Genomic DNA, 71,277 nt, shown 5'->3' with positions numbered 1-71,277 from the left:
AATCCTAATTCCCCACAATTTGCTGTTTTAGTAGCTCATTGGTCTTATGGAAGTACCAAATACTGTTCTGCTGTTTTGCAGAGGGATGTTTTCCTTTTTGTGTAGGAAAAAGGAGCTCCTGTGACTACTGAGAGTGTCACAATACCTACAGTAGTCCAACCTGGCAAGATAACGAAACCAGTGCAGAGCTTGCACAGCAGTAATGCTTTTGAGCAAAGCTATTTCAAGATGCCATGGTGATGAATCAGTCTTTCCTCCAGCCCCCTTTTCTTTTTGAAAGGAAAACTTATCTCAACCAAACCCTGTGTTGCAAACCCGGTACTCGTGTACAGCTCTGTCCTTTAATGAGATGAGTGTACTAAATGGCAGATGGGAATGTTGATGATTCACTGAATGTATTTATGTATAGGTGTAAACACTACCTCACCAGAAAAACAGCTTCCCAAGAGGGATATGGGAGCTTAACATTTGTTTTCAGTGAAGCCCATTCTGTAATACAAACATAGTGAGCTCCTGCTGTGACAAGACAGATGGGAAAGGCGATGCCTGCCTCATCACCTGAAACGTGCCTTGCTGCGTCTCTTGGGGTTTGTGCTGTCTGGGCATTGCCCTTTTCATTGTGGTTAATAACAGCAGTTCCATGCTAATAATCTATTACCAAACCACCTGCTCTTTACCTGTGGTACAATGTACTTCTGACTTTCGAGTTCTCACCTACATGTGACCACATGCCTTCTGCGGGCAGAGCTGGGAATATTTGATATGGAAAGCTGCTGGGAGCTTGGCACCCTCTTCCTGTTTAAGTCTTTGACTGCTTCCAGCAGCTCCATCCAAGGCAGCCCAGGGATAAGTTGGCATTGGCCACTCTGCTGTGCAATCTGAATGCATCTTAAAAATGCAATTTTAGATCTCTTCAGCTTTTACTTTGAGCTGCTTCTCCAGTCACGATAGCCATAAGTTATGTTTGGATAATTTTATTCCTTATTTTTAGTACTTGACTCCGGGAAGTGTGGCTTAAAAAAAAAAAGATACATTAAAAGGAAAAAGAAAGAACCAAATGTTCAGTAAGATCTGTCCTCCTGACAATATTGTTAGACAATCCAGTTTCGCTTTGATTTGGCCTTCAGATGTCCACTCTTGCTGGGTTGTGCCTGATGTACTCGGCCATTGAAGGAGTAAAGGAGCGGCAGAGTAGGACCTTCACAGAAGTTTTCCAAGCCAAGTGTCTTCCACTGAAACCTGTAGGAAAGGCAGGGTGGGCAGGAGGTGGGGAGCACTTGTGTGAGCCTTGCCAGTTGCCAAAAGTTGGCTGCAGGTTTGCTATTTCCAAATGTTATCACTTTAATTATCACCTGGGTTATTTCCTCATCTCTCCCTTCTGGAAGAGAAGAAACTCAGACACCCTCTATGCTCATAGAAATGATTGCAACTAGTAAAGTTGCAAATAAAGTTCAGTAAACGAGGGGTTTGGAATATGGAGATGAACTGGGACGGAAAACGTGACTCATTTTGTCTTTTACCTTCAACGAAAGATCCTGAGCAGTTTCTAAGGAAGCTGGAGCCTGGGTTACTCAGAACAGTTGAGCAGTTTGAGCAGTGATTCATTTGTACCTGTTCTTAGGACTAGTTGCAGTGTGGTAATGAAACACTGATGGCTGAAATGACAGCCCAGAGGTGGAAGTGGTCTTGTCTAACAGGAGAGGAGCAGTCTGCAGCTGTGATGGGGTTATTTGGCATTTCACAGGAATCATGCTTCTGAACAGAATGCAGACAGAAGTTTCCTTCAGTGTAGGATGAATGCTGTAGTAGGATTGACTCAGGGCCCAGGATCTCTGCTATAGTTTTGCAATGGACCTCTCTTAAAAGGAGGTACATAATTCATGCTCAGCAGGAGCAGTCAAGCCCGTGACTCATTTCTGCCACTCTGAAATATTAAAACTGGCAGGTCACTTCAATTACAAACCTGGCAGGACATAACCTGATACAGTGAAATACCTATCCGTTATCCAGGCAATGCAAAGAATCCAGTCGTTGCAAAGAATGCTCCTTGTGATTAATGATGGCATTATTGAGATTGTTTCTGGAATTCTTTTGACTACCCAGGAGCAGGAAGAGCTACAGCTGAGTGGGCATTCCACTTACTGGAGAAGTAGGAGAGTTTTCTACCTTTTCCTCAAGGATCTAAGTCTTCCTTTGTGCCTGTGTAAGCACCTGCGACTCTGAAGGGGGATGGGAGATAAGAAAAACTGGACACATGTATGTTTCTGTAGTAGTGAAGATTAAAGGTGAATTCTGAAAGAGAATCTGGGAAAGATCTTGAGGTATTTGAATTGGGGGGGAAATGTGAACAGTGCATTTCATAAATGCACTAAAACAGCATACGTTGTGCTGCAACTTTGCTGATTAACCACTCATCTTAAGTGTACTCAATCAAGTCTAATCTAACAGAATCGGTACTTTTGAACTGCTAAAACTCGGATCTTCTTCATGAGCATCCTTTTTAATCTAGCTGGTGGCAACAGCTAGAATTTACATGCTCCTGTGCTTGTGTGTGACTTGGTTTATTAATGGCCAATCCAGTAGCATTGTACCCCAAATCAGAACGTTATGGGTTTGCATTTATGTAGCAGCTCTGTTGAACTCCGTTTGCAGACAACGCATGTACTTAGGAGTGGACTTAGCCTGGAACTGAATACATGCAAATAGCTCTGTGTGTGAAACTGTAGCCTGGAGCGAACAATCTGAGCATTCCAGCTAGTGTTTCCCTGAAATGAAGTCACTGACTCAATCAGATTATACAGAAGTTCTTCGGTGTATGTATATTACCTGGGTTCACATGAATTTAACCAGTAATTCATGCTGTTCATCTTGCATGACAAAAAGGTATCAATGAGCGTACATTTGTGTACACAGTGATGACCTTTGTAGAAACCCTGCAGTGTTTTTATAACAGTTCCACTGAAATTCGGTGTGAGCCGCATCAGCTGGTACAGGCTTGGTAGGATCCCAGCAGTATGGCTCCCAGGATGAACAAGGGCACAGAGACCTAGGAAGAGCTGGTGAATTAAGTAGAGGTTCTACTGAGAAGCAGTGGTAATATGTAAAAAACACAGGTTTTTCAACTAAAATAGCAAATAAATAGCTTTTTCTATGACACTCGACTCTGTCCTATTGGAACAGAACATTAATCCATTGTATTCTGTGAGGATATTTAATTTGTCATCTGTTCGTAAAGCTCGTGACCAGAGCTAGTGTGAGCTTTGGGCAGTTGCAGGTCTATGACCTGCAGGATGGCAAGGCTCAAGTTGCAAGTTGATGTTTTTATGGTTTTGGTTTGATCATAAGGTCAAGTAGTGGTATTTTCTAAGGTAAATACTGGTGAAAAATGACTGCTTCTGGGGGTGTTGGTGAAAGCAGGGATTTGCAAATCTTCCTGCAATGGTTTAGGCTTCTCTAGAGTGTATTACTCAGTATATCTGAGCAATGTAAGCACTTGATTAACTTTCTTCCCTGCAGTCTGTTGCCTTCATTCTTCCAATTCGCAAGTGTCTTTCTACTCCATTGTGTCTTCATCCAGCTGCTATCTTGCATCTTTTGCCCATCTCCCCAAGACATAATCCAAAGCTTCATCCCATGCAGCCGTGCTTGCAGCCAGTCCTTCCAGATACAGCTGTGATTCTTTTTGTCATTCCCTTAAGTTATCTTTGCACAACTTGTGACCCTTTGGAATTTGTCAGAGAGAAGGAAGAGTAGAGGGATCTGGGAAATAACATGCATGTGTGTGGCGGGGTAACAGTAGGGATCACCCTTGCTGCTTTACAATGAGCAACAGCCTCTGCCTAAGCAGGCTGTGTTAGGGCTGCTTTCCTCCTTACATTCCATTAGGATAATTTAATGGCCAGGAGCAAGCATTAAGATGTTTGGCACCATAATGAACAGCAGAGATCTAAGAGCATTCCCTCACCTGGAATGTGAGCCTTTCTGCTATAGCTTGGCACACACGTGATTTATGCTTGCTTGCAGTCCTAGATAATGCCTCTGCCATGTATGAGAGTGGAGCCCATGGAATGTTTTTGTGGCCTCATCCAATGACTGCCATGGTTTTGGGGTTCAGGCTGGTTGGTTGGGGTGTGGGTTGTTTGTTTTTACAGTGTACACCATACTTAGGGGAGAGATGATCAATAGTTGAGGTATGTAACAACTCCTACAGCACCTCTGCTTGGAGACAGACGTTACCAGCGTGTGTGGTAGGGAGCAGAATGTGCAATATAATTTGCGTATTCTAAATGACTGGCCTCCACCCCAAACTGAGATAGCAATAGCTGATGTGGGGCTAGCAGGTATTGAGCCAGCCTCTGCTTCCACTCCTCCCTGCCTTCAGGAGAAGAAACAGTTTATAGCTGGGCACAGCAGAGCCTCCTGCAGACTCCCATGTCCAAGACATTGCCCTAACTGGGATTGTTCCTTACTGAGCTGCCAAGTGGTAATCTCAGGCACCAAAATAGTCTGGAATTAAAGTACCACCCCATAGTTTCGCCTGTTTCTTCACCACTCAAGCCTGAGAATCCTTACTACAAGCTGTAACGAATCCAATACAGTTTGTTCTTCAACTGCTGGATGTTGTTTTGTGTTTACCTTTAGTAGCTTTGCTTTAGTAAGGCTCTAACTCCAGTCATCACTGAGTATTAACAGTGAAGAAGAGGACATGAGGCTGGTTTCAGGAGGCAAGAATCCTCTGGAATACACAAGTTCAGAGAAAAGAACATTGAATGGTAGCTTAACGCCTACACTGCTGTATCTAGTTATTTCTCTAGCATATTACTCCTTTGAGCCTTACTTACAGTTTGCTAATCAAGACACATTTTATGACGAGATAACATTTTACTTACTTTTTGCATATTGCTCTGAATGGAACTTTCTGCTTCTCTGTACTTTATTTGCCTAAAAGGTTTGAATTGGTATATTTGCTGCCATTTAGAAATACTATCAAAAAGACATGCAATTAAATTTTGACCCCAATTACATCAGTCCAAAGTTCTCACAGCGGGGTGTGATGAGCAGTTATGGTTCTGCTGTACTGAATTTGCTGTGATGGATCATTTTACCACTCAGGATTAACACAAGGCACATCTTGTTTGAGAATCGCTCAGAACCTCAGTACATCAGCCCGTTTCCTCTCCTCTTCCCCCTTCCGCTGTCTGACAGCCTTGACAAGTACTAGTGGAATCAAGCAGTTATATCAATAGCCAGACTTCATTTACCAATCTCACAATTTCATTTTACTACTGTTTTTTAATCCTCAAAGATGAGGATGCATCCCCACCTGAACAACATGGTGAGTACCTGCAGCATACTTACCCTAGGACACTATGTCCTACTCACATATGCTGTCAGAGCAGGTCGTGCTCTTCAGTCTCCTCTTGCTCTGGGCTCTTTTGGCCTCAGCTTTCATTTGAAGCCTGGGGGTTATAGAGTGCTAAGAGGTGAAATCTGGGGCCTTGGTGAAACTGCCTTTGAGGCACTAGGCATAAACTACTGGTAGGCTGGGTCAAACACAGCCTGGGCCAAGTGGGCTTGACAAGGGTTTATGTGTGTCCAAAGGAGCTCAGTGCAACTGGGACTACTGAGGGCAGAGTATTCTTATCAGGGGACAAGGAATAATAGTTCAGTAGATGTTTCAGAGGGTTTTGGCTTTTCCTGTTGCATCACTTTTGTGTAATAAAGGGACCTTCTCTTGTGGTTTTAGGTTCTTTAATATTTTTTCCCCTAAAGACATAGTAGATTAATAAATCTAAGCAAAAGTAGCCTTAAAGTTATGTCTTTATAATTTTGAAACCTTAGGTTTGTTTTCCTCTCCCTTTTTGTTATGAGACTTAGGCTGAGCAAATCAAGCTGTGTAATCCCTTGTGGTCTGGCTGGATTCATCCACACCATTAGGATTGCTTTTCTTAGCCACAGTTAACAATGGAGTAATGGCTTTCATAACATTTTATTAAGTTGAAATGCATCAATAGCACTAATGATAAACAATTGTGGTATTTTAGGAAGAACAATTTCCAGCACTTGCTGCACATGCCAGGCTGTGGAGCTTTTGGGCAGCACTTGACTTTGTGGCATGAAAACATGGAATATTTGTCCTTTACAAACATGTTTGTGCTATGGCACAGGCTTAAGGAAGCTGGTCTTGGATGTCTGTGGTAAGAAGTATATAAAAGCGTTACTTTGATCTCACTAGATTAAGATTCCTCTTTTGACTGATGATGACTGTGGCTTAGTACGTATTGGGATGAAGTGGCCTAGCTTGGATTTGCTGTGGGGAGGACAAGAGGGGCCTTCCCATTGATGCCAGTCATGAGACATGGCAGTTGTGCAACCTCCTTCCTTTCTCTCCCTCTGATGCAGGTTGGGACTGTCCCTGGCTTGGGATGATAACCTTAGCTGGAGTTTCACACTAAGATGTATGAGGGTTTTCTGGGCTTCAACCTTCTCCTACATGTTTAACTCTGAAGGAGAAAACCAGGCTACCTTTTAATGCCTAAGTGATAGTGTTATCTAACTCAGTGGTTACTGTTTAACCAGCGCCAGCTTTAACTGAACTTTTCCCAAGGAAATGATTAATTGCCATCAACCACAGACACCCATATTCAGCAGGGAGACAGCAATAGCGTGCTTGAGCCAAGAAACAAGCTGGCAGTGAGACTGAACAAGATTGTGGGTGAACATGGCTTAAATGCAAATGATGGTGTGACTTCTCCTTTTGGATTTCCCAGAGTTTGTGCTATTTCTTCAGTTAGCTTCAGGTTGGCAAAAACCATAACCAGCCTGCAGCATGGACATATTTATCATTGCCTTCTTTTTGGTAACCCAGTTAAAGATAGTCTTGAGGAGGCTAAGAAGAGTTGCAAAGCTGTGTTTGGCATCATAAAGCAGGGAGGTTGCATGCTGTGCTAAATTGGGGGAGGGAAGATGAAGCATTTTTTTGATCGACCCGAATCCTGGTCAAAGTGAATATTGCATGTATTTTACAATACCTACTTCCTAGAAATGCCCAGTGGACCTTGGCTCAGACCTGATCAGTTTGTCCCCAGTTCTTCAGTCAGCTCAACTGGAATGGATCTTTGTACTTTGCACAGTGCTGTCTGAAGTTGCTGGAGTTCAGCACATGGACAAACAGACTCCCCCACAAAGGTGGCTTTCGTTGTTACATTGGACTCTTTACTTTCTTTTTCAGCTAGAAAAGCTACCGCTTTTCTGAAACATCAATGTTAATTTTAGCTTGTACTGATATAAAATCCAACAAGCGTAAGAATGATCCAAGTAGTCTGAATACCTCTTCAATTTTGTAACAAGCTATTCACTTTGAATTTGAGTGTGAAAAACATATTAGTAATAGGGATAAGTATTTATTCTCTTGTATTTGCGGTTTGATCTACAAACACCAGCTGGACGTTGATAAGAGTTTACCAAAATCCAGGTCAGTCCCTCTGGTAACAGCTGACTTGAAATGAACTTGAACAAGCTTGAAGAAACAGGAGCTTCACTGAATGACTGACCTCACAGCACGTGATCTTTATGGTCAGGAGCATGCAGTGTAGTGCCTAATTTGCCACTAGAGATGGAGAAGAATATTAGGGATTAATTCAGTGGAGTCAAGTCCCCATTTTTACTACATCCCTTTTTTAAAATGGCTGATCACAAACCAGTGTGATATCTAGAAAGTGTTAGGAGTCCCATCTGCCTAAAGACAGATTGACTTAATCTTTGCGCTTGTATCATGCTTCCATATGCAAACTTTATGGGCTTACAAAAATCTTGCAAAGCACATGCTTGTATGTAATCAGCATATCATCATTGCCTGAAGTAATATGAATCTATAGATATGATTGAAGTAAATCAATGTCACAGAAAAAGAACCAAGCTAACAAAGAGGTTGAATGTTCAGCAAGTAGCTGGAGTGGCTCTAGAGCTTCTTTCTTTAAAAACAAACAAAACCCAGACATGGCCGAGACAAACCAAAAGCAAACCCTCAGCTCAAACTTCCCTTGGTGCCAGGAGTGTCAGTGGCTGAAGAGCACCTATGTAACTGAGATGAGAACCCAGCTTTGTTGTGCTCTACTTAAGCCTCCAACTGATTGACACACACACAGTATGGCACAAACCCATTACACTGCAGTAACAAATGAAAGCCTTCCTTGCTTGCTGACCATCTGGTTGCATTGTGGTGTTATCCGTTATCCATCTTTAATAACTGGTCTCTGTTGAAGTCTTTAGTTTTAATGAGAAATGAAACACCTCAGAACACCTGAATTATTCAGCTCACAGTTACAGGCAGTGGTACTTGAAAATACGGTGTGGTGTGACATGACATTGCAATACAGGAACAACGGGGGGGGGGGTTCCTGTTAGGAGATGTATATGTTAAGTTACTGCACTGTTGAGGGTCAGATCAAAATGTGTATTTTGTTAAAATGAACAAAAAGTTACAAATCTGAGACTCAAGGCATTGTCCCTCTGTGATTAATGCTAAGTTCTTGCTAACCTTATACCCTTATAAAAACTGTAGCCAGAAAAGGGAACTTCAGGGGAGCTTTGCATCTTTAAGGAGACTGAAATGTATTTTGAGGGATTTAGCTGTTTAAAACCTAACTTTTGTTTTTGAGAGCTGACCTCTCTTGTTTCTGAAGGCGATCCTGATTTGAACAACTGTGAAATAGCTTACAAGTTATCTTACCAGATCTGCATATGAGTTACAGGACATGGAGCTGCCACAGGAGGGCTTATATTCCCAATATGCTGGACCAAAAGGAGCCAAAAAGATTATACAGATGATGTATACATTTTATGTAAAGCAGATTGAGATGGAAAATCCAAGAGTGGCATTGTTGTGCAGGCTAATGCGCTCTGCCGAAGCAGAAAATGATGGTATTTCCATATACCTGGTAGAGGAAAGGGAGAGATGGTTACATCTGCCTCACCTTCTGCTAGTCATGACTAACTGGCAAATAGTTCAAATGTGATGTATTCTGCTTTTTCACCTTCCTTACAAATGGTAAGGTCATGAAAGCTGAGTGTGCTGTTCTTATCTAGGTCCAAAATTCCTTGATCTGGTCTTGCTCTGCTATAGGAAAATTACAGATACTGGTTATGACACTGCTTTAGTGCTACAAGGGAAATAAATGTGTCAAAAGTAGTTAAAAAAAGCCCCAACACTGACAAATCATAAATAAGAGAGTACTTACTTTCAGAGCATACTCGAAAAAGTTTACGAACTATCCCTTTGTATGTGTCCCTACCCAGCAAATCTGTTTTGACACTGCCTTGGCCTCAGGAAGCCGCTGGAAAACACATCATAAATAAGAATTAGGTATCAAATGGGGCAAGAATGCATCATTGTAGACAGCACCCAACTATTTTTGGGCTCAAAAGTCACGTAGAATTTAGTGTTCACAAACTCTCAATTGCATGTGTTAGTGGTGGCCTTGGCAGCGCTGGGGGAACGGCTGGACTTGATGATCTTGAAGGGCTTTTCTAAGCTGGTTGATTATATGAGTTTTACGTTTGCCAGTTAAATTGAGCAGCAGTGATCCAACAGATGAGCTCAATGTGAAGTACAGAGCAGGAGAGTGCAGATTTCTCCCTGTTCAAAGATCCATTTTGCAGTAGGATTTACTTAGATGGAGTGACAGGGCCAGCATTAGATGTGAGTGGTCTCTCTTCCCCAGCATCACATTTGATAATGTGCACTTGTACTGACGTAGCATAGCTGTGTCTTCCATGTCATCTGGCCTCCTTGGCTATGGCTCGCCTTCCTTTGTTTTGTTGAAACCCAGGAAATGTTCTTTGTCACCTTCTCCCAGGATAAAAAAAATGGCCCTAAAACAACTCAAGGCCTTAACCTGGCACCCTGCAGCCTTGTCAGAACTAACCCTGTCTGAGATATTGATACCAACTCAGGCTGGTAGAGCACGGGGAAGCATGCGTTTGTCATGAGCCTGGAATTTTTGGTCCCGCTAATGATCCATTTTCTCTGAGGCCTGTAATTTTTAATGTGAAAAAACTTAGGTTCTGATTCAAGAACTTAAAATCTTAAAGAAAGTGAGCACAAATGACAACTCTCTGTGCTAGAACTGTAGGAACTGACAGAACTGGCAAGGCTGACTTGTCTGCAGCTGGCTGATCTTGGTGAGGGATACTGCATGTGGCTCTGGAGAGGGGGGCAAGGGAAGGGAGCTGAGCTCTGCATCAGGACAGTTAAAGCCTTTTTTACATAAATACAGGAATGCAACAAGTACTGAACAATGGCAGATTTTACTTCTGTTTTCATGTTACCCTGAGGTGTCCTTAAAGGAACTAAGATGCAAACAAAAGCATGTTGGACCGGAAGGTCAAATAGTCTGATAACATTCACTTCCCAGAGAAAAATCAGAAAATGGCCTAGGATTTGCATTCTGTGTGGGATACATGCATGTGAGTCTTCAAAAGCAACTCCTGTATTTGAGAGATTACTGAAAGTAAAGCTTTTAAGAAGTGTAGTCTGCTGTTGGATGAGTAAGAGAGGATGCAGAACAGCTTGGCACTGAAGATTAAGGGACGTTAACAAGCATATTTCCTGTGTTTCCCCAGAGGTACAGCTGGTAGAGATGGAGTGACTGATTCCATCCTTTATAGCGAAGAACTTACTTGGAGAACAGAGGGGATTTTGCCTCTCATATGGAGAATGTAACGGAAGCTACTGTTAGAGCATATTAGGAAGGATTAACTGTTGTTATGAAAATGAATGCAATGTTTAATGTTCTCAAGACAGCAATGCAAAAATTCTCCACACCAGGGTATCTGACACTGTAAAGCAGCTCAGAACTGGGCGTTAAAAATGATTGGGTTTACGGGCCCACAACTTGCTCCCTATTATTTTGGTAAGTGCCCCATCCTTGGCAGTGTTCAAAGCCAGGCTGGACAGAGCCTTGGGCAACATGGTCTAGTGTGAGGTGTCCCTGCCCATGGCAGGGGGTTGGAGCTGTATGATCTTAAGGTCCTTTCCAACCCTAACTACTCTGTGATTCTTTTCCCTTCTTTCTTTATTGCAGCCTGTAGAAAACACAGTTGTTCTTTTTGGTGCTTCTTTAACCTGTTCTTTTTCCAAACCTAATGCTAACAATTCACTTGCGATGCTTTCCAGATTTATGGTCCCTCGAGTATATGCCCTGATTCATGTTATACATCTTCCAGCAGCCTGTGCTTTGCACATGCTCCCATCTTTGTAGCTCCTCATGGCAGTTTGTCTGCTTACATCTTTTCTTTCTGAGAGGTTGGGAACAGCAGTTGTTTTCTGCTCTATAGAATATCTGAGATTTCTCAGGCTATTTTCTTGTCTCTGTTTTCTGCATGACAAGCCTTTATGGTTTTTAAAGGTAATTTTGGTTTTGGTGTCATCAGCACATGATGCATCTTCCTAATCCTTTTTTTTTTTCCTCTGACCATATGGCATCTGTGACTTCAGTTTGCTACAGGGAAAGCAAGCAGAGAGAACTGATTGAATCTGTCAGGACGAATGAGCAGCTTTTTACTTCCCAGTCTTTGACCCAGACAGAGGTTCAAAAGCCTTCCAAAACTTGCTGTTTCTGAATAGAGTTCAGAAACAAAGCTCTCAGTTGGTTTGGTGTTTACAGCTTTGGACCTGGATTTCATTATGGTTATCCATGCCTCTGTGACTTGTGCACTACTTGAATGCCTGCAATGCATTCCCGCCTTGCAGCTACGCTCGCAGGCTGCTATAATGCTGCGGCAAAGTCAAAATGCAAATACCTGCCACTGAACTGGTACCGTATGAGAATGCCAGTCGCTCATCCCGTCTTGAAGTATGCCCAAAGACACAACCCAGGATCTTCTGAAGTCTCTCAAGGGGTTTATGACCAAAACCTGGCTTGAATCTTGCCGCCAAGATCCAGTGATCAAATCCAGCCTGTGTGAGTTAAGAATCTTCCAGACTGTGCAGCTCCCTTGCAGTAAACTGTGTGCTGTTTAAAAAGCATAGCTTTTTAAAGTAACTGAATGTAACACGTGTGTTTGTTTATGACTGTGTTACATCCTCACCTCAGTAATAGCATGTTTTTCCTTCTTACAGGCAGAAATAACCTTATTTTCCTGTGGTTTTGGTTGTGGGGTTTTTTTGGAGGTGAGTGGGAGAATTCTTCTCCAGAATTTAATTCTCTGCTCCAGCAACCCTTGACTTCAGTCAATCACCTCATACTACCAATGGTAGTATCTGTTTCAGCCAGTTAATAAGCACATTAAAATGTATTTGTACAACGATCGGTAGCGACATCCCTGTTAGTATTTGGGTGAGGCTGAGAAGACATAGTTACAGGGGGGTATTCCATCAAAAAACATGTGAACTTCAAAGAAATGGTTAAAAAGGAACACAGATTGAGAGTTTATTAATCTTTTGCCTTTTTTGCATTTCTAATAGTAAAATGACAAATGGTATACAAAGAAAGCTCATGAAGTTCAGAGATTGGGAGGAATTGCTTCCAGAAATGAGAAACACTTTTTATTCTTAAATCAAAACCAAAACCCAGTTGTGAAACTTCTGAGCTTCAGCATTATTGACCAACTGAACTGAGTTTCTGCTGCTTAGTTGCTTCCAGAAATAAGAAACACTTTTTATTCTTAAATCAAAACCAAAACCCAGTTGTGAAACTTCTGAGCTTCAGCATTATTGACCAAATGAACTGAGTTTCTACTGCTTAGTTGCTTCCTTCTTTTTGTTTGCAGTAATGGCACATATACACGTGTGTGTTACATTATACTAGAGAGGATCCCTCAGAGCCTCGGGCCGGATGACAGACAGCAGGCCTCTCAAGATCCATGAGAGGTATTTCGTTGTGCACACTTGCACAACTTGGGTTGTCCATGGCAAGGCCAGGAAATGAGGAATAGGGGTGGGTCTTTCCTAGGAGCTCATTCAGCAAACACTTAAACCACAGCTTCCTAAGCTGTAAGGCAGTCCGTGTGACAAAGAATGCTTTGTCACTGCTTCCCCATGTGCAGTCCCTTTCTGCAGTATAAATTGCCTAATTCATCAGTTGTCTGATGTAATTTCTGCTGTCCCTCAGTTTGATGCATCAGACTTGAGAATGTTACTCCAAATTGTACAGTGTGTTAATGTAATTAAGATACCAAATTCTACAAAAATTCATTATAATTCATGGTTTTCATCTTGGAATCATAAAAAAGGTGCTTTTTTTGCTGTTGTTTTACTTTAATTATGGCCTAAAAATTGTCCTTTCTCTACCTGAGGATGCTGGAGCTAAGTTTTGCTGCGAGTAAGTTCAAGTGTATGCCCAGAGTTGTTTGCTTAAGATAGAAGATACCCACCCAAGGCTTACTGAAGCTGGTAGCACTTCAGAACAACTCAATGACTTCACAGTGATTAGAGTGCAACTGTCAGATTTAACCTAGTAATGAAAATAACATAGACAGAAAACCAGCCAGATTTGGAAACACTTAGGCAAGATGCATCCTTTCTGTGCAGAAGGTCAGCAGTTTTGTTTTGCTCAAATAGAACATGAGGGCATTATTTGGTTGTTTGCATCTTTTTAGATTCTCAAATGAAATTTATCTGCAGTTAACAACTTTCTTTGCTGCCTGGAATGGAGGTTTGGATTTAATTTAGTTGATGGTACAAGTCGTCTCTAAAGCCTCATTGTCTAGGAAACAGCGGGCTAACTCTACGCATGGCCTTGTTTGTATGTGAAAGCGATATGGTTTTCAGTCTGAAGTATTGCCATTTGAAAACTGTCTCCTTTTTCAGCACAAAAGACCTTCTGGCATGTCTCCTTCTTAAGGCATAGGGGTTTTCACCTGCTTCTATTCCTTCAGAACCCAATCAGGGTTAAAATCACTTACACTGAGCCATTCTGCCCAGTTGTAGGTATTGAAAGAGTTGAAGTAAGCTGAGGAAACTGGGCTGGGTCAGACAGGAGAGGGCTGAAGGAGCTCTGACAGTGCTCTTCCGAGGCCTGTACCAGGGTTACGGAGGTGACTGCTGTCAGGCAGGCACAGTGAACACAGAACCCTGCACGGGTTTGTGGGGTGCAGGTTGTCAGGACACGGCTGCGAGTCTGACCCCTCGGCTGCTGCTGGGCCTGGGTTAACCGTCGCTGGAAGCAGATGATGGTGTCTGTGGCTGCAGGGGAGGGAGGAGAGAGAAGGAAGCAAGCTGGAAGTTATCTGTAAAAAGCACGTGGAAGGGACGCACACCCCCAAGGACAAAACGCGCTGTTGCTGTCTGGGCCAGAACGGACTTTCTGGGGGGCCCTGTACCCAACTTTAACCAAGCAGGGGGCAAGGGGGATCAAAGCAGTAGGTCGCCAAGGCGAAGGGGGGGGGGCGCATGAGGCCGGGCCCTGCCGCTTCCCGCCCGTCCCGCTCTCGCCCCGCCGGACGGCGGCAGCAGCCCCACGGGAGACCCCTTCAGGGGCACCCCCTGCTTCTGCCCATCCGCGGCGCGGGGCCGGCTCGGGAGACACCGCCGAGGGCGGCGGGGCCCTGTCGGCGCTGCTGTGTCTGTGTGAGGGGACGGGGGGCGGCGCTCGCTGCAGCGCCGGCCCCGCTCCTCGGCGGCGGGCGGGCGGTCGGTCACGGCGGACACGCAGCCGGCGGGGGCGGGGAGCGCGGCCCCAGCGGCCGGCATGGAGCGCCGGCGGCGGGCACCGAGACAGCGGCGCTGAGGTACGGACCCTGCGCGGGCCGAGCCTCCGCCCCCTGGCAGGTGCAGGGTCCTTCCCCCCGCCCGTCCTTACGGGGCCGGCGCTTGGCGCTGTGCGGAGCAGGCAGGGAGGAGAAAGGGGAGGGCGTTCCAGGCCCGGCCCGGCCCGGCCGCCGGCGCGGGAGAACTGAGGTGAACCCGCGGTCTGCGCCTGCCCGCCCGGCCCGGCGCTCCCGCCTCCCCGCCCGCCGGCCCCCGCGCTCACGCCGCCCGCCCACCTCTCTGTGTCTCCGCAGGGAGCCGCAGGGCGAGTAGAGCTGCCGGGGCCGAGCCACGCACCTCCGGGTCCGCCGCCTCTTCCAGGTCCATGAGCCGCCGCCGGCCGGGACTGCCGCCACCGCCGAACCCAGCCCCGCCGCCCTGCCGGAGGTGAGTCCCGCGGCCGGGCCCGCTCCCCTCAGCGCCGCCCGCGGGCCCCGGCTCCTGTCAGTCCCTCCGGGGTGGGGGAGAGGCCGCCGGCAGCGCAGTAACGCCCGCGACCTTTCCTGGGGGGGAAGATGGAGGCCGGCAGGGACCGCACCTCTGTCCCCCCTGAGGCGAGTTGCGGGCCGGGGTCCTCCGGAGCCCGCTGAGGGAAGGGGAGGGGACGCGGCCGCCACTGTGGCGCCGGCGGGAGGGTCGAGCCGCTTCCTCCGTGCTCTCCTGCAGCGGGGGCAGAAGCTTCGGTGACCGGTCAGAGGCAGGTCCCGGGGGCAGGCTGGGGTCACCCGCGCCTCGCCCCGCTCGGACAGCGCTCCCTGAGCTTCGTTCTCCCTTTCCCTGCAGGACGGTCCCGCGCCCTCCGCTGTGAAGAGAATGGCCGTGACTCTAGAGCAGGCCCAGCGGGTGGGCTGTGTCTGTCTGAAAGCACTCCTCAGGTTCGCTTTTATGGTCGCCAATAACCTGGTTGCTATTCCGTCCTACGTCTTGTATTTAATTATGCTGCAGCCGCTCCGAGTGTTGGATAGTCAAAGCTTCTGGTATATTGAAGGAGTATTATTTAAGTGGCTTTTAGCTATGGTGGCTTCCTGGGGCTGGTGGGCAGGATATACAGGTAAGAATGTCTTAATAATTTCAAATATACAAATATAAAGGTGTAAATAAGCGCTAAAGCACAGATGTTGTCGTATGGGGACGTGCAGGGGGATATCTAAATATAGTGGGTGTGTGGGATGTTTTTCTTCCAGGTTTTTTACATAGATGCATTGTATTTATGGTTTGAGATGCTGAGTGTACTGAAAGTCATAGTACAGAAATACTGTTATTAAACTGTCTTTATTTGTTACATGAAAAGGTGCATCTCTTCAAAAGAGTTGACTTGCACTGTGCATGTAGGTGATAGAGCCAAACTTCTCTTTAAGTCTGTGCATCTCTTAATCGTCTCCACTTGAAACTATCAGAGCACAAGGTTAACAAGTTTGACATGAAGCTCATGTCAGAAGGGTAGGTCTTCTATTCCTTGCAACGACTCTTTGCTGCTGCTTCAGAATGGAGAGGAACAAAAGGGAACCTCTGTCATACAAATAGCCCTGTGCAATGTTTCTCGACTGTATGGCTCTTCGTTTGCTGTTAGCAGAGCTAATTATAGAATCTGTAGGGTTTTTCCCCTTTGCATGCGTGCTTGGCAGTTATTACTGAACTTACCTTTGCTTGTTAGTATTCATAGGCTCATATAGGTGATGGACTGTACTGAAATACTAAGGAAGGCTCTAGTCTTGTCCTCAGATGCACTGATTTTCATCCTGGCTACTGCACTTCATGCAAGGAAACAGCCATGAGTTCTTTGTACGTGCTTAAACCTTGGAAAGGGGTGGAGATGAATCTGCTGCGTGCAAAGTATGAATAGCCCTCCTAAAATTCTTTCCCTCTCTTCTGACCAGGCTGCATCCACAGGTCTTGCCATGTAAACAAGGGAAAAAAGGAATGGCAGCACGCAGCTCTGGAGTCTGGTCAGACTCCTGATTAGTCAGAAAGGCAGTGTTGATGCACATGGAGCACTCTTTTTGTTAGGCTACAAGAGCTGAAGCTTCTGTGATAATGTGCCTTTTGGTACCCTGTCATGTGCCTTTCCGAGATGCGCAGTGTTTCTGTGGATACTCTAGGTGAGCTTCCAGTTCTTCTTAAGGAGATGGTGGCGGCAGCAGCAGCAAGCTAGATACTGGTCTCTCGGGCTAGAACTGTTGCGATGTTGCACTGCTTCAAAATTGCCTTGCTTGGTACAGCTCAAGCTTTCCCAGATAATGCTGTTCTAAAGATCTTTTCCTATGTTTGTATTTGCTCATCAAAAGAAGTCCACATAGTATTTGCAGTGGCAGGGATACTTTGAAAAGTCTGCTTTATGCCTTAAAGCACAAAGGCCTTCCAGAAGGAAGGATTGACTTTCAAGGTATCCTGCGTTATTACTAATTGGAAGTGGGAAAGTTCATGGGCGTAATGGTGATGTTAAAGTCCTGCAGCATATGACCCTGGGGACAAACTGGGTGTATTGAACGTGGTAGTTAAAATTCAAGCCATTGTCCCATGACAGTATGGTTGTCAATCTTTGAAAGCAGTTTCCTTGGGATAGTTTTACTGCTGACTGCAGAACTGTGTGGTTTCTTTTGCCTATTGCTTGGAAAGTGGTCTTAGCATGATCTGCATACCCTCTAGAGTCTTCCTGAAGCATTTGTTAGTTGGCGTTGCTGATGTATCTTGACAATTGGAAATAATTTTGTTTTACAGTCTTGAAATGTCTTAGTATGTTTGTTTGAAGTATCATTTACAGACAGCTACACAGAAGTGTTTGCTGGGATGGTGTATGGGTAAGGAGGCCCTTTGTTTTGCTTTTCCCTATAAAGCATGGCTCTTGTTTTGGGGAGGATTTTAAGCAAACAGTTACATGAAGTCAGTTTAAATATATTTTATTTGATATGAAGATGTTAACATGTTTTATGCTGAAAGCTACAGAATAGAAAGGATAGCTTGGGTTTTTTTGTCCATTCTTTCTTTACCTTCCTCAGTGCTCAGCACCATATGCAGAACAAGCCTGGAAAGCCTATCTTTATGACTTCAACATATGTAGACAGAGTAATTTATGTGTTTGTTTCCAGACGGATAGATTTATAAAAGACTGTCACTAGGTCTCCTCCCTATGGAGTATGTCATAACTAAATCAGAACTGATACATTGCTTCGTTATAGTTGGTATCTAAGACTTGCAGTCGTGCATCTCAGAGATGGTGCTCCAGAATTATTCTGTGTTCAATTCCAAAAACAAAGTCAAAGATAGACTTCAGTATGTTTCATCTCTATGAAAGGAAATACAAGATAGTAGGTATGCATGGGTTCATTGAGAAGATTAAGGCTTTGTCCTTTCTTTTAGTAGCAGAGCAGCTGGTGAGTTGGTTTTCTTCTTCATTTTTCTTCGTGATTGAGAGAGTGACCACCAGCTAAATAAGTTTACTTGTCTTAACTAGAGGTAGTGTTCTGCTTTAGTTGTGTTGAAGATGTATTGCAGGTTTTTAACTTATTTACCTTTTCCTCTTCTGAGCTTGGGTCATCTGTTGGATGAGAAGTGACATAACCATTTGTAATTAGGGACTTAAACTCAGCCTGCAACATAGATTCAGGGCAGGCTTTTATTTTTCCCCTGTAACCTTGTGTGTAATGTGTAGGTGAGAACTCAACACTGAATGAAGGAAACCTGGTGAGTGCTACATTCTCCTTCTGGGCTTTGCTGTTGTTGTGAAATTGTTGGTGAATTTTGTGAATAAAGCTGGAAGAGATGAGGAAAACTCATGAATAAGGTCTGCCCTTCTCCTCTCCATCACCACATAAAGCTGTGTTTCCATGCTAGTATCCTAGGGGATTTGTTACAGAAATGACATGATCTGTCTATATGAACAGCTCTAATCTGTGCTGTTTGAATGAGGTGTTTCTGTTTGCAGATGCACTTGGTGTTATGTAAAGAGAGTGTTAACTGGATAAGCAAAATAAAGGAGAGAATGGGAAGAGAAGTTGCAAAGGACACTTTCCTTTCCCTGATCTTTTTCTTCGTAAGATTGCAAGTCTGAGAGGGAACCGGGGTATAATTGGTTGCCTTTGATTTTTAAAGGGCAGAGTATGATCAATATCTGTGTTGTTCTCTTGAAGTCTGTAATGCTTATGAAAAGGAAAACTGAGTGTCTTTTTGTGAAGCATGTTTAGATAGTCTAGCAATGATATTTTTATATGCTTTCAGAAAGGCCTTCTAACTCTTCTAAGCCTTTTTCTTCTTTTAAAGCTTATTGTGTATTGCTGTCACTGGAGGAGCTGTTCAGTCAGGAACTTGGAATCTGCATAGCAGTGTGATTTGAAAGGCACCTTTAAATAACACTCCTCAGTATTTTCCGGCATTTTTTGGAAGATGCATTCTAAAAAAACCAAACTTGAGAGTGCTTGATCCTTTGTTGCAAATACCTTTCCCCCCTATGTTACAATTTGGCATTTAATATACAAGTAAGCCAGAAACCACAAAGCAGCGCAGTAGATGTAATGGGAGGGAGATGGAGCATATCTGGAGCATATCTGTTTATCTGTGGTAAATATCCTGTGACCTTCTGCTCACTTACAAAGCTAGTTTTAAAGCAACAGTCTTTTAGATTAGAACATCTCTGGGCAAGTAAGTTGCAGACTAAAGTTTAATATAGCTGTATCTAATAAAATTGCTAAGAATAGGACTACTAGAGAAAAGCTTGCTATGTGTAAATACACTTAGACAAACTGTCTCGAAGTCTTTTCCTGCTAAGTGTAGAAGTTAGCATTAGTGTGATAGTGTTGCAGTATTGCAACCAGAAGACTCTAGGCCAGCAGAGTAATCGGTTAGTAATGCAGTCCTGGTACTCATGATGTTAATCTTGTGCTTCACCCTGCGCCACACAGCTCAATGGTGTGTGCCCAGCCTACCTCTGGCTGGGGGACAGGGAGGACCTGGCAGAGAGGGAATGTCCTCTTATCTGCAGCAACCATCAGTGTTGTTCTGATGGTAAGAGCAAAGGAGGAGAGAAGTGTTGCATGTGGCCAACAGGGCCATATGTATCTTGGGAAGGGGTTTCCTTGAGAGTTGTGCTCAAGAGTATTTCATACCCCAGCAGTGAAGAGGACAACTCAACAAAACCTTCTGTTTCAGCCTCTTGCCAGCACACAGTCTTGCAGTAACGTTGGACAGGCTGATGGGCTGTGGGTTGATGAAAGGAAGAGTAATAACTTGTTACCACATGCGAAGTCTTAGTGCTGTGAGTATGCTTACAGGTGTAATGATGTAGTGCCTAATAAACAGTGAACAAATCCTATGGTTTTGCCTGCTAGTGTTTTGTGCCAGCCAGGAAGGTGACATTTAAAGAAAGTCTGTAAGAATCATCAAGTTTTGTCAAGTGAGGGCAATTTCCCTTTCTTCCTTCTCTGTTATTTAGCCAAGTAGACTAAAATTGAGACTTGTATTTTTAGTTGTGTCCTCCCTTTGTTCCCCTCAAGTGATTCAACATTATTGGCAGATCTGTATGGATGATTAAGTAGTGACCACTCTATAACTTTTTCAGCAGTCGTACTTCTTTTTTTCCCCTCTAATTTAAAATCATCTTAGTTTCACTGCCTCAGACAGCCTTAACTCTTCTGTTCTCTAAGAATTTTGTCTTCCAGAACTGTGAGAGATACAGGTGGAGCTGCTGAGACAACACTTCCTCAGTGCAGACAGTGTGTGCTGTCTGCACTGCTTCTCATGACAAGTCAGCCCCTCTCCTTGGGCAGGAAACGCAGCAGAAGCTGGAGAGCAGCAGATGAGATAAAGTCAATTTGTTGTCCCAAATAAGGCAGGAGGTGTTGTTTCAGGAGATCTATCTATGCGTCTAACCCTGCCATTGTTTTCTACCCTCCTGTATTCCTACAGCGTGATTTTTAATGGGCAATATCTCGGTTTTGAGACCGGTCACTATTCTGAGGACTGGACAGGAAGGGGGGAAACAACTTGTGGTTTTGAGGTCAGGCATCATGTGAAATGGTGAAACAAAATTGTTCTAGTTCTGTGTTTTCTTTGAACATGCAAAAATACCTGGTGGGACTCAATAGACTTGGATAGCAACATACTACACAGAACTTCTAGTTTATGCTATGGCTATGTGTTGGGTTTCTAGGTAATCCTTGGCTTTAATGCAGCGTTCTCTGATGTGTATGATTTATGTGTAGGTTATGCACAGCTCAAGCAAGGATCTTTGAATTTATTTTTTACTGTTTGTGAGGAGAAGTTTGTGTGCAATTTGTGAACTGTCTTGATAAGAAAAGGTCAGAGTTGAATGAATTTGGAACATTGGAGCTGTTCTGACTGTGGCCTCAGAGCAAAGGCTCATTGTGCCTTTGCGTAAGAGGAGGTGAGGAGTACAGTGAACTTGCTGTCAAATTCTTTGTGCAAGTCATGTCTGTTTGTAGGGAGGGCTGTATGGTGACCCTTGTCCTGTTTCTAATAATACGTAAAATCACACCAGGAAATTCCCATCTCTCCTTTTTGGAGCAGGAGTTACAGGCTTTATCGTACTTCTTCGTAGCTCATGTAGCGTCAGCGACGTGTCAAAAGCAGTAAAGCTTGTATTCCATTTTCTGTTGTTTCATTTAGCTCATCTTTTGGAGTGATCATTTACAGTTATTGAAATGTTCTCTGAATTTTAGTTTTAGGAAACTCCTGCCTCCTGGCACTAAACTTTGAGCAGAAGCACACACTGTTGGGTTTATGTTAGTGACAGGTTTGTATTAGTGACAGGTTTGTTGTTTGCTGCTTTTTAGGTCCTTTTTTTTACCTCCTCTGGATAATACAGAACCTACTGCAAGCATGCCAAATGTGTTACATCTGCCTGAGGATAGAAAAGATGAAATTACTGAGGAGAACCTATACAGAAAGGTGTAATTATTTACTTTTAAGTCCAGGAATAGCTGTAGGATGTGCTAACAGCCAAAGGAAGACAAAGTTTAGGGAATTCTGGGTTCTGTTCCTGCTCCAGGCTGAGTTTGCTATTTTTAGACATGTTTGCATCCCTCCTGGTTCTTCTGGGTCTTTGTTTTTAGTGTATCTACTCACACTAGTCATCTTTCAGGTTGAGTGCCTGAAAGGATATGACTAAGAATACCTGAGAGATGTATCTCCATTCCTTTTCTTGGTCTTTTTCGTGATGGTAGGCTTTTAGGAGCCAGATGAAATAATTACAGGAAAGCTTTTGTCTGGCTCTGATTTGGAGAAGCAGAATCTTAGGGAGTTAAATTCTTCATCCACCAATTCTTTGCTGAGTGTATGAAAGAGGAGTTTTTTTCCACTTCAACAGTGTGATTGTGTCTGTATCGGAACGTGTCAGAGATGATGCCTTTATGTCAGAGATGCAATTTTTCATTCTCATGTAATGTAACTGTTCTAAAGCACAGAAGTTTTATAGGTTTTCCAGAGAACTGGAGGAAAAAAAAAGATATTTTGATGGGGATAAACCCTATTTTCTGTGTCATTTTGTTCTGGGAAATGACTTCTTCAGAATGAAACTCAAACAGGCGAACAGAATATATCACTTTTCCTTTCTCTGTCGGGTGTGTTTGAGGGACAGAGAAGTCTTGCCAAAGGTTACTTTGGCAAGGGTTTAAGCCTCTGAAAACAGGATCTTGAAAATGGAGGAGTTGTGCAACCTTAATTAGACAGGGTAGTTAGTAAATCCAGTATGGAATATCAGCTTAGTGGTGTAACTTTCCAGTGTGAACTGAGCCAAAATACAGCTCCAAGATATGTAATCTGCTTGCATTTATGATAGTGGAATATAAACTCTCATGCTTCAGATGACATGTTAAATGTGTGATTGTGTAGGCATGTAATTGCACTGCTGTTGCAATCAGCGCAGTGGAGATAATAGTCCAGCCATTTGTATATGCACTTACTGAAATAAATAAGGATAATACGTTTGCATTCCTAAAAATGTTCCATGACACCAGCGAGCAATTCTGTGTATGAGGCTGCTGGAGTTTTGTGCATGTTTTGATGGGTTTTGTTGTTTTCTTTGCCCAAAGGCATTTCAAGCAGGGAGTGCCACTGCAAAAAGCCAGTCCCAGGCTTTCAGGCTCATTCTGTCACTGCTGGTTCAGTTTTATTGGCCAAATATTTTAATGATTGTGTGGTGATGTGGATCATGTCCCTGATCCACACTAAAACTGCCTGCCCCTTTTTGCTGGAGACACAAAACACAGTCCCTAACCCAGTTCATTTTGTGGGTTTGGTGAAAGAAGGCGGCAGCACAGTTAACAAAGGGAAAGAGGAAGGAACTGCATCTTTTGGTGACAGTACCAGCTTTAATATGTTTGTTGAGCTATTGCTTATGGCCCCAATTTAAGAGAGCAGTCCTATGCAGGATGTGGCTTTAGTATGTGAATAAAGTGTCACTGAAGTAGATTTCTTGGCCTTTTCTTTCTCTTTTGTTGGCTGGTTAGTGTCCTTTAGACTGCAAAAGTGCCTTCTGCAAAGTTCCTTTAGAGAGGAAAACTAAGTGTAGGGTGAGAACAAAGGATTATCATAAACTAAAAACTGGTTGGTAAAGGAATAAAAAGACCAGTGTTCATTTGGATGAAAGCTTAGCAGTGGGGTTCCTCTGAAGTTTTCTATTTGTGCTTTTTGAGTTCATCAGCTACACAGACAGTTGTAAAGAACTTCCAAAGTACTTAAGCTGTATGCATAGCCAACAAAATGCAGAAGTTGTTCAGTGTTGAACAGTCCAGAGCAATCAAGGTTTAAGTAAAGTAGCGGTTTGGGAAAGAGATTAGTATCATGGTGGAGAGCTATGGGGAAGTTTTGGCTCAATGCACAACTATACCTTCTGTTATTAATATATGTAAAGAACAGGGTGGAGACTAATACTAAAAATATCAGTGGTTCAACTTCACACTTTGCTGGTTGTGCCTCAGTTGTTTTAAAGCTATTAATTAAGAAGGGGCTCTAAGAGGGTCAACAGCTTCACTAGTGCAAGCTGAAGTCAATTCAGAACAGCTTCATTCACAGCTGAACTTGAATCAGAACTGAATCGAACAGCTTGGAGATTCTCTTTCCTGAGGAGGAGAGATGCAGTCTCACTGCTGCTCTGTAAAGAAGGGCGCTTTTAGTGTTACTGCAAGGTAGAAAATGAAAGTCTTTAAGATTTAATAAGACAGCAGTGCCTGGGATTTGTTTTGGTTTGTTCTTTTAAGTACTTTCATTATGTCATTTCACAAGTATTTACTTTACGGGCTAGTGCCAGTGGTGTTACTTCTTTTGACATAACTGGAAAGCCTGTTTTTTGAATGTTATAGTTCTAAAAAGTATGGAATTGTCCCTGTTTAAGGACTCTAATAGTTTAAACTAGTTTAGATATTCACCTCCGGTCTGTAACTGAAGTAAAGGAGGAGAAGAAAGATTAATAGCTTTATTACAGCTTCTCGCTTATGTAGAACTATAAATAGAAATGGTGTTCTAAGAGCAAGGGCAGCACTGCTGTGGTTCTGGAAGGTTGAATCCTTAGGACTATGGCAGGAGTGCTTGTGGATGTGGGGTTTTTTTGGTGACGGAAAGGAGGAATTTATCTGAGGTTTTTCATTTTAATTTGTTTTCAGGCAAAGTTACAAACATGCACTTTGCTGTGACTGTAGTGTCTGAGTTTGCTTGCCAGAAATTGGAGGGGGAAATTAATATTAAGTGGTTTTGGTTAATTTAGGTGTCAGTTATGTTCCAGTGTGGTGTTAAGGGTGGGCCACTGAACACCATTTTAATGTAATTTGGTGACTTGGGTGTTATCAGTCTAGGTAAATGTGACAGTGTTATAAGCATACTTTCCTGATGGGATGAAGCTACGTGCTTAACAGCTCTTCTTTCTCTTGCCCCTCCCACACTTCTGATTTGCTTCATTGCAAATCTATGTGTGACTGACCAGATTTCAGGCATAGAATCATAGAATAGTTAGGGTTGGAAAGGACCTTAAGATCATCCAGTTCCTACCCCCTTCCAGGGGCAGGGACACCTCACCCTAGACCATGTCAAGGCTCTGTCCAACCTGGCCTTGAACACTGCCAGGGATGGGGCAGCCACAGCTTCTCTGGGCACCCTGTGCCAGCGCCTCAGCACCCTCACAGGGAAGAGCTTCTGCCTTAGATCTAACCTGAACTTCCCCTCTTTCAGTTTGAACCCATTACCCCTTGTCCTATCGCTGCAGTCCCTGATGAAGAGTCCCTCTCCAGCATCCTTGTAGCCCCCTTCAGACACTGGAAGCTGCTCTGAGGTGTCCACGCAGCTTCTCTTCTCCAGGCTGAACAGCCCCAATGTTCTCAGCCTGTCTCCATACGGGAGGTGCTGCAGCCCCTGATCATCCTTGTGGCCTCCTCTGGACTTGCTCCAACCGCTCCATGTCCTTCTTATGCTGAGGACACCAGCACTGCACATCATCGTGTTCTCAGGAGTTCTGTGAAAACTGGCAGCTGAGCAGAGGCGAGAGACCCAAGTTAGCGCCTCAGCTGAGGGCAGTGCAGACAGGTTTGGCCATCCTCTGTCTTGTTTGACATCTGCTGCATGTCCAGCCAGTGCATCAGTGGCTTTGGATTTGCCACAGTGCTGACATATCTTCTCCAGCCTGTTGAGGAGAAGAAGGTTGGACAACCAGTTTTTGGGAAACTGGGCTTTACTTGTGCTGCTTCTGGAGCAACCTATTAATCTGGCAGTGGCAGCCTGTGTATGAAGCTGCATCCTTTCCTTTAGGTGATGTTTAGTCCACCTTGCTTATCATACCCTTTTAGACCCAAAAGGCATATGCAGGTACCTGTTTAGTCTTAATATCAGGAAAAAGGATAAGGTGGTAAAAGAATTTAAAGTATTGTTGGGTTTAAGATTTTCTACTCTGTATATAAAAACCCAGGACAGTCAGTTATGAGTCTGACCCAGGGACATGCAGAAACATGAGGCTGGACGTGTATTTGGGTGTATCTGGGGAGACCTTGGAGAAAGCAACAGTGCGGGTGATAAGAAGGGCTCTGTACCACTGTGCAGCTCGTGTGAAGGTATTGCATTAGAAAAGTGGCCTCTTGAGTTTTGTACCTGAACCTGTTCTGTTTTGATATGCGTAAATATATACAGATGGCCCGGCAAAACTCCAGCTCTGGTAACTGCCTGTTTTGTTTCCAAATGTATTCTTCTTTCATACCCTTTTTTATTTCTTGTGCTTGTCTCTGGCATAAAATTCAGATGTTGTTCCTCCTAGCAACAGCTTTGCTTGGGAATAAATATAACCATAGCCTGTGTGTAACTAATGCAACATGAAGGACCTATGAAGTTCAGTTTACATTGCAAAAAGCTTTTGGATGCAGGTGTGGTGAATATAAATGTCTGTTAGACCTCTTGCACATAGGGGATTGCATAAAAACAAAAAAGAAAGAATCTGTTTTAATTTTAAACACTTGTATCATCAAACCTAATACTACTACATTAAAGGGAATGTGGCAACAGCAATGCCTTTGCCCTGGTAATCCTGTTGTCTTAGATGGTTTAAAGATCATTTGATGCCTACCTTGGGCTTCTGGAGGTTGACAAGATTTGTAGAGGCTGGAGTAGCACTTTTATCCCTCACTGGTTTCAGAGGGAGAATAAAATGCTGAACTGTTCCCCCCTCCTGTTTACTGCTCCCATTGTTTGTAAATGTTTTAACAGCCCACTAAACCTTAAAAGCTCAGATGCAGAGCTGAGTTCACATAACCACGCGTGCTGTCACGGTGGGTCGCTGTAGGAAGGTTAGGGGTCGTTCTGGTGGCTGCTGTGGTGAAGCAAGAGCTGTAGCAGATGGTCTGCTCCTTTCTTTAGGTGTTTTGCTCCTTTCTTTTCCAGTCCTATTACCTTTTCCTCATACCTGGCAAAACCAATGTGGTAAATCTGGGGGTCTGATCACTCATGGGGTTGTTTTGAGACAGGGTACGGAGGATTTATTTGGGTAGGTAGAGTTCAGTATTGGGAGTGCACTGACCAAAGCTCTTGCTCTGTGGGAGTGCCTGACTTCTGTAGCCTGAATAAACTTACTTATGCCTAGCTTTCTTTTTGTCTGAAGAGAGTAATTTGTAAGACACTTGGCAAGTGCTTCATGAGTAAGCCAAGGCACTTGTAGCCACAGATCATGACAAGTTGCATGAAAAGGGCTTACAGTACCTATTGTTACCCACAGACTTCAGAGTATTCACATTAATCATTTAATTGTAAAGTGAAATGTTGAGATTCATAACATCATCTTGCATTTGTGGCTGTATTTGAAATGAAGAAGTCCATTTCCACAGTCTCTTTCACACCCTTTTACAGGTGCTCTCCAGGGAAACTGCTCTGCAGTGAAGCACTGGTTTTAATTGATGTACTCTGAAGTCTGTTCTTTTTAGTTCCCCCAGCATTTTTCTGCTGTCATTTTCACCATTTCTTCCCAATGTATATAAAAGGGTTTTGATCTGAGATTTGGATTTTAAATACATCTTACTTTAATTTGAGGAAGAAGGAGAGAAAGAGGAAGAGAAACCTCGGTTACTGTCATTGCAGCAGCGTATTTCAAAACGGGGTCCCGGATATTTCACTGAACATTAGGCTGTGTACTGAGGGTGAAGGGTAGGTATTGGAGCCAGCCATTCAGAATGTTGCAATACATTGGTTTGCCTCAAGTCTTACCTTTTAATGTCAGTAAAAATCCTACTGAAACTCCCAGTAAGACAGTCAGCCACAAATCCAAGGTATTTTTGTGCAGTTGTCAGCAGATATAAGAGGATTACTTGTTTTGTAATAGTAACAGATGCCAGAGAGCTAAACTTCACCAAATTAGGAACAGTGAACTTTTTGCTGCTGCTTTGGGGTGTAGAAACAGGAATAATCTAAAGAGAGAGGCTGGTTTTTTTCTGTGCTAATTACTTCATTTGTGGTAGCCTGAGAGAGCCATGAAAGGTGTTGCTTCTGATCTGATGATGATGAATTTATGCTTCCTGGCAAGCTGAAACGTGGCCACACACTTAATTCTAAAGAGTCTCTGAACTGGTGCAGGATAACCTGGGGTAAATTTAAGTATGGTAAGATGCTTTGTCAGCTTGAATCATTTGCTGTGTCATATCAGTGAAAGTACTAGCTTAAGTTCCCAGCTAGAATTACTGTCATGCACTTTCCAGCATGCTTTTTAAGCTTACTGTAGCCTAGTGTTTTAATAATGGGACTTGCATAAACAGGAACATAAAACTGAATGTCGGAATTTGCTGTTTCCAAGGGGAAATATTTTTCATGTTATAACTTCTTTGTTGTAAAGGCTGTTTGTAGCGTGGGTGAAAAGTTTCACAGAGTCCTTGAAACCTGATGGTGCAAACATTTAAGGCTTCTTTTGAAAGGTTTCTCTTTCTGTTTCCTTGCATCTGTATCAAGTTATTTTTTGATTCTTTCATTATGAAGTTTCCCCCTCCACACTGCAGCTTGAAAATGGCCAGTGAGTTGGTTCTGGTTCGTGCCATACGGCAACATTAACCCATTGGAAGTGCAGGATGGTGCTGAGGTGTAGAGGAGAGAAGAGTGTTGCAGCTGTGCTTGAGGATATTGATTTTTAGATTATGCTGTTTGTTGTAGCCAGCTTGCACAAGGCTGACTATTTTACATCAAGATCAAGTTAAGAGCTGATGCTGCAAAGCGGGTTTCAACCATTCCCCCTGCTTTGAAAGAGGTAGTTCTCTCCCTGGAGGAGGCAGCACTGCTGTTTCACAAGTAATTTGCTTTGCACAGACCATTGCCCTAATGGGATTTTTCACACAGTTGGTTTGGATTTACTGTTCTTTGGTGTTGATCACACAATGTAAAAAGTATCCCTTTACTCAGGGCTGTGCACCTGGGTGTATTCTCTGGGCATTGCCTCCCCTGGAACCTCACTGAGAAGATCTGCTTTTGTCTTGTATCTGTTTTCCTTTTTTAAGGCTGTATGATATGGTAGCTTTGGAGTCACCTTAATAGTTGAGGGAAGTGAAGTACCTTATGAATGACTCTTCAGCATCACAGGGAATTTCACATCTGGAAGGACAAGCACCAGGATCAAATGAGTAATGCGTACCATTGCCAGTGACTCAAAAGGAAACTGTAGTAATGGTATTGTAGGATTTCAGTACTGCCCCTGAGTAGATTCTGCTGCATAGTCAGTTGGCTCTGCAAAGACAGCTCAGGTTATTGTTACGACGCAGTACTTGGACTGTGATAAAGGATGTGCTTTCAGAGTGCTCTCTGAGGAAGAAAATACTTGCTTTAATTTGCTTCTCCCAACCAAATCCAAAGCCTGCTAAAAGTCAAACAGCTGCCACCCTGACCCTGCCTAAATAGTGGTTCTGTGGTGTCTGTGGCATGTGGCTTTAGAATGTTTGTAACAAGAATATTTCTCTTTTGTATTTAAGCTTACAGGGAAAAGGTGTGAGTTGCATGCTTTTAACCTGTTCTGACATTCTTTAAAAGACCAAAACTCTTCAACTTGCTGTGCTCCAAAGACCACAACATGCCTAACAAGTTTGTTTTTAAAAGAAATCCATAGCAATTTCAAAGGTAATTTAGGTGACTCGTGCTGGGTATGGTTTGTGTGTTGGAACAACCAGTCTTGCCCAGCAGGTCTTCCAGTGTAGCAGACCTCATTTCCATAAGGATCCTTTCTGGTCCAACTGTTGTTTGTTGCCCCATCATCCCATCTTCATCTGATAGCTGTGGTTGGGCTGACTTTTATCACATGGTGTTGCAGTGGCTCTTTTCTGCTTCTTGTGTGTTAGAGCATCTTGTCCAAAACTGGAAAAACAAGAAATATCTTGAATAAAGATAATAGGGGAAATAATCGAGGCCTTCCCACTTTACATGTTGGGTTTTTTTTTTTTTGTTTACTTATTACTAGTCTAAGATTTAAGTGTAATTAAGTGTCAACAGCTATATCTGAGCATTAAGTAGTAATTTGAATGTTTAGGGTATTTGAGTAACTGAAAGTAGCTCAATTTCAATCTGGTTGCTTGTATGCTTCATGCTTGACATGCAACAAAGCAGTCTCAATGGAGTAATTTGCCATCATACTGTGTAATGTAGCGAAAGATACAGATATAAATGAAGTTCTCAAGACTTCATAGCAGTGATCACAATGGCTTATTCTGTCTAAAATGCATCATTGCTTCAAGCTTGTGGTGGTGTTTACTGGTCCTACTTTCCTGCCTGAATCTGATGATCCCAGGTGAATCATTCTGCTTCTGTAATATGAAAGTTTGAGCTGTCCTTGAAATTTATGTCTATGCTGCAGTTCTGTAGGAGCAAGATAGAAGAACCTTTCCAGTTTGTATTTGCAGTGTGTGCTTTATGACTATAAAGGCTGCTCCTTTTCATGCTGCAGGAGGGAAATGTAGATTTTGTTGTAGCTGGTGGTATCCACTAAGAAGGAATTCTGTTAAGACTGTGTTTTTCCTCCTAGCGTCAGGCTGTGGATCACAGAGTTCTTTAGTTTGGAAGGGACCACAGGATCATGTAGTTGAACACCATGCAGGGTCAATTAGAGCAGGTTGTCCAGGTCCATGCCCAGTCAGGTTTTGAATAGCTCCAAGGATGAACACTTCACAGCTTGACTGTGTGACCTGTGCCAGTGTTCAACCACCTTTAGAGGATTTGTTCTCCTTCTGTTGAAGTGGGGTGTCCTGTATTTCAGTTTGTGCCTGTTGTCTCTCAGCCTGTCACTGGATACTGCAGGAGTCTGGGTAAATCTAATCCCCTCCCTGCACCTCTATTGGTTACTTACACATGGGTAAGGTTTACCCCCCTGAAGTCTTTTCTTCTCCAGGCTGAATTAGTCCCAGGTCCCTCAGCCTCTTCTCTTATGAAAGATGCTTCAGTCCCTTAATCATCTTAGTGGGTCTTTGTTGGACTCCCTCCAGTAAGTCTGCATCTTACATTGTACTGGGGAGCGCGGGACCGGACCCAGTGCTCCCCAGCACTGAGCAAGCTTATCAATCACTCCTCCCAGTTCTTCATTGTCTGCAAGCTTGCTGCCAGTTTAGAGGGTGCACTCCATAGTTCAGGCTGCTAACAAGGATGTTGAACACTACTGGTACCAGTATGGAGCCTGGGGTACAACCTAGTGATTGGGCTTTTTGCTCGGGGGATGATCATTTTCTCTCCTACAGCTTTCCTTCCTCAGTCTCATGTCCCTGGGTTGCCATACTGAATTTCAGAAGAGCTTACCACCACCCTTTTTTTGCTCTAAAAAAATCTTCCTCTTTCCTCCTGCTTTATTTCTCATTATTTTCATATCTACAGGAGGAAAAGCTGCCTCAGACTTTGTCTGACTTGAATCCTGGAAGAAACAAGTTCTCCAGCTCATGCAGTGGATGGGAATCTTTGTAACGATACTTGTAGTTTTTAAAGGGAAAATAAAACCAATAATGCCTGGCAGACAGTGATTGATGTGTCAGACCCTGCTTGTCAGCTCTGTTCCTGTTTGGTTAGTTGCAGAGCAGTAGTGATGGGGCAGATTGAGTATGGATACAGCACTGTTGTAACCTGCTGGGTTCAAGTTATTCAAATACAGAGCCACAGCCAACTGTTCTTTGCTTGAAAGGGTGATAAGGGTAACAACAACAGCAGGCTCTGTATTTGTGGCATGTTTTAGTTACCCAGCTGCACTGGTATAGTTTTCATCATAGAAAAGACACACTTTCTTCTCCTCTCACTGCTCTTTCACAGAGGAACGTGCTTGAATTGTTGTAATGGGGGTGGATTCTGAAACTCCCCTGATTTCAAAGTCACTTTTCCTTTTAACTCTAGAAAAGCCAGCCTGGTTTTCATAAAGCAGCCTTACAGACACAATTTTCTTTGATCTTAGGATGTGTTTGGCATTGTAACAATACTTAAAATACTATAGTTTCAATGTATGACTGAGATTGTATGACTGAGGAGGACTTTTAAGACTGTGATACCAACTTAAGCAAATTTGATGTTGGGCTGTCTTCTTGTTGAGAGTAACCATCAGTGTTATGGGTGAACAAATGGAAGTGTTCTGTGGATTTATTGTGTAAAGTCATATGCTTGAGCAGTGAGAATCCTTTCTCACTCATAAAAGTTATCACTATAGATAAAGAGACTGAAATATAGGACCCACAACCCTGTCTGATAAAAAGGGTCTATTTCGGCAACTGCTGGATCTCTTTGTGTTGAGGAATTGACTGTGGTGTTTCCATCGTTGTCTCTGAGCAGGGTTGAAGGGCAGAAAGGTAAAAAAGACCCTTGTATGTCTTCATTCTTCTGAACATTTTCAAGCCCATACTCTCCATCTAGGGAGCAGGAAACTCCAGTGGAATATTTTGTGGGTCTCTTTACTGGTACAAGCGGTCTTGTGGCCCCGTGATGCCAAAGGAGGGTTCTCACCACTTAAAATTGCATGTTCTTAGCAAATCATGTCTTTGCTCTGTGTAACAATTTAGCTGAGTTCCTTCTGTTCAGAGTCTCTGTCTCTTCAGTGCTTGTTTTATAGAAGCCTGTTTCTTTGCTTCTATCACTTACGGTGTTACAGCTTTTTGGTCATCCCCGGACTGTTCAGAAGGTTTTAACCAGCAAATGCCACAAGTTCCACTTCAGCTTCTATTTTGGTCATGTTGAGGGCAGTCCTGTAAACTTTGTCTTTATTTGGTGTTGAAAGTAAACATTTTTGAACGTAGATGAACAGTGTTTCTTTGCACAGTATAACTAGGAATGACCAAATTAATGCTTTAAACATGACCTGAAGTGACAGCAGTTAACCTGAAGTCTGTTTACCGTTGGTTCAGATTCTTCTGTCTTTTTGGGACCTTGCCAACAATGTGCTTCAAAGTAGGTAATTTTTTGTGCATCCTTTGAACCCCTTAGGATTGTTTCTACCTTTCAAGCCTTACTTGAGTGATTGGCAATATCCCTTAACCTTTACCAGTTTTATTTCTTAAGTGTGCTAAATACACAGGATGTATTCTTTTGTGGTGAGGAAGATTGCAAGACTGCCCCATTGCTTTGCTTCTCTTTCTTCTAGGCTTCAAACAAACTGATTTTTCCTGGCCACTATAACATCTGCAGCATGTAAGGCATTAGAGCATTAGGGTATTATTTCATGAATGCATTGATGTTCCTCTGGGTAGTTAATGTATTTTATCTGTCAGCAGGGAGGAATGTGCTGTACAGCTTGCTCCTTCTGCGAGTGGTCTGACTCATGAGCTCGAGGTACTTCAAAAGGATTTCAGCACTCCATCCCATTCTTCAGTCTTGCAGTTGCTTTTCTAATAATAGAAACAGCAGTACAGACAGTGGAGTGGCTCCTTGGCTGCTACAGTTTATGACCAGTATAGCCATGAAAGCTGATATCCATCACAGTCTTCACATTTCACAGTCCACATTTGCTTATGTGGCTACAAACACTGTTTCTCTCATACTGCTCCTTGGAAGCACTAACCACTGTATACAGCTGAGGTTCCAGTTTGGATGATCAGAACTAGAAGCTGTGTGACTTTGGTGCCTCTGCGTTCAAGCACTGTCGTGGGAGCAACATAAATTGGTGTTGGGAGACCTCCAGGGTATGTCTAGTGAGAGATGTGTTCTTGTAAGACTTAGGACGTATTGAAACTATTCCTTCAATATCTATAGTGAGCATAGCTTCTGTATCCTGACAGAATTTGTTGACTTGAAAAGTTTTCTTATCATATAAACTGCTTGCCTAGCATAATTGTGAGGAGGTGAAGCTCTTGAGATGGTGCTGCCTCTATTGAAGTCAGTGGAAGAAGTTTGCTTCACTGAAGATGAGCTGAGGTTTCACTTTTATTGATTCTTGCTCACAGATGGGTAAAAGGAGGCCTCTCTTCAGCCACAAGCATCATCTCTCGTGCCAGTGAATTATAGAACTCCAGCAAACTGTACCCATGAGGTCTTGAACATGCACTCCAGGAAAATTGTCAGTCTTCAAAAGCAGTCATCACTAGGGCCCATTTCCAAAAGGAACTGCTGTGCTTTAGGAAGAATGTGGTTCTTGGGTTGGCTCAAAAGAGGAAAGAGCCAGGGCATCTCTATTGTAATTGTCTCCTGTTTTTAACACCTCTTCCTGTCAGTGAATTGAAGTCAGAGTGTGGGCTGATTAAGGGCATAAATATTGTGACTGCTAAAGTCCTCTTCTCCACAAAGCAGTTCTGCCTGTCAACTGCAGATAGAGAGGGAAAGGAAGCTAAAAAGAATGGAACTGAAGGCCAAAGGAAATGTGCATTGTTTCCTACGATGAAGCGTAGAGGTGTGCAAGATGGTTTGTCACAGAAAAACACAGATGGTGACTGGGCCATGTTAAACCTAATCTTGGTTTATTTAATGTGGAGTCTGGAAACTCCCTTTATCTTCAGGCTTCTCTTCCCCAGCTGCTGCTTCTTTGACTTCTCAATGATGAACACTTTTCTTGATGGAAATAAAAGGGACAGTTTGTCAGCACAGGTCAGTTCATCATCACTATGAAAGTCTGAGCCAAGTTAGCTGTAAAAGAGGCTTCTTTTGGTATCAAAATCTTGTTTGAAACAGATTTTCACAACCTTAAGGTTTGTATATTGTAAGAGCATTGAAATTGCTAATACTTCTGTAGCGAGGGTACATTCTTTAATGGGAAATGAAAGATAACACATTAAGTGAAGCTGTGTTAAGGAGATGTTATGTTGTGTGCATGTTCTTTTCCCTCCTTTTCCAGACTACTTTTACTGATCACTTGTATGTCTTGTGTGTACATAGGCACAATATGTGAAGGTTTCCTTGGCAGTATGAATTTTGGCAGGAAGGGGTGGGATAGGAAGAGCTCTTTTCCTCTTTTCAATAATATTTGTCTGATTTAACATAGGTGGTTTAAAATACTTTCTAACCCTAAAATACATACTTAATAAGTGTAAAAACCTAACTGTATGCTGGTTTACTTAGTCCACTCTTTGGTTTCCCTTTTCTTCGTGTAGGCAACCAATTCAGAGAGACAAATGCCTTGAACCTTTTTGTTAAGGGGCAAACCCCACACCTGTACTATATCCATGTGTTTTTTTTAATGCTGTCTAGTCATGCTAAGTAATATTCAACCTCTCACATCACTTCTGGGATTTCTTAATGCCAGCTATCAAAGAATCTCATCTATAGAAGCGAGACAAATGAATTTAACAACTCTACATAGCTACTCTAGCTGAAACATGCTTTGATGAGCCATTTGTGAATAAGAGTAAAGCAGGGTGCAACTTGCCAAACAAAACTGCTTGAGTGTGAGGAGTGTTTAAAACATAGAAACCTGCTTGAGTTACAGTCACTGTTGCATACCTAATAGTAATGTTCCCTCTTTGAGGAAGCAAAGGAGACTGTCCATTAATAGTGCCAAGTATTAACTACTGAAGGTTTCCAAGAGATTTTACTCTTCAGTTCTGTGTGTTGCCAACCTGCAGCTTCTTGGAACAGCTTTTCTTGAAGCCTTGCCTCATGGATGCAAGTGATCATGAGTGATGAGAAGAAAACTGAACGAAGGAGTGGGAAGTTCTGGAGTAAAAGTTCTCCAGTTGCTAGAGAAAGCTATGTGTCTTGTGTGTAGACTCAAATCTAAACAGCGAATAAAATGGGCTTCCAAATCAATATATTTACATATATGACAACTTTCAGGGGATTTATCTAGGCTGGTTTATGGGTTTGGGGGGTTCAATAATTGTGATGAGAACACTTAGAGTTTCCCTGACCTTGCTATAAAGCATGGGTCTTTCATCTTTTTTATATATGGAATTAACATGGTAGCTTGTAGGATTGGGTGCTTGTAGGAGAATTGCCTTTGGTTCCTTCACTGCCCATTTCCAAATGCCTGGAGGCTTTTTCTTTTTTCCTTGCTTTCCAATTCAGTGGGGAAATAAGAACTTAAGACCCGATACCTCTTGAAACAATAGCCCTAGGTATTCATTGGAACTTATGTTGCCAATAAAACTTATGCTGATTTTTACACACTGTAGTAAAACTGTTAACTCTAATGAAGAAGAGATGGTTGAAAATCTCAGAACATACCTGAAGTTTTAAAACGCAGTATGCAAAATGAAGTTAGTTCAAATTCATTGCTAGGCAATCGTGCAGATACCGCCATTCTTGCCAGGCATGTTCGTAAGTATAAAATTGATCTATGGAATTGTTAGTTAGCTGAGTAGTCATTTGCCCAGCCTAATGACATACTGCAAATAAAGTGCTTGAATATTTATTCATAGCATTGCTTCCATGCACACAGTTATGTTAAGGACAAAGCAGCCAATCATATAGTCACAGAATGGTTTGGGTTGGAAAGAACCCTAAGATCATCCAATTCCAACCCCCTGCCAGGGGCAGGAGACACTTCACCCTGGACTGTGTCGCCCAAGGCTCTGTCCAACCTGGCCTTGAACACTGCCAGGGATGGGGCAGCCACAGCTTCGCTGGGCACCCTGTGCCAGCGCCTCAGCACCCTCACAGGGAAGAGCTTCTGCCTTAGATCTAACCTGAACTTTCCCTCTTTCAGTTTGAACCCATCACCCCTTGTCCTATCGCTACAGTCCCTGATGAAGAGTCCCTCTCCAGCATCCTTGTAACCCCCTTCAGACACTGGAAGCTGCTCTGAGGTCTCCATGCAGCTTCTCTTCTCCAGGCTGAACAGCCCCAATGTTCTCAGCCTGTCTTCATACAGGAGGTGCTCCAGCCCCTGATCATCCTCATGGCCTCCTTTGGGCTTGCTCGTACAGCATCATGTCCTTGTGCAACCAGAGCTGGATGCAGCATCCAAGTGGGGTCCCATGAGAGCAGTGGGGCAGGATCACCTCCTTCCACCTGCTGGTCACACTCCTTTTGATGCAGGCCAGGTTTCTGGGCTCAATCGCAAACTGAAGCCAGCTCATGTTCAGTTTCTCATTAACCAACACCCCCAGGTCCTTCTCCTCAGGACTGCTGAGAATCACTTCTCTGCCCAGCCTGTGTTTGTGCCTGGCATTGGCCCAACCCAGTGCAGGACTTTGCACTTGGCCTTGTTGAACTTCATGGGGTTGGTAATGTTCTGAGAACTCTCAATAGATATATTTAAATGTGTAAAAGTTCAGTAAAAACATGGATAAAACTCATTGCTTTTATTTTCTTCTTTAAGGTCTGCAAGGATGAGCTCGTGCAAAGCTCAGTTTGCAGCTCATCGGATGAAATATTTTCTTGATGTTTTAGAGACTCGTGTCCGTCTTGGACTTCTTGTTATAAGAGAAGGGTAACTCTTTCTTGTCTTACTGTGGATGCAGTTGCAAGTAACATTGTCTTCATCCTTTCCTGGAGAAGCCTTTTCCTTGCAATGCTAAGTCACAAATGAAGCATCTCTTACAGCTAAGCCAATTCTGTCTCAATCTTGTGGGGGAAAGATGTCATTACTCATCAGGATTACCAGATCTGCTTGGTACTGAGTGTACCATGATTTTGAATTTCCATGTTAAACTGATTTCCTGCTCTTTCCTTACTCTATTTCACTATATTAAACTGCATTTTCAGAAACCTAACTATTGCGAGGCTGTAGACACAGACCCAGTATCCCTATAAAATGTGCCCTGGCAATAGAAGGAGGCTGAGGAGCAATGTTTGCTGGTTTTCAGGCTCCTGAGTGACAAGTAGTTGTCTTTGAACTGATTTTTGTCTTGTTGCAGTGGAGCAAAGCAGCGTTCCTGGTTCTGCTGGCGTGCAGCTGGGGTTTTGATGCGACTGTTTCCAACTGCGATGGAGCAATGTAATAGCACAAGTATTTCTTAAAGCAAAAGTTGCTCCTTCGGAGTATTTCGGTGTGGTGGAATGATTGAAGACAGGCATTTATTTCCCCCACTGACTTTAAAGGGACACAATGAACTTAAGATTCTAGATATTTGAAGGGGTTTTTTCTTCTTTAGGAATGTGTGGTAATGGCAGTGGCTTTTCTGCACACTTGTGTGGTTTGCTGTTGGGTTTCCTATCCAGAAATGCTCTGGGAAGGACTTGCACAAACTGATTCCTTTCTCCTTGGTAATCAGGTCAATCGATTGACCATAAAGCATTATTAAGCACAAGAGACAGAGTGATTGCCTGAGGAGAAATGACAGGGCAAAGGAACTAGAGGATGTCCAGCTGAATCACTGTCAGTTTAACAGCTTCCTACCTGTCCGCTGAGCCGCAGAAGTTGAGCTGTTAGCCTGGCCAGTTGGTGGATAAAGAGAGTTCTCCTCTTTAGTTGTTTTAAAGTGCATGCACTTCTTATGGCTTACGTTACATTCTTCAGTCGTGAGCTTTAATCCTGCAGAAAGTTAGATCTGTGAAACATTTTTGAAGGCTAAAAAGAGTTTCTTTTTCAAGCTGCTCTGCAGTAGAACTGATGAGTAGCATTAATCTGTGTGTTCCAGGGCAGTATCTGTAATAAAGTAATCCATTTTTCTCTGGGTGATCTAGAAATAAAAGAATTGTATTTGGAAATCATAGAATCATAGAATAGTTAGGGTTGGAATGATGAGCTACTTGTGAGAAACCTTATTTTGCAGATGCTGAATGTATCTAGTACTTAGTTTTTATTACTGTTGGAAGGCCACACTTCAGTAAGACAATTGCATACTGGCTTCTTAATAAAGACACTGAAGTTATACTTCCAGAATAAGTATGTGTCATTTCTCTGTAAAGCAATTCTTGTTTCATCTTAGTTTCTTGCTTTGTGGGGTACTGCCATAGGTGGGCATGTGAAATACTTGATAGGGAAGGTGCATGGTGAACTGTGGCTGCCAGAACCAGGCATTTCCCAACTTCCATAGCGTTAGAGAGGACATTAGAGGGAATTTGCGTGTAATTGAGGAGGAGAGATAAAGGGGAATCTTCTAAGATCATGTTAAGAATTAAAAGAGAGGATCTGTGCTTATTAGCTTGCCCAGGGAAAGGAGCTTGAACATTATGGAGTGAATACACCTCCCTACCTTTGTATCTCTGACTCTACTTGTAAATACAGCATTTCATTTATTTACTTTGTGTTCAAGTCTTAATTCAGTACTAACATAACAAAGTGGCAGTTTTCAAAGGCCTGTTGCTAAATGGATTTCTGCAAGGACATGGGAGCTATGCAGGGACTATAGGGTGTTGTCTTCAGTGTGTAACCTATGGCTTTTGCATCAGTTAAACCACTGCTTCAGAGACAAATAGTAGTAAAGTAATTAATTGTCCTGTGATGAGAGTTGTTCACTGCCTGGAAATCCGTTAATAACAGTGCTAAAGATTCAGCAGCAGAGCTGAAATACTTCCTTTGATGTTGGAAATAATAGCAAGTGAGAACCGCTTAAGATACTGAACAAACACAGAAACAATAATCCCATCCTACATGTATGGGCGATGTGTCTTACCTCTCCTTTTGAACTTCACAGAACTGCTCTGCTCATCTTTTCCCGTTACCCTGCACTGCAGTAACCATCCCTTTTATTGAAGAGAGACCAGACTCCACATGCTTATCTTTTTGTCCCAATGACAGCATTAGACATATTCTGGTCTTCAATTTACAACAGGCTTACAACCTGGTTTTCCATCCTGTGTTCTTCTTTGGGAGGCAGTCGTCTTGTTTTTCCTGATTAGTTACTTGGTGATGATGGAAGCAGCAATTTAAACTCCTTTTCCTTACCTCAGGAATTCTTGCTCGTCAGTGTAAATGTTGGCTGATGAGCAGCTGTAGCTTCCTCCCAACATCATTCTTACCACTGGAGTATCTGCTCTACAGAAGAGTGACTAATAGTTTCTGTCATCTGAGCAGCATTCTCTGAAGCCACTTTCTTGCCTAGAGCTAACTTATTTCAATGTGAATTACTGAGTTTGTTTAATGTAGCATTTTAAAGCCAATGATCCAACTGCAGACTTTCTGGTTTGCTTTTACCAGGGTGGTTTATTAATAGTAAGTGTAGAAATGAAACAAACTTGGTAAGTTAAAAAAGAATGACCAAAAACCATCTCTGCCAACATGATCTGTTTTTTAATCTAATGAGGTGAAACAGTTGAATTCGAAAGCTGGGTCAAAAGCTTATGTAATTTTGAGACCCTAAATATAGAATGGTGTAATGACACAAAAAGATCAATCTCTGTGCGTATGTTCTGGTAGAGAACTTTTGTTCTTATTCTGTGCATGCAATTTAAAACTAAGCTGGATACCCTCTGCTTAGAAAAATGGTCTTGCTGATATTCCTATCTTTATGCTATGTGCCAGTTTAAATGGACATGTAGCATGTAGCTTCCTTTGTTATAATTATCTGGGTCTTTGGGGTTTTTTTGGTACATTTATAGGCATTGTAAAATTGACCTTTTTATGTTATTTTTTTCAATAGTAGTGGAATGGGGTGATGATGTTAATGCAGTATCAGAAGATGAAGCCATGGTGCTGGTGAACCATCAAGCAACGGGTGACGTCTGCACTCTGATGATGTGCCTTCAGGATAAAGGCACGGTAGGCTACAACTGGGGAGTGGGATAGCTTCCGTGTGTGTGATCTGTCACCTTGGGTGTGGGGTACTCACATCTGTGTGAGGTATTGATGACTGACTTGGGTGTTAATAATCTCAAGGCCCTGAGCAGATTTGGTTTAATGTGACAGCCATTAGCTTGAAGCAGGTTTTAGACCATAAAGGTTGCCTTTAAAGAAGGCCAAATATGAGCTGAGTCAGTGTGCATCCAGACTAGGTTAACACAGGGAAGCAGATCTCCTGGCAGGTAATCATGTACTTGACTTTCTCATCTCACCTCATGCTCTTGTGCAACTTGTGCTAACTTTGCTTGAACCAGCACAAGTCTGGCTTCTTGGTTATGACTTTATTCCAGCATGGAATTTTTCTCAAAATTAGAAGCAAGTTGTGCATTGGAATTTTCATATATAGGAGTTCAGAAACTGAAGATGACTTCCCTATGAGAGCATGCCCATGCTAAGCCAGCTAGCTAAGGTCAAAATTGCTTGAGCTCTTATTTTACAAGCCCTTAAGCATTCTTTGGTGAGAAGTGCAACTAATGTCAATTGTTTCATGCACTGCTGTTCAGAAGATTCCCATCTAGGAAGTGTAGTGCTGGAAACTGGACTATGGGATCTAAACAGGCTATCAAACCTATGTGCAGGTCAGGAGGAAGAGGGTATGTAGGATTGGGCTGCAAAAGGTGGACAGTATACCTGGCAAGGTGAAAAAGTGCCTCAGCTGTGTCTTAGTATTGTCTTCTTTCTAGAGACCATACAGTGAAGAAGCAAGGAATGCAACTGCTTTTTGTTGCATCTGTAACTGTGGCACTGTTGGGGTATATTAATATAGATTGGGTGTACATTCGATCTCTTATCAGAGATTTCAGTTTTCTTTCAAAACCAAAACACCCCAAACCCTCAAACAAACCCAGTTCAGAAAAGGAAGTATGGAAATACCCCTCAGGATTGAGCAGAGACAGATTCCTGTCTTCCTCCTGTAGCCTAGAGAGAACTGGGTTTAAAAGTACTTTTAATTGCTTTAATTTCTTTGGGTATTGAGGCAGTTAAATGAATTCTCTACCATACCCCAGTGAGGAGAATGACAGAATAAACACTCTTTAATTCCCTTCATCAGTATTATGCATAGGACAATCTTGTGGTGAAGATACGACTGTGAGGGCGTAGTCCTGTGTATATGTTATTGCATATAATCTTGACTATGGATGTATCAGGTGGTTTTAAATATCACAGGGCTTCATTGACTCATGTATGTATAATAGTATGTATATATAAATCCACACTGTGTTTACCCTGTTTGACTTCATAGCTAAAAAATTTCAGTCAGGACAGAGCAGTGAATGTAGAGGATGTTAAAAACAGAGGAAGGAATGATCTTCACTATGGAAAGCGTTAGGTTTGCAGGCTTTCAGAAAAGCAAATCATCCTTAAAAGCACTATTTTTCCCTTAAATAATTGCAATCATTGCTTTTTGAATATATATGTCTAGAGCCTCGTATGGCTTTAATGGTTTTAGCTAATCAAGAGATAATTAAAAAGAAAGCTTCAATGCATGGTTAAAATATAGCATGAGTAGTACCAGTGGCTAAAAATAATGAGAAAGATCAGGATAGTTTATCCTTGATAGAACTTGCTGAATCAGGTGTTCTTAAATAGCATGCTTCGGATTTCTGAACAGAGAGGGTTGCCTTCAAGTGGCTGTGAAACCACTGGAGAGGATAAAAACCCAAACCTACCTGTCCAAAAGGAATCATTATACTATAGGCAACTACTTAAATTAGGCAGTCTTCTTTAAATACAGTTTAAACTTAACGTGGAGCCCTTCACAGCCTTGATATTCATCTGCTAGTAACATGGCAGCCTTCCAGTGTCTGAAGGGGCCTACAAGGGTGCTGGAGAGAGACTCTTCATCAGGGACTGTAGCGGTAGGACAAGGGGTAGGGAGTGGCCTCCTCTGGACTTGTTCCAACAGCTCCATGTCCTTCTTACACGCTGTGAATTTCCTCCTAGCACAAGTGCAGGATTCTGCTGTCTCAGATTGCCTCCAAATGCTGCAGTCTGATTCTTTTTCAGTAGAACATAAATGTTCAGAAAAGGCCTGCAGGCATCTGTCCTACAAGCTGCATCCAAACCATAAAATAATAATGTATCTTGGTGTGAATGGTACATACTAGCTTTGTAAGTGCTAAGACAAGACTGAACAATCATAACAGTAACACCTTCCACTAGAGCAGGCTGCTCCAAGCCCCTGTGTTCAGCCTGGCCTTGAACACTGCCAGGGATGGGGCAGCCACAGCTTCTCTGGGCACCCTGTGCCAGCGCCTCAGCACCCTCACAGGGAAGAGCTTCTGCCTTAGATCTAACCTGAACTTCACCTGATTCAGTTTGAACCCATCACCACTTGCCCTGTCACTACAGTCCCTGATGAAGAGTCCCTCTTCAGCATCCTTGTAGCCCCCTTCAGACACTGGAAGCTGCTCTGAGGTCTCCACGCAGCTTCTCTTCTCCAGGCTGAACAGCCCCAATGTTCTCAGTCTGTCTTCATACAGGAGATGCTGCAGCCCCTGATCATCCTCGTGGCCTCCTCTGGACTTGCTCCAAGAGCTCCATGTCCTTCTTATGCTGAGGACACCAGCACTGCACATCATGGTGCTTCAAGTGGGGTCTCATGAGTGCAGAGCAGTGGGGCAGGATCACTTCCCTCTACCTGCTGGTCTCACTGCTGGTGATGCAGCCCAGTACATAGGTGTTTTCTGGGCTCAAGCACACGCTGAAGCCAGCTCATGTTCAGTTTCTCATCAGCCAACACCCCTAAATATTGCTTGACTAATACATGTTACTGTAAGACAAGCCACATAGCAAGTTTTCAGGTGAATCAGAAGTGACCTAATTATACTTTTTATATAGTTCAAGAAATTGCCCCAGTTTATGAGAGTAAGTGTTAAAACACACTCCGTTTGTTGAGGTCTCAGGAACAGTAAAGGTTATGTGTTTAACAAAGAGAAGTAGGTTAAAATGCTGCTATTGCTGCTTTCCGACTGGATTAGGACTGATAAATGTGGCTATTTTTTCTGATTCAGAGCACAAAGCAGTGCCAGGAAGGGTGCAGTGAAGAGGAAGAAAGTAGAGCTTGCAGCTGGTTTGGGTGCAGGTTTCTTTGTTAAGGTAGAGGTGCTTGAAGGATGAAAGTTAGTCTATTCAGGTTGCTGTGTTCTGAAAGCTGTGCAATGAAAGTGAGTCTGTGAATAGGAGGCACCTAGATTTTGTAATAAAATTGGTAAAAGCTTTTTCTGCTTTCTGAACTTATTTAAGCAGGAAGGATGAAGCAAAAAGGACCTGAAACAGGATCCAAACCTTCTTTCAGTCCATAAACAGCTACAAATCTGTGCTCAAAACACTTCTGAATGTCTTTGCTTAAACCTCCTTGAAATGAAAGTGATAAAGACTCATCTCATGAGCATTGTTTCATTCCTGAGGATACTGAACAGAAGAGCCACCAGCAGTATCTTGCAGTGTGATCTGCCCTGGTAGTGGAACAGGATGAATATCCATTAGTCTAGTTTGCCTTATGGTTGCAAATGAGATGTGTGTCCTATTCTTTGAAGTCTTCCTTTTCAGCTTTATGTGTTCTAGTGTGTGTGTATATTCATTAATTCCTACATTAAAAGTATTTCCTCTTTGTACTTCTAACCACTGCCCAGGCTTATAGGCAGGTTTGTAATCACTGAGCTCTAGAGTTTTCCTCTTTGTAGCCCACTTGCAGCAAACTGCCTGTATGTTTTGTCTTAGTTATAACTTGTATGTCACACTCCTCTTTGACAAACTCACATCATTCCCTCTCAAAAAGCCTGAAGAAGCCTATGGATGACACAGCCTTTAGATGACCTGTGTCATCTAAAACATAGTGAGATGGACTTCAGACTCAGAAGAGCAATGATCAACTTTCAGGATACACCTACTGGCATCTAAATAGTAAAAGGCGGTATGGGAGGAAAGAAGCATTAACGCTGCTGGGAAAGAGTTCCTCATCCAGGACTGCCCTAGAACATCCTGGAGAAGAATGGCAACTTCTCAAAAGACAGAGATCTTTTTGGGGAAGCACATTATTAAGCTTGCTGACCTCCTCCAGTAAAGTAGGTTATGTTGGTTTAACTTCTGCTTGCTATAATAGAACAATAACTGTCAAAATGCCAACATATGAGGCGAACACTGACAGTCGTATGGGTACTGCTGCAGGCTGAGTCCTTGTCAGTGGAGTTTTGGTGGTGTTTTTATCCAAGGATATGGTTCCTTACACTGCCTCTCATCTATGGGCTGGTGCACAGGCATGAACTTAGATACTGAAGCGCCTTGAGGAATGATAATATCTCAGTGTTTTTTTTAACTCCTGTCCCTTCAGCTCACTTCTCCTTTTTTTGTTTCCTCCCTAAGGCTTTCTAATTTACTGAAATGGAAAGAATATCAACCTCTGCAAGAGGAGTTTTTGCTTTAAGGTCCTCTCTTTTATTGAACCCAGGCCTGGGGATAACTGTATGGGAAACCATTTCACCAGTATTAGTCTCAAGTGGGGACTTCTCTCTAGGAACAGGTTTTTCTTCTCTCATTCACAAATACCTAGTGTGTCTTTGTTCCCTTGGATGTGTAGCATCTAGTAGGAAATGGCCCTGGCAGGCAGGAGAGCATGCTAGCATCTCACAGAGAAGAAGTGGATGCTTGTTTCTAAAGCAAAACCTTTCATATCTTTGAGGGCTGTTCTCTTCTGAAAGACATGGATGCTGGGAGAGACTCTTCATTAGGGACGGTAGTGATAGGACAAGGGGTAATGGGTTAAAAGTGAAACAGGGGAAGTTTAGATTGGATATAAGGAAGAAATTCTTTACTGTGAGGGTGCTGAGGCACTGGAATGGGTTGCCCAGGGAGGTTGTGAATGCTCCATCCCTGGTGGTGTTCAAGGCCAAGTTGGACAGAGCCTTGGGCGACACGGTTTAATGTGAGGTGTCCCTGCCTGTGGCAGGGGGGTTAAAACTAGATAATCTTAAAGTCCTTTCCAACCCTAACTATTCTATGGTCCTATGATTCTATGCTTTCCTTTTCCACTTCCAGTGATGCTGAAGGGTCCAGAAATGGTGCTCTTGCATTATCCAAGATCTTCAAGTAGAAAGTTTCCTAGTATTAAAAAAAACCCACAGAAGTTGAGGTGTTCTTAACGTGCTCTTAGGCAAGGATGTGAATTTGGAATTCACTGGGAAATCAGCTGAATGTCTAAGGTAATCAAGTATCTCGGTGTTCTTTGGCAGCTGTGTTCTTGCAGATGTGTAAAAACTTCACTTTGAGCATCCAGCTGCAGTTGTTTAAGGTTAAGTGAAAGAAACAGGGTATGTGACAGTTATCTTGCTCCAAATATATGACCTAGGATTCATTTATAGCTTCTGTGGTCAAAAGGCAGCATAGGTAATCAGAGCACTCCAAGAGATAATTAGATTTCTTTGGACAAAAGATTTACTGATGCATGCAATTCTGGACCCCAAATGCAAATTCTGGAGCTGCTCTTACAAAACAGAATTCCTACATTAAATAGGATCTGCTTCCTTCTCCATATTCCACATGGAGATATGAAAACAGGGAAAAGCTACTGTCTTTCACTGTTACCGTTTTGTTGGAAGCGTTGTTAATGTGGTGGATGTGGTTTATAAGTATTTCAGTTACTGTGCAAGCTTTTGGTGTTTGTAGGTGTAATCAGCTAATATATTTTCCAGCGGAAATCTTTACTTCCTAGACTGCTTTCTTTCTGTCTTGGCATCTTTCAGTTCTATAGGATACATCATTGGAGGCAAAGCAGAAGGTGCCTGTTTAAGATTAAAGAAATTATCTTCTGACTACCAGAAAAATGTCATGGTTCTCCATATGCTGTTTTGATAGTGGTAAATGGAAGAGTACTATGTTACATGACTTTAAGTTTCACTGAACTTGAATCAGTCTTAGTGTGACCTTATAGCATAGGGAAGAGTAAAGGCAGTGAGCCTAGTGTGTGACAGCATGTAGGAGACAGTGAGTTTTTCAGTTCTGTAGAGCCAATCTGTATGCCTCTCAACATCTACATGTAGGAGCTATACAGGGGAAAGACACTGTTCGAGAAGAAGCTTTTTCCTTCTGTTATTTACCTCTTTTGGAGTGGTATTTCTGTTTTAAATCTCAAAGGACTGATCAGGTATATGCCTTCGCTGTCCCATAAGAAATGATGGTCAACGTGAATCTGATGGCACAACCTCTGTTTTTTGCCTTCTCATCATGCTTCTTGGCCAGGACAAGGAGCATGACTTCATGGAGTTCTCAGGAATGCATGTGGTGCTCTGCCATGAGAGAAATGAGTAATGGCATGTGGGCTGTCCAGAGGTCTCTAAATGCTGCTGTTTAAAGAGTAAGCATGTATGGAGCATGTGCACATCAGAAGCAGGAGAACAACATGATCTCATTCCCCAAGTACAAGTAAATATAAGGAAACATGTTTTTGTGGTATACATAAACCAGTTGGAGGTTTCCAATACAGATCTGTATTATTTTGTGTACTTTAATGATCACTGAAGATGGGTTTAGTTTGCAGCTGGCTTAAAATTGTGGTGGTACATCAGTAGAAGCATTACAGCACCTGTGTGAAAAGACAGAGTAGAAATCACTTTAGCATATAGCTAATAGTGCAGAACTGCATATTATATTACCAAAAGGCAGCTATTTAATCCCGCTCTTGGGGGAGAAATGTAGCACCTCTGCTTCTTTAGACTTAAGGGCATAGAGAACTTTATATACATTTGCTAGTTTTGTTGCTGTTGCCAGGGTGGTAAGAACGTGACCAGTATGTACATAATTCGCTGCACTTGGTATTTACTAACCTTTTGGTAACTTTTCAGGTTGTCCGTCAGATGATGTGGCTGATGGATCATATTTTTAAGTATACAAACTTTGGCATCGTGTCTCTAATCCATGGAGACTTCTTCATAAGACAGGTAAGTGAAAACACGTAGTAGCACTTTGAATTTACCCTTATCTTTGGAACATTGTGGTCTAATGGAACTTACTCATTACCTCCTGGATGGTTTGCAGGATGAAATAACTATGCTGTAATGTGTATATTTGGGTAGAGCTTTTTTCTGCTTTTGTTTCCCAAGCTTATTTTATTGTATTCCTAGACACAAATGTTTATGGAACCCAGCTGTGATGAGAGGCTTTTATGAGAGGTCTGCAAGCACAGTGCATAGGCAGGCCTTTTAGTCTCTCTGCTTCTTATTGCCATTGTTGGCACCTTTCTTCTTTCCTTAGTGACCTTGAAGCTGTGGAGTGCTTCAAGTCTGGCTAGGTCACTGTTCTGACTGTCGAAGTGTCAGATAAGGAAAGGCAGGACCATTCCTTTTGATGCTGACATGGTAGCAGACCAGTTTAAGGCAATGAAGGACCTGCATAAATAGTAATTGATTCTTGAAGGTTAATTCTTCTTTGAGCATCAGCAAAGAGTATTCACTGAGCTCAGCATCTCAAATGTTAAGGAGTGAAAACCTCAGATCATTTCTTACAATTTGGGGGGTTTTGTTGGTTGGTAGCTGTTGATCCAGCTGCACTCTAAAAGCAGAAACTTGGAAGTGTGGAATGCTGAGTATGAATGTGCAGCCAGTTTGTGAACTGCAGCATCCAGCATATTCCTTTCTTTCCTCTCCTAATTTTTATTTGCCTGGACTTAAAATGCCTGGGCAGCCAGAGAGAATTAATGAATTTTCACTTTACAGTGAAAAAGCAGCTAAATGACTCAGAATGAAATGATGAAGTACTTTATCACAGCTATACATAGCTGAAATTCTATTTCTCACTAAGACTAGAGGCATGGTTAGAAAACCTCAGGCAAATAATTAGATAATAAGATTAAGGTCTGTCGGGATACACAACTGTGTACTGTGAGAGGATGAAAAGGAACACGATTTGACACTGTAAAATGTCTATTTCAGTAGTTAAAATACGTCACATACACTTTTTTGACGTATTTTTTGGCTGTCAGGTTAACTGTCGTTTCTGAAGGTGGTGTTGCAATTCCAGTTACAAATCCAAACCATTTCTGAGCTCCAAAACCTAAGGCTTTTCCTCATTTTTGTCAAGTGCCTGAGATACGCAACAACATCACAAGTAAAGTGAGATCAGCATGAGTCTAAATATAAACCAAGTGAAATAAATTGTTTCCTGGCTGTTAGTTAGCCTTTGGGTGTAGCAAAACCACTAACTATAGAAAGGCCCTAGTAATGTTTGGATGAGCAAATATTTTTTACCCTGTAAAATAATCTAATCTGATTATGGTGCAATGCATCTGATTTGTTTGAAATGCACATTAGCTTCATTTTCATGAGCAGCCCCAGTGGCAGCTTTAGGGATGCTTCTGAGGCCTACCAGGAGTTGACCAGTTTTTTCTCTTCTCCCATTAAAGAGTTTACTGGAAACAGAAACTGTCAGTACCTTGCCATATCTGTGATGCAAAGTGCATCCTAAAGAATTTGGCAGTAATCTCTTGCTGCCTCTTTTCTTTCCTCTAAAGGAAAGAAGGCTGAGCCCTGTGATGGAGATCAACTAGCCATGGTCTTCAAGAGTTGAGTGTAATAAGGAGCTGCTTGTGTATGACTGACTTTCTCTTCTTTCTGGATAATATGTTAACTGTGTTTTATCTTCCATGGTTTTATCTAGCCATGGGTGCTTTTAAACACTCTTTTTTCCCATTTAGTCCATTGGGCTTTTTTGTATTGCAGAATCATCTGAAACCTCACAGGATTTGCTAAACTGCAGTTTATTCACTAGTCATATTTGTTAGGTTTGTTTAGGTTTTGGACAGTTCTGATGTCTAGCATGGGAAGAGATTACTGTTTGCTGTTTCCTTAACTGTTGTGCTACCCTGAAGTCCTGTGGTCTGATGAGAAAGATTTAACTGGTTTAACTGAGGGATTTTTAAATTGCTCTGTAATGTAAGCAGGTAGAGCCTTTTCCTTCACTTCCATCCCTGGTAGTGGTCAAGGCCAAGTTGGATGGAACCTTGGTCATTGTGGTCGAAGGTGAGGCATTCCTGCAGTCATGAAGGGCACGTCTCACTGTCTTAACTGAAGAAGCTGTGCTAATACATAGGAGAGGAGAAATGAACGAGTCACTTGAGCACCACAGATTTGGGTGAAAGCTGTGGTTCTGCTGTGATAACCCCACTCAGGCCTGGTCTCGAGGTCTGTGATGCCTCTGCAGTCCTAATAGAGGCTGGGGGTGAGGGGAGAGGTGCATAGAGGATAGTGGAAGCAAAGATCCTGTTTGGCTTGCAGAAATGCCTGATGATAGATAGACCACAGAACCATAGCTTGACCTCTAGGCTATGTTTGCAGAATTCAGTTTAGCAAATTCAACTTGAGATGCAGTAACAGCTAGGGAATCCTGCAAACGCATCCTCCTCTTACGTGGAGTTCCCAGTTACGGTCTGGATGTCACTTTTGCAGAGAATTCATCAAATCAGGAGCTTCATCCCCGGTTTCAGGAAGGTGTTTTCAGCCTCTCTGCAAAGTGGCATTAATTCAGCCACCAGTGGGTGCACTAAGGAGAACATTGGTTTGTGTTGTCTTAGGGGCTTATTTGTACCTGTGACAAGAGAGGACTCTTAGGAATGTAATAATTACCTGGCTAATGTTATCTCTCCTAAGCATTCATTTCATTTAGGTGATGTTTTATCCTTACAGGGAAGAGCACACCGTGACCAGCAGCTTGTGTTACTCAAGGAACATCTAGAAAAGTATTACAGGAGCCGCAATCGGAAATGGATTGTTTTGTTTCCAGAGGGTGGCTTCCTTAGGAAAAGGAGAGAAACGAGCCAGGCATTTGCCAAGAAAAACAATTTGCCATTTCTTAAACATGTTACCCTGCCAAGACTTGGGGCAACACAAGTAATCCTGGAGACACTTGTAGCACCACAAGAAAACGGAACTCCAGTGGGTGGAGATGCTGTGATAAGAGGTAAAGACCACTTCACTCTTGTGGGGAAAAGGCAAATTGAATGTCCAAGATTGGAGTTACTGTGTTGAACTAGTCTCTTTTAATGTCAGAATGCATCCATAATGGACTATTGTATTTATATACGTGTTTTCATATTGACTTTTAGCTCCACCAGCTTTATTTTTTGATGTTGAGACAAAAAAGAAACCTGTAGTTTTAAATTGATAAGAGTCTACTATTTGACTGTGTGAATGCTTGCCTTGGGGCACATGATGGGTAAAGCAGACACTGGAATGAGTACTCAAAGTGAGCAAGAAGGTGGGCTGCTCCTTGGCAAGCTTGGAATATGCAAACTATGTCCAGATTCTTATTCCTGGCTTCAGAAGTTTATTTGCATTCAGTACTCTCCATTTTATCCCTCCTCTTGAATTATATTCTATTGAGTTCAAGTCCTCCTGTTCTTTACAGATTTTGATGGGAACTGTTCGCTTTGTTGCTGGAGTTAATTGTTGCTGATGACTAGATTTGAAGGATGGTTTTGGCCATCCTATGTTAAAAGAGTTATGAGAGAATAAGAATATTCCTGCAACATTATTATTCTGGGACACCTGGGCTGAAGGAGAGGGTATAGCTGGGATGTAAATGATGTCTGTAGTTACAGGACTTGGTACTTTTAGTTTCTTCATTTTTATAATTAACTTCTTAGCATGTTCAAGTGCAGGGCTAGATCTTGCTTAACCTAATTGTGGATTGTTACTTGTTATAGAAACAATGGTTGGGGGGTTGAGGTGGTTTCTTGGTGATGGGTGGTACTGGCATTTCCAGAGCCAAATAATGACAATCATTTAGCAGTTTGAACCAAAGATTCGTGGTAATGAAGCCACAGATGCAAAAGGCTTTGGGGTTTTTCTGTTCAAGTTTCAGGGTTAGTGGGAACCCTCAGACAGAAATTGCTTCCAGATAATTTTGTCAACATAGGAAATGGATGGAGATGATGCACTTGCCAGGAGTGGAGGGAGTCTTTTAAATCAGCTGAAAATGAAGCTGTGGAATGCATCAGAGTATTTTGTTTCAGGCTACGTTCAGAAAAGCAAGGCTGAAGGAAGCCCTTGTTGTCCTAGAAGGTTTTAGGTTTTAAAGAGAGAAAAAGAATAGGCCTTGTTAAGAGTTAACTTTTTTAAGGAGAACAGTTTGACCTGTTCCTGTTCTATTTCTTCCTGTCTCAAAGGCAAAAAGGTAGGAAAAGTGAGAAGTTCCTCAATTAGTTACAGGCTGGAAGGGGACCAAAAGCACTCATCAAATACCAACTTCATGTTTTCATACGCTCTGCTATCAACTTAGCGGAGCATCAGACCTGGTGCTCTTTGAGTGACATGAGTCAGGCTCCAGAGAAGTGAGCGTTTGACGGTGGTTGGCCTAACTGGGTGCTAAATGAAAGAGTTGTTTCAGAAGTGCATGGAACCACCGCTCTCCATCCTATCCAGAAGACAGCAGGAAAGATGAGTGGGCAAAAATAGGGAAGAAATGTGTGTGTTTAGCTGTCATTCTTTCAGAGTAGCATGTATGAAAACAAAAGGGATGAGAAAGAGAAGTGAAAAGTAAACTTTATATGGTAGGGAAGAGGAATACATTATTTGATACATAATGAAACTGAGGTATTTTAAGGCCTGCCAAACAGCTGGCACTTCGAAGGAGTTTGGAGCAATTGTTCACTGAATAGAGGCATTCCAGAGCTTATTTTTGATCAATATTGCTCTAATATGTTTTTTAAGTCTGCTTTATTTTACCATGCAGCAACTTTTTGCTTCATAAGAGGTTGCTATGAGCTTTGTTAGAGGCATATTGAAATCTTATCTTGCTGAATTCAGCTGCAGCACAGTACATCCAGTTCTGATGCTTATTCTAAGAGAAATTCAGTTTTCCTTTCTGCAGAGCTGGACACTGGCCTTCATAATTGGTTGGTTTTATTTAAATCAGACTTTTTGATTCACTGTTATGAGGAATGTGGGAAGGCTTGCTTTTTTTGTTATCTGGGAATAAGGGTTTCTTGTTTTGTTCCAGCTGATTTGTTATGGAGAGATCTTGGGATGATGAGTAAGATGTTCAGTCTGAGAGCTGATCTTTGGGGCAAAACATTAATTTTAAGGTTAGTGGTCCAGTTGAACACACAAGGACAAGTAGAGAACAAAGGATGAGTTACAAGAACACGTTGGTATGCACGGGAAGGCAACAGTGTCTTTTGGCTGCTATCAGAGTGATGTAAGTGTTCAGGAAACCACACCTGAATACTAGTGAATGCTAGCAAATATTTTCTTTTCCAAGTGGAAACTGTGGTCCTTAGGTCCGTGCCTGGCTGGTGCATTCTTTTCCACTCCGGATGCAATCTGACAGTATTGCAGAATCATTGACTCAACCAGGTTGGAAGAGACCTTTAAGATCATCAGCTCCAACCATTCCCCAGCACTGCCAACCAAGGCCACCACTGACCCATGGCACTGAGGCCTCGTCTCCATGGTGTGTGAACACTTGCAGGGACAGTGACTGCGGCCCTGCCCTGGGCAGCCTGTTCCAATGCCTGAGCACCCTCTGGGGCAGGAATTGTTCCTCAGCTCCATCTAAACCTGCCCTGGTGCAGCTTGAGGCCATTTCCTCTTGTCCCATCCCTTGTTCCTTGGGAGCAGAGCCCAGCCCCTCCTGGCTCCATCCTCCTCTCAGGCAGTTGTAGGGAGCGATCAGGTCCCCCCTGAGCCTTCTCTTCTCCAGACTGAACCCCCCAGGTCCCTCAGCCCTTCCCCATCACACTGTGCTCCAGGCCCTGCACCAGCTCCATTGCCCTTCTCTGGCTCTGCTCCACAGCTCAGTTGGATGCGAGGCTTCCTGCTGAAGGCTCTCTTCATAACTTGCTCTCTTTCTCAGTGGTAAGCACTGATGATCTGGTGGGTTTGAAGAGTCCTGTGCACAGTCAAATGAGAGTAACCCAAGGGAGGACAGAGGGGACAAAGAGAAGCTCTGAACCACAGTAAGTTGGTGGTTGTAGACAGGCTGTGAAAGGACCATAGAGCATGGCAGAGCACTGGATGTCTTGATAATGCTGACAGTAAGTTTCTTCATAACTAAATAGGAAGCAACTTATTAACACTGAATCTACAGCTAGAGCAAAACTAAGGAAGAAGATAGCTGTGCAGCTTTAGGAAGGAAAAATCACAAGTTAGGAAACTGTATAAACTTTATTTGATTTCTGGATTTTATGTCTAACCCTGAAAGTTACTGTTGTGATTGTTCAGTCTTGTCTTAGCACTTACAAAGCTAGTATGTACCATTCACACTAAGATACATTATTACTATATGGTTTGGATGCAACTCTGTAGGACAGATGCCTGCAGGCCTTTTCTGAACGTTTATGTTCTATTGAAAAAGAATCAGACTGCAGCATTTGGAGGCAATCTGAGACAGCAGAATCCTGCACTTGTGCTAGGAGGAGATTCACAGCGTGTAAGAAGGACATGGAGCTGTTGGAGCAAGTCCAGAGGAGGCCACGAGGATGATCAGGGGCTGCAGCACCTCCTGTATGAAGACAGGCTGAGAACATTGGGGCTGTTCAGCCTGGAGAAGAGAAGCTGCGTGGAGACCTCAGAGCAGCTTCCAGTGTCTGAAGGGGGCTACAAGGATGCTGGAGAGGGACTCTTCATCAGGGACTGCAGCGATAGGACAAGGGGTGATGGGTTCAAACTGAAAGAGGGCAAGTTCAGGTTAGATCTAAGGCAGAAGCTCTTCCCTGTGAGGGTGCTGAGGCGCTGGCACAGGGTGCCCAGCGAAGCTGTGGCTGCCCCATCCCTGGCAGTGTTCAAGGCCAGGTTGGACACAGGGGCTTGGAGCAACCTGCTCTAGTATGAGGTGTCCCTGCCCGTGGCAGGGGGATGGGACTGGATGAGCTGTAAGGTCCCTTCCAACCTAAACCATTCTATGATTTTATATTGTAACTAATGCAGCAATTTTTCTGTTCCAAGTTCCTGTTAGCTTGCTCCATTTAAAAATAATAGGGTTTATTCTTGTTCAAAGGTCTGCTTAGGCCTGAAAGCAACATCCTCAGAGGTACTCAGGTCCTACCCGTTGTGTTGTATGCGGTTGTCTGTTTCTTTTTCAATCTCAGGTTCTGTTAGAGCTTCATGGCAGGGCACAACTAAGTAGAACCCCCCAAAAAGGACAGCAAGATTTGCTTTACAGTTAAGTTTCTGAAATCCATGGTGACTTGGGGGTGGTTTTTGGCAGTGTGGGATCTTGGATGCTTAGGTAAGGCTTATGTTAAACCAGAGCATGCCAAAATATGCCTGTGACTGTGATTTGAGAGCACGTCTTGGTAATTGCACGTGGATGTAGCTGCACTAAGACCTGCTCACTCTACAAGAGTCTATAGAGGCTGACCTTACCTTCATAAACAGAGTTTTTCTTCCTAACCTGGGGTTCCTGGTAGGCTGTCAAAGGTGGGTTTACCTCCACACCCTACCCTGGAAGGGGCTGGAGTTGAGTTTGGAGCTGGTCTTAGGAATACATGCAGCAGTTCTGCTCCTCAGAAGCAGAAGGTAGAATATGGGCAGAGAAGAGGACTGCAGGAGCCTTCCTGTAATGAAGTTTGACCCATTATCCACTGAAAGAACAGTTTGAAACGCTAGCTAAATATTTAATAAATGATTTTAAAACATTTTACTGTAAATAAGATAATGTGCCCATATTCATCTGGCACTTTTTAATTGCAATTAATGATCTTTGTTGCGTAGTCCCTTAGACAATTTATTTATCTTTAGCCATTCTTCCTTTATGTCTGGGAAAATAATAAATTGAATGGCTTTGTTCTGAAATCCATTTCTAAATTAATACTTCTGTGGATTTACTATTAATTTCGTATTGGCTTCTCTCTAGTACATTACTACTTTAAAAATGAAGGACTCTGTAGTTAGTGCTCTTCTTAAGAGAGACTTGACAAGCACTCTGTCATGATGCTGGCAAGCCTGGAGCCTCTAATGGGACCTTGTGTTCTCATTTCATGTGTCTGTCAGGGTTTTACAATGCTCTATTTCCAGAAGGTGACGCTGGATGTTTCAGCTTGACCTGTGTAGCTTGCTCTGCATCAAAGTTTGGAATAGCTGTAATAACTCATCACATAGGAAATACTGTCTTGCCTTACTCAGGTAGCGTATGTGTGTTTGGAGCAAAGCAGGATAACTCTGTTGTTGAGTAGACACCCTGAAAACACTATCTGCATGTTAAAATGACTGATAGATGGATGTGATAATGTTGCTGTAATTGCCTTCTCACACTCAATGGAAGTAACTGCAAAGTCAGTTAACTGAAATGCAGGTAGAAACTTGCGAGTCAGCCCTTGCACGTCAGTTCTGGTTGGTGTAAATAACTGTGGGGTTAGAGTGCGCCTCAGACTGGATGTTGCAGGTGTCTTCAGGTACGTGGTAGCTCTTCTGCCAAACATGAGTGGTGATGCTGGGCAAGACCAAACATCTGTCTAGCCCAGCATCTTGTCCAGGGCTGCTAGTGGGTGTTAGGAAAAGTGGGAACGCAGCAGACGTGCATCATACATAGAATCAGAATAGTTACAGTTGGAAAGGACCTTAAGATCATCCAGTTCCAACCCCCCTGCCATGGGCAGGGACACAGCACACTAAACCATGCCACCCAGGGCCTCATCCAACCTGGCCTTGAACACCGCCAGGGATGGAGCATTCACAACTTCCTTGGGCAACCCATTCCAGTGCCTCGCCACCCTTACAGTAAAGAATTTCTTCCTTAGATCCAATCTAAACTGTCCTGGTTTCTGACTGTTTCCAGTGTGGTAGGTTTCCCAAGCCATGTGGGGGTTTCTGCCTGTTTAGTTCACCCTCCGTCCATGTACGTGTCCAATTTCCTCTTGAACTGTCAGCATCCTTGACATCCTTTGACAAGTTTTGCCACAGTTTCATTCCTCTCTGCACAAAGAATCACTTTTCTGTTTGCTCTGAAGACTTTTCCTCTTGGCTTCATGTTGAATACGTCTGTTGTTGCACTGAGAACAACGGTGAGCAGTCTTTCCCCGTGCGTGTTCTTCATGCCGACGGTGCTTTTGTCAACCTGTCATATTTCTTTCATAGCTATCTCACCTGCAGGCTTGCAGGGTCTTGTATTTGGTACTAAAACCTTACACCTCTTCCATGCTTCTGCCAACAGGTGGCTGTTTTCAATAATCAGCTTTTTAAATGCTTTAAGATGCTGCTGGGTATGATGTAAGCATATGCCTATACTAGTGCATTAAGCATGAAGTAAGCATGTTACTGTACTGACGTGAACATAACATGACCTCAGATACAAGAGGACTCCAGTTCCCACAGAACAGATACAAAGCTGACTGCAACTGCCACCTTGGCCATGTGCCCTCCTTCCTGGTTTGCTTTCCAGATCTCTGCTCTCCCTCTTTGCAAACCTATGAATTAAAGACATGCCAGAGAGAGGTTGTGGCTAGATTGATGTCTGACCTTGACTCTTGCTGGGAGTGACCTATGTTTGGATTTAAAGTAATCCTGAATAATCTTCATAGCTATTTGCTATGAAGCATAATCTTTGCTATTTCACCTCCTTTGATCCTATTTTTAGTGTGGAACTGTGCTGAGCACCATGTGAACATGTACTGGTGGATCAGTCCTTGTGGGACCTTGGGGATGCAGTCTCCATTGCTAAAACTGACCATCTTTGAGTGGTTGTTTTCTTGTCTGTAATACGCAGCGTGGTGTATTTCCTCCTTATCTGGACATGGAACTGTTGGAACAAGTCCAGAGGAGGGCCATGAGGATGATCAGGGGCCTGGAGCACCTCCCATGTGAAGATAGGCTGAGGAAGTTGGGGCTGTTCAGCCTGGAGAAGAGAAGCTGCGTGGAGACTTCAGAGCAGCTTCCAGTGTCTGAAGGGGGCCTACAAGGATGCTGGGGATGGACTCTTCATCAGGGACTGTAGTGACAGGACAAGGGGTGATGGGTTCAAACTTAAACAGGGGAAGTTTAGATTGGATATAAGGAAGAAATTCTTTACTGTGAGGGTGGTGAGGCACTGGAATGGGTTGCCCAGGGAGGTTGTGAATGCTCAATCCTTGATGGTGTTCAAGGCCAGGTTGGATGAGGCCTTGGGTGGCATGGTTTAGTGTGAGGTGTCCCTGCCCATGGCAGGGGGGTTGGAACTGGATGATCTTAAGGTCCTTTCCAACCCAAACTATTCTATGATGCTATGATTCTATCTCCTAACTCAAATTTTCAAGACCTTTGGAGATCTGCATGGCTGTTGCTTCATCAGGGAGCTGTAACTGCGAGCTCTTATGAAGGCCCAGTTGTAAATGTGCTTAAAGTGCAGACCAAGAAAGTTGATTTCTAGTTTTGAAGTTTTCTTTTTGGTGAACAGGGGGAAGCACCTGACTTTTGGACCAACGTGTTATGTGGCTGTGCTCATACCCAGGGAGTGAACTTGTTCCATTCGGAGTACTACAATATGTGAGAACAACAAAAATAATGATGAAAGGAAAATCTTGGTCTAGTTGAAGTTTTTAAGAGTGTTTCTGTGCTCTGTGATGAAATCTGGGTTTGGTTTTTGCCTCTCATTTTTTGTGTCTCACATCTCATGAAGTACTATAAAAATGGAGTAGGTGTCAAATAAGTGCCATGCACTGATTGCTTTAATACCATGCTTCTTTTTGTTCTTAGAGAGCAAATCAAAAGGCCTGCAGTGGGTGATAGATGCAACCATTGCATATCCCAAAGGTGAACCTCTAGACATCCAAACTTGGATTCTTGGCTACCGACAGCCAATGGTGACACATGTACATTACAGGTAGGAAAGAAACCTTCTACTTTTACATTGAACTAAAATACTGAGAAACAAGGTTCCACAAATGAGTTAACAGCATGTTTCAGGATATGGGAAATCAGTAGCAATGGCTTTTGTATGTGTGTCTCACACAGGTGGGCAACTCGTGCTATCAAAACTCAGCACAGTTTTTATTTGGAAAGTTCAGTGGCCATTTCATATCTCAGCACAGTTAAGTTTTGGCTCATGTCCTGTGGCTGGATATAGTTATAGGGAGTATATCTGATGGCTGAGTTGTCCTTTTCCACTGTCATGTTAAGGTGCTGGTAAACCCAGCTTGATTCTTTTTTATTTATGTACTTAATAATAACAACAAGCTAAAAATCACTGTGTTATTTAATAACAGGCTTCCTGAGAGATTATTATGTATTGTATTTGTCTTTCTGACAAAGGAATAACAGCTTTTCCAAAGCATACTGTTAATAGTTGAGCAGATCAGCACTTGGGAATTACTAATGAATCTCACTGACACCGGGGGTGGGATATTAAAACTTCCCTCCTCAGCAGCTTTTTGTCTCAAGACCTGAACTAATGGAGGGAGAAGTTGCATTTTGCTTTTGGTTTGCAGTTAATTGCAAGTCTGAAATCTCCAGAAATATTTTAACTTTCTTCCTATACCAAATAAGTTGATCACATTTTTATCCCAGGATTGCTTTATTTTGTCTGAATTCCCTTTTGCTGGTTTAGGGAGCTTTTAGGCTTTTCCAGTAAGCTTTTAGGTATCCCTGGGTGGCAGTTTACCTGGGAATGACCTTCTGCAGCATCACGGCTGTGTCACTGTTGTGTGATGTGAAATCCAGGGTGCTCAGTGGAGCTCCTTTCCACAGCCATGCTTAAATCTGTGCCTGCTTTTTATAGAACTCTACCTTCAAGTTTTTCTGAAGGTGAACATACTTACACTTATGTAAGACTATAATATTTATTGTGCTTTATCCAGGTCACCTTAGTGCTCTTCCAGATCTCTGCGATAATTGGAAGTTGAATGTATTTAGAGTTTTACTGAAGGGTACTGCCAAAAATACTTCCTTTAATGAAGTTATCTGAAGTTGAATTAACTTCCTGCTTCTAAATGTGTATATTTGAAACCTATTTTTGAGCACAAGCACAAAGATGATGTAATCTTCCTTGCACTGAACTTGAGTGCTCCTGTTCTTGTAGTACTAAAATCCTGAGAAAAACATTAGAAATGGTTTGTTGTCAGTGTAAGTTTGGTTCTTTCTCTACCATAGGCTCTAAATCCCTGCTTTAGCCAGGGCCAAGCCTCTCTATTGGATATTTTTGGTTTGCTTTCTTTAAAAAAATAACCTCTAGTTGTTACAGGTGACCCTGTAAAACCATTTGAAGTATGTCCTAAATGGAAGCTAAAGCAGCAGCCTGTCTCTGAAGGCTGAGCTCTGGATATCATACATCTGAAACAGGAACTGTCCTGGGTTTAACTGGAGCTTTGGCTAACTTTTCAGTCCTGGTAATACTTAAATTGGCATATCAAGTTTCAGCGTGCGTCCTCTGGACTGGAACAGCTATTGTTGAATGCAGGGTAGCAGTTCCTAAAGATGTGTTTAACAAAGTCCCCTGGCCTGGAGCAGGTCCCTCAGCGCATCAGCACAGGGTGGCTGTACTGTGTTCAGAGCTGGCGTCACATCTGGACCACTCACTGATGGACCTGGCCTTCATCCCCTTGTCCCGTACAGGTTTTAACGTGCTTAAGCTTTCTTTCCCATGGCTGTTCTTGAGGGTGGCAGCCAGGACCACTTCCTTTTTGCTTGTATCGGGTTCTCCACGTGTTGCCTTCACTGGGTGCACCCTGTGTTCCCACATCCTGCCATCACTGGATGAATCGCTCTTCAGTAGTGTGCTCTGTGGCCTGTGATTTTACATAGCTTCCTCATATCCTGCCTTAGCTGCCCCTGTCCCCCTCCCAGCCTCTCAAGTCTTCATCTGCTTGCTGTATCCTTACACAAAAGCCTTTCCGTGATTATCTTGTTACTTTTGTCTGTGCCTTTTCTGGTACTGCTGTAACTAGTTCTGAGACTGACATCCTGAATTTCCCCACAGTGAATTCAGGATCACTGACCAGAGTAATAATAGCTGATCTTAGAGGCTGTGGCAGTGTATGTGTAGCTGCTGGTGCTTTTTCCTTCCCCAGTATTCATTGCCTTGCATTTACTGGTATTAAGTTTCATCTGCAGCTATGGTCGGGTCCTTCTGCAACCCTTCTGCTTGATAATTCTATACCCAAAAAGTCATCACTTTTGTATCCTTTTGTCCAGTGTTAGCATAGCATCTAGCTATCATATGCTAAGACCATTTAATGTATCTGGAGTTAAAGCTGTAGCTTGGAAGGAATGTGGTGAATTTTCACCTTCAGTGCTTTTGACAATAACAGTTATTTTTAGATGCTTTGTGTGGCTTTACGAATATTTTCCTGTTTTATGTGAAGGATGCATTTATCCATAGCAGGATTAGAGGAGAGGGACTGAACAGTGTGTGTGCATGAATTTACTCACGTTGCATCATCCTTTTCTATTGCATACACAGAAATTTTCCTGCTGGATTCCCCTCAGGGCATTACAGCAACTGATGTTTTGTATGTATTTGGTTCTCCCCGGATGACCTGAGACTTTCCTCAGAAGGGGTTGTCTTTTGAGCAGAATGCTGTAATGTGATGGGCACCTTCAGGGTTTTGACAGCTTTAGATCATGTACTGATGATTTGATGAAATGAGTTCATCATGTATTGATGAGCAGAGCTGTTGGTCCCACTGAGATCCTGTGAGATGTGCCTGAGAAGCTGGGGATGCTGAACAGGGAAGAGTTAGGGAACAATTGTTCCCTCAGGGAGGGTTTCTGATGTTAAAGAAAACCTTGCAGCTCTGCTATCACTTTATTGGACCTTCTCCAGGACTGAAGCCCAGTGGGTTGACATCAATGTCTTAGAGCTTATATTTGAAACTATAGGTAAGATGAGTGGAAAACTGTCTCTTAGGAGCTTTGCCTGTGTGCCTCCTAGGTCCAAAACCACAGTGATGTCTGGAGCCTGTTTCCATGTCAGATCTTGCTCTGGAGCAGTTGTGGGAGGTTTCTGTATGGTGCTGCTCCCTGAAAGCCGGTCAAGCCACAGGGTGGAGGCTGATGCACCAGAGCTGTGTAGGTGTAAGACTTGACCAGGGAATCTCAACTACTTCTTTAAGTTCATCTTCTATGTGGAGATCAAGACATTGCTGTAAGAGTGATGGGGCTGTCAGCTGGGAACACCAGTGCTTACTGTGCAGGTCACGCATTCGAGGTGGCTCCTCAGCAGTTCTTAACATTGATAACAACTGAGTATTAACTGCTCTGTGTCCTTACCAGTGTAGGCAAGGATTGACTCAGTGGCTGAGGTATGAAAAGGCCTGTGCTGTGCCGAGCCCTGGGATGTCCCTCGGAAAGCTGGTGCATTTATTTAACCCTTTGAAACAAACTCGGTTAGTAAAGGAAAGCCAAGGTAAAGTGGGCTTCATCTTTAAAAGATGGATATGTCAGAAACATCTTCCAAAGACAGAAATGTCAGAGGTGTTTCTATTCTTCTGTGTTTGATACAGATGTCCTCTAAGATGTTCATGAAATGTATATCAGATGTGTCTGGATTGTTGGTTTTCACCCATTTTCCTTCATTTAGTGCCATAAAAATTGGCACATTGTAATTTGGAGAATAGTTTGACCAGATGCCATCTCTACTGTATGAAAGGAGAATCGGGATTTAAAAGTGCTTTTTCCCCTTTAGAGTAGGGCAGAGTGAGGAACTGATGTATGACAGCAAAATGCCCTTGTATGACCATATCCCGCTTTTTCCTTGTGTGCTAGTGATTGAGGCCCGAAGGCAGAGCCAGCCACAGGATAGCTGCACTTCATAGAATCATAGAATGGTTTGAGCTGTAAAGGACCTTAAAGCTCATCCAGTTCCAACCCCCTGCCATGGGCAGGGACACCTCACGGTAGAAAATTCATGCTGCATGAAAGTACCATGCTATTTCCAGCTAACTCAGCTGTCTTTGTGCCATAATGCAATGAGTACGATGTCACCTTCCTTCCTTGTACCACTTTTGTACCATGCTGCTGTTGAAACAAGCTTTCAGCTACTGAGGAACTTCCTTTCTGTGTCCACATTGATAAAGATCTATTGAAGTCGATGAGGCTGCTGGCTATAAAGTAAGATGGAATACATTGTGGCTGCTGAATGAGCCTCACAGAAGTGTCCACAAAGGGCATCCAGTTGGCAATATATTTTACGATGCTTTATTTATGCAAGTGACTTATTTTTGGCCATGCCTGAGATGTACCAGCAGCTTTCATCGTGCTGAGGTTATTTAGAGAGTCACTGAAACAGCAGGTAATATTATGATTTAGAAGTATGATTATTAGGGGGTAATAAAGAACTTGTATTCAGGGTAGGACACATAATGAAAGGCAACTACTACTTAAAGGTGGTATCTATGAGCTTTAGAATTTTAATGCAGAATCAGAGGCTGTTTCTCCATTAAGGACCATTTAAAAGAGATTAAATGTTTCTGAAAATGCCATTTGGCATCTTTTGAGAAATGGCCTGTGAGCAGCTAAGTCTCCACGATTCCTTGTGTGTGCCAGCAGTTGTATCGTTTAAAATCCTTTCTTCTTTCCTGGACTGTCATTTATGCAAATATGTTCTGGTTTCAGACACTGATACACATCTGTGTAGTGCTTTAAGAAAGTTGATGTCTCTCAATCACCTACATGGGGTGTCCCACAGCCATTGTCACCTCGCAGTTGTGGACAGGAAACCTCCAGCTAGCAGATGATGCTTCATTACTGAGACAGCTTTGCAGACTCCTGTCAGAGTACGTCCTTACTTGCACCACCACTTCTCAGGCTGCAGGCTGTGGTGGCATTGCTTTTACTGATGTTCAGCTCCCCTCGATGATACCAGAACAGCTGCACCCTTGAGGAGAAATCAAAGGAGGTGTTGCCATTCCACTTGAATTTCCTGGTCAAGTCAGCTTATCCAGTGCTATCAAATGCCTTGTTTGCCACACTAGTGACAAAGATGCTCTTACTTTCATGCAGTGTGAGGTTAGTTTTGTCCAAAAGCTGGAAAGATTTAAGTGCCCAAGAGAATCTAGAACCTTCAGATACTACCTGTTGACCGTGTTCCTTGTCAGGACAGTTCTGTGTGGTGATAACCTTGTCTTTCCCTGAGGAGATCAGCAAACTGCTTGCTTTTAGTGGCAGTCCTGGTGCTGGATACCCAAAGGTGGTGTAGAGCCATGATGGTGCTCATGCTCTGACCATACTGACACCTGCTTACATGTCTCATTGGAAAGAAGGAACTCTTTCCTGCACTTTTGGACACGAGGCCTGCCAGATCTCACAGCTGATGGTTGGGGATGACCCTGCTCCAGTCAGAGCAGTGGCTTTCCACTGTTATTGTGGGTCATCTGCATAGTTTTGTATCAAAAAGACTTTCTCAGTTACCTTCCCTGAAGCCAGTCTCTTTAAAGAGAGCATTCTGGTAAAACACAGATGCCAGCTGAGCCATCTGATGGGCAGAGGATGATGATATCAGCAGTATGCTTAGTGTAAATATGGGGGGTGAGAGGGATTAACTTCACCTTATCTAGTGCAGGATGGGCTTGTTTCCAGAGCTGAAGGATTTTGTAATAAACATTTCATCTCTGATTTAGCTCACTCATTAGTAAGAATATTCTGCTTCTAAAAATAACTCTGGATAATCTAAAAATACATTTGAAAATGCTTCTAAATACACTTGTACTTACCCTTGCTAAATTGTGGCAGCCTTGCTGGAAAACCAGTTGTTTTCCACTCTGCATTAATATCCATTCCAACTGGGTGATTGCTTCTTAAAAGTTGAAGAAGCAGACTTGATATCCAGAGATTCAAAGCTTCTGGTACTGTATTGATTAATACAAGAGCCTCCATGGATTCAAGCAGGAAAGTGGTGTGCTGCGTTCCATTAACCTCTGGCAGTACTGGTATCACTTACACTGTGTTGCTGCTCCATTGAAGTGCCAGCTCATCAATTGCTCCTAATGAGTATCTTGTAAGATCTTGTGATGTTTTCGGACTAGAAGGTACATTCTTGGGTAAATACCAGGCTTACTTGGTTATTGAGCAGTAGAGTTGCTACCCATTAGGTAACTGAGCAGCGGACATGGAGCACGTCTGCAGCTTACAGACAGCAAAGCCAGGTAACCTTAGACTTCTGTCCTGAGCCCACACAGGCATCCTGTTAGTTCTGAGCCATCTTCGAACTTGTGTAAGCAAGCATCTGGCCTTCAAAAATACACTGTGAAACACAATATTCAGTTGCTGAGTCTCTTTATCTCTTCACAGCAGACAGGCAGAAGAGAGTAAAAATAGTGCTTGGCAGCTTGGTTATGTCTGGGGACAGAGAATAAGCCTGGCTTAGTGTTATAGCTTCAACAGAAATGGTCCTTTCTCAGGGGTTGTGTTTTTTACTTGCCTTTCCATGGTTTAACTTGCTGTACAACATCTGGGCTTCGAGATAAAATAGCTCTTTATTACCTGTCTTTGTCATCGTTCTTAATATGCATGCTGAGGACTTGAGCTGTTTACTGCACCACCAGCTACTTCATCGTATTTGTCTTTGGTGAAGACTTTCCTTCAAGCTGCATGTTACTAACAGTTGCAAGTTTCTAGTTCCTGAGCCTGGCTTTACTGGAGCACAGAGAACTCCACCGTGTAGAATTGCTGCGAAGGTTACAGAAATACCTGAGTTCATGTCAGTGCCATAGTTAGTGAATGTAACTGTTCGTCTCCTAATAGTCAAGTTCTCTCTGTATACTGAAGCAGGTTCATTAGAGCAATGCTTTGCTCCTTTTCTTCTCCACTTGGAGCTTATTTTTCCATGCATCAAACTGAAAGGAGCAGGAACAGATGATTTGGCAACAAAGCAGGCAAAGATGTTGAAAGCAGCAACAAAAGCATTCTTCAAGACCATCTTGTTTCTGTACCTGATATTCCCATTTCTGTATCTGTTATTCCCATATCTGTTCAGACACTGCCCAAATGATTGTGACATTTCAGACACTTCAGATTCTTTCCAATCAATCAAGACTGTGTTGAAATGAAAACCCCACTGATGAAAGTAGAAGCACGGTGTAGATGAAAGGGAGCTCACCTGAAAAGGAAACCCACAGTCAAGGTCTTACATTTCAGAGTATGAATTTTTTAGGGTAGCCTGATACATAAATCTCTGCTGCATTGGCCTCCCAGTGAAACCCAGCAGGTATGTAAGTTCTTCTCTGTAAGGGCCCTTAGGCACTTGGGGTCTGCTGAGGAGACTGCACCATTACTGTAAGACTTGAAATTCTATTTTGAGTAAAATAAAACACTGTGAGGTAGGGTGGGTTATTTGGGAGTTCTGTATGTGAATTCTACCCTGGATAGCTGATTTTCTAGGTAGACCCTTAGTATTCAACGCAGAAGTACCAAAACATTCATGATTCTTCCACTGGGGTTTTTAAAATAGAGTAGCAATACTTGAGTACACTTATGTGGGCAGTTTTCAGTGTGGAACCTGCCTTAGACATTTCAGACAAGATGCTGCCTCCTTTGGAAAGCTCAGAGGTCAGACACGTTGGGACTTAGTGACGCTGTAACGTGGCTTCTGCCTATTGAGAACTGTTTCTTCAAAGCTGCAGACAGACCTTCTCAGTCTTTCTGAAGCAGGAGCTTCATTGCTTGGTTTGTATTATTTTAAGGATAGCAATAGTGTGGTGGGTTTGTATTTGAAAAAGCCCCAGCAACTTTTCGGCTTTGATCAAATGATGGAGCACAACATTTGAGAGATGCTGATAGTGTCTGTGTGTATATGGCTGGTAACCTGAAATATTCCACTTGGCTATCTGTAATACCTCTGTGACCTGTGAGAAGGAGAGAGAACAAACCATGCAGTTAGATATATACCCGACTCTTGTTCTCTGTTTTGGGGTGGGCTGGGCAGAAGGGAAGAGCTTTGCTCATCACACATTGCCTAGGTTTAATTTATGCTTGTTTCTTTGGTAGGGTTTTCCCAGTTAAAGATGTACCTGCAGAGCCTGAAGCTCTTACACACTGGCTTTATCAACGATTCATTGAAAAGGAGGATCTCTTGACACATTTCTATGAAACAGGTAGGATGATACCTAGCAAAGAGAATCATGCTGTGTAATGGTTTTTCTTACAAGGATCTCAAAATGCTTTAAGGGATATATATGCATTCTTCAGATGAATATAGTAGATTTAAGTATTACTACTTTTTATGTGGCAAAAAAGTATGACAAAAGTGATCTAGGAAAGGTAAATTACCCCGGTAACATAGGATAGTTTAATATTCCAGGGTTAGTGGTTGGCAGAAGGCACATTCAGAACGAATCTAAGGAAATCCTCTTTTTTCCTGCAATAACACATAGTTTAGCTGTGAAACTTGCTGCGGTGGCATTTCATTGAGTGGGATAACTTTGCAAGATGCAAAGAGGTAGCAAACATCTACATCTGTAGTAGAAGTATTTAGAGCTTAAGTTTGGAAGGGATCTAAAACCTTCAGGGTTTAAAATGAGCAAGTTCTTGAGTTAAAGGGATTAAATAAGACTCTTAAATGAGGCAGGTTATTTTAGTGTGGCTATTTAGCATGGGCCTCTGGCACTTTTACTGTTGGAGAAAACTGATTTAAGTTGTCTGAAGGTCTAATCCTAAACTATGGTCCTCTTCAGTTTCCTGTTAAGCTAAACAGAAGGATGTTAGGATTGGAAGGATCCATAAGAGTTAAATAGGAGGAAGTCTTTGGGGTCTTGATCAGCAGCTCTGTGCTGTCGGTACTGGCCTCGTTGCTATGAGATACTGAGGGTCACTTCTGTCATAATATACAATATATATACATATATATTCCATCATAACATCCAATGTTGATGGACCAGAGGAATCTGAATAAACTTGGGGCATTAATAACTTTACTGAAGAGATACTGGCAAACATGGGATTGAAAATACCACGTAAATACTCTGGAACTTGAGCTGGAGAAGTGCTTCCCTAGGGCTCTCTCTTTCCATGCAGTTGATACTGAAGTATGTCATTTGCCCTCTGGCAGGTGTGTGTGCAGAACACAGAACAGAGGAATTTGTCATGATACAAAAGAAAAAGAAAATCTAGAGGGGGAAAAAATAGAGTTTTATTCCAAGGAAAGGGAGCTTATCCAGCATAGACTGAGTAGACTCCAGATGAAATAAAGCAGCTTGCTTCTGAAGACAAATAATCTCTTTATTAGCATGTATCACAGTCTGTCACATGAACCGAGTTTCATATTCCAGAGTGACTATGTTAAAGATGCTACTTGTTCTAGATGATTTATTGCAAAGACTGCTTTAATTTGATTTGGAGTGCTTAATTTATCAATTGGAGTGCTTCAAAAGATTCATAGAATTCTTTAGCAACCCAGAGCTGTATTTTGTTTTATGAAATAACTGCTGTCACTCAGCCATCAGTGATGGCAAAAGTCAGACCCTGCTCTATAAGTCACATCCAAATGCGTATATTAGACTTCATTAGACAAATAACTTTGTGAATCTGTTTAAAATGACAAGTGTAGCTGGTAGGAGGTAAAGAATTCTTGTTATTGAGACATTATTTCACAAGTACTAATAAAATGTCATAACCCCAAGATCGGTTTCAGAGTTTAATGGGTATAATCAGATTTATTCCTAGAAATGAGCTTCTAAAATAGGATAATTGGCTATAATTTGCCAATGTAATCAGTATAAATTAATAAGACATTTCAAATGTAAATGTGATGACATAGGACCTTAGTGGGCATAAATTAGCATCATGTAAAGTTACTACCGTTTGTGCCAGTTGAGCACTTGCTCACACTGTTTGTATTGGCTTGTTGCAAAAGGGCTGTTACAGGTTGTGGAAACCCCCTGGAAAAGTCTTGGGGCCTAATGGGAGGGGGATCCCTGAACCTGCCCAAGAGCTGGCTTTGTATTGCTGTGTGCATTGTCTCAAGTCATAGAATCTCAGAATGGCTTGGGTTGGAAAGGACCTTAAGATCATCCAGTTCCAACCCCCTCTCTTTACAGTTAATATCTGTAGGTATGAGCAAAGACTCCTGTTTTAGCAGCTAGTGGAAAGCTCAGCGAGTTCATGATTTCTCTGAAGTCTTTAGCAGGAATAACCTTGAACACTGCAGTAACCCCAATGAGATTACATTTGGCAGGACAAAAGCACTTGGAGACTAATTAAAAACCCCAAACTATAAACCAGGAGCTTATCAGTTGGAAATGAGTAATTGTATACTGAAGTCATCATGTTCCTCATTCACTCTGATCATAAGCCAGCTGGTGTGTTGTAACCCAGGAAGTCAGCAGTGTCATCCTACAGGGCAGCGGGAGAGGGTTTTCACCAGTGCTACAGAAACACTCTCCATCATAGCAGATCTGAAACCTCATCTGGAAATGGAACAAATAATAGGTGCTGGGATGAGGAAAGGGGAAGGAGGAGTCATGTCTGTGAAGGACAACTCAAAGTGTGTGGCTTGTCTTAGCCAGGAAAGTGAGGGATTGTTTTCTCTGTAGGATTTGGGTGAGGGGGAAGGGACAGTTGCTGCCTGTACCAAGGAAAAAGGAAAGTTCTTTAAACCAAAGGTCAGCCTTAGTGCAGGAAAACTAATGGGCCATGGAAGAGCAAATGTATTGTGGACAAATAGAAGCTTAGCAGTGAGAATTGCTGAGGAATAAATGGTGTGGCAAATCTGCCCACATGGGAAAATACATACTGGTGAGAGGAGGATGGGGCTCATCGAAGGTTACCTATGGGGTTTTTAATTATTCTGATTTTATGTTTTAATTTAAGAGTGTTCATACAGGAAGAAAAGCTTTGTCTTAAATGCTTGATTGCAGTTCCTGCAGTGACTGCAAATGTGAAGCGCAGAGCTAAGTTGCTGATGGTATCTAATAGCCCAAATTGTGTGGTTTCTGAGATGGAGAATTGACACTGCTGTGTCTCTACTCTAAATCATTCATCTCTTGTTCTTCTGGGAGTGGTTGTGACTCCGTAATGCTGCAGCAAGCACATCATCTTCTCTGGTACATTTAGAGGTTTTATATCTGCTGTTTAGGAATAACCACAACAAAAGTGGTTCATCTCATATAGGCTTTGTGCAGCACAGAAAATTAATGCAGATTGAATATGCCTATGTAAATATATGCAATGTGCTGATGATCGGAAAGCTCTGATGTATTCAGACGCATTTAATTTAGTGTTGGAAATCAGAAAAAGGCAAAATAGGGAAAAAGGATGGGTTTTGTGTCCTGCCAGTCGTTATCATCTAAAAAGGCATTTCAGTAAAGTCTTCCTAGAAACCCGTGTGGTGATTGACGGTGTTTCATGCATGTGTGTGAGTGACTGGGCAGTGGATGTTCAAACCACAGGTGACAACTTGCTTAAAAACCGTAAGTGTGTGTATATACTGATATATTCCTAGAGGAACCTTGAGACTGTATTTGTGTTGCTTCTTCATACTACACAACATTGTTAGAAGCAGCTGTAAAGTTTCCTATGGAACCCACTCAATGTGATCATCCAGGTGTTAATAAAAGTTCACAGGTAACACAGAAAACTCGGTTCCAGCGAAGGCTGGAAATAAGGATTGTCACTTTGAAGGAATGCTTTGAAGTTTATGCTTAATATGCAGATGAAAATGAAATCGTTCTTAGTAATTAAGATAAAGGGGGTTAATCTTATTTTCTTGAAGATAACTGATGATGCTCCAGAGTAATTTGAAAGCTTAACAGCCAAATACAGAAGTAACCAAACAATTGGCTGTGGCACAAGTGATAGTGGTAAAGAATTGTGCATTAAGGCTCTTGTTCCTGCTGCAGAAGCATTAACCTTGTTTTCTTTTCTCTTTCAGGAGCTTTTCCTCCACCGCAGGGTCAAACAAAAGCTGTTTCTCGGGAGATGACCCTCAGTAACCTGTGGCTAGTGGGTGTACAGTCGTTCGCCTTCCTCTCGGGGGGTATGTGGTACTGCATCTTTCAGTATTTTTATCATTGCCTCTTTTAAAAGTGGAACGGGACCTGAGGACACGATGGGAAGCCAGGCTCTTGCAAATGAGTATCATGTTGTATGTGCAAATGTGAATATTCAAGAGTAAAGGAAAATACTGGACGGACTCTTACCTCTCCCCAGGGAAACGTTGAACTCTGCTGAAAGTGAAGATCAGTACCATAGTGACCTGATGATGTATGATTTTAAGAGTTGTCTGTATTTTTAAAGATGTATATTCTCACCCACACTTAAGCAAGCTCCGCATTTGGACAAAAGGTGCAATTGTACAACCACCGTAGAAGAATGTCTGTGACAAGAAAGCTCTGTCACCACAAGTACTTCTTGGCATTGTAGTTAGAGCTCAGAAAACTCAGCAACTTGTCTCTTCAGTAGCCTGTACAGCGTTGGTGTGGTAGAGATTCCTCATTTGCACAACTTGTACTTTATTGCAGCTCATTGTGCTGGAGTCAGAGATACTCGACAGAGCTGTTGGCGGTATCTTCGCAGCTACGCAGTTGTTGTATGAGACACATTGATCTAAACCCAAGTCCCAGATAAGATCCAGCATCAGGTGCGTTTTGTGAGGGATCAGTCCTCCAAAAAAAGCATTGCAGCATCGTAGTGTGACTCAGAGCTCTCCACATTTGATGGATCAGCCCATCCTTGCTGTGGGTGTGCCATCGGCTTTCCGAATTCTGTGTGTTGCCAGTATCTCGTGTTCTGAGGAAACTTGGAAAATAGAAAGTTCACTTGGTTAATTTTCCCCTTTTGCTCAGAATGCATCTCAGCCATCAGTATCAGCTTTGCAAATGCACTTTTAAAGGTGAAAAGACATGAAGGAAAGACATAAAGCTTTGGGAATACAGGGAAACTTTATTGGTCCCGCATCAGAAGCTGTTTCTGAAGGTCTGCTGGTGATTTTGAGCCACCTTTGTGTTTTGTATAGTGCAGTCCAACCAAGGTGACCTTTGAGTGCTTCATTGAGGCCTTTTTCTCCCAGCTGGTTGCAACACCGCTAAATGTACTTGTGGGAGAGTTGAAATAATTCAATGCCAACCATCTTAATGTTTTGC

At 42.7% G+C, this 71,277-nt stretch overlaps 2 protein-coding genes across 3 annotated transcripts in view; both read left to right on the top strand.

The window, feature by feature from the left end:
* INTS7 (integrator complex subunit 7) overlaps nt 1-40,159 on the top strand; it is a gene marked incomplete at its 5' end in the record, with an annotated part of 69,952 nt that extends 29,793 nt beyond the window's left edge. Inside the window, 3 exons of one of the 2 annotated variants that reach the window (XR_013956639.1) lie at nt 15,004-15,136; nt 15,533-15,624; nt 40,108-40,148. Coding sequence is in view for 1 of the 2 variants with exons in the window: in XM_080616093.1 (XP_080472219.1) it covers nt 40,108-40,110 (3 nt within the window). Of the gene's footprint in view, nt 1-15,003; nt 15,137-15,532; nt 15,625-40,107 lie in introns of both variants that reach the window. The other variant, XM_080616093.1, reaches the window with a different exon arrangement.
* A 4,201-nt stretch (nt 40,160-44,360) lies between these two features.
* On the top strand, nt 44,361-70,839 carry LPGAT1 (lysophosphatidylglycerol acyltransferase 1). The gene is made up of 6 exons (XM_080614651.1): nt 44,361-44,374; nt 47,147-47,242; nt 49,982-50,255; nt 57,965-58,091; nt 66,188-66,294; nt 70,068-70,839. Exons 2-6 carry the CDS (start codon nt 47,159-47,161, stop codon nt 70,217-70,219), a joined length of 744 nt encoding a protein of 247 aa, XP_080470777.1. The 5' UTR covers nt 44,361-44,374; nt 47,147-47,158; the 3' UTR covers nt 70,220-70,839.
* Nucleotides 70,840-71,277: the final 438 nt, after the last annotated feature.

This window comes from Psittacula echo (assembly GCF_963264785.1).
Source record: "Psittacula echo genome assembly, chromosome: 4".
Classification (NCBI taxonomy): domain Eukaryota; kingdom Metazoa; phylum Chordata; class Aves; order Psittaciformes; family Psittacidae; genus Psittacula; species Psittacula echo.
The sequence above is the reverse complement of the archived record's forward strand: the minus strand, read 5'-3'. Positions and strand labels throughout refer to the sequence as shown.

What these genes read in the sequence shown, in the direction of transcription:
- LPGAT1 (XM_080614651.1), top strand. Translation starts at nt 47,159, where the DNA reads ATGATGTGGCTGATGGATCATATTTTTAAGTATACAAACTTTGGCATC. An exon ending in TGGAGATGCTGTGATAAGAG is followed by an intron (nt 50,256 to 57,964) that starts GTAAAGACCACT and finishes TTTTGTTCTTAG; the next exon opens with AGAGCAAATCAAAAGGCCTG. An exon ending in GTGACACATGTACATTACAG is followed by an intron (nt 58,092 to 66,187) that starts GTAGGAAAGAAA and finishes TTTCTTTGGTAG; the next exon opens with GGTTTTCCCAGTTAAAGATG.